Source organism: Loxodonta africana, chromosome 3, assembly GCF_030014295.1.
Source record: "Loxodonta africana isolate mLoxAfr1 chromosome 3, mLoxAfr1.hap2, whole genome shotgun sequence".
In the NCBI taxonomy this organism is placed as follows: domain Eukaryota; kingdom Metazoa; phylum Chordata; class Mammalia; order Proboscidea; family Elephantidae; genus Loxodonta; species Loxodonta africana.
Genome location: NC_087344.1, coordinates 167,642,630 through 167,711,827, shown reverse-complemented (window position 1 = coordinate 167,711,827; position 69,198 = coordinate 167,642,630). Strand labels below are relative to the sequence as shown.

Genomic DNA, 69,198 nt, shown 5'->3' with positions numbered 1-69,198 from the left:
CCACTCCACTAGAAGTAAATGAAACAGTTTGGTAAAGTTAATAGTACAATAAATATTGAAAACACTCAGATGTGTTAACAAATACATAGGATCACTTTATGTCAGACATTCCTGGGTAAATGGCAGAAAATACACTTTACGTGAAGAGTTTTCTAAGTGACTTGAAATCAATCTAGGTCCCTTTACTCTTTCTAAATGTTATATCCCCCACATCCATCTGTCCACATTTATCTCTTGTAGCTACAATTTGTTATTTACATAAAAAGATATTTTAGAGTTAGCTATTTCACCCCATGTGTAATTTTTTACCTCAGTCATTTTCTAAGATGTTTTAAAATAGCAAAGGTTTTTAGCTCAAGCATATTGGAAGGTTTAACTAGCTTTGATTCTTGCAAATCTCTCACGAAATAATAATTGAAGAAAGAAAGTAGAATAGAAATTGCCAGGGGTTGAGGGGAGGTAGTAATAGGGAGTTATTGTTTAATGGGTATAGAGTTTTTGTTTGGGATGATAAAAAAGATCTGGAAATAGGTAGTAGTTATGGTTACACAACATACTGAATGTACTTAAAACCACTGAATTATACACTCAAAGAATTGTTCAAATGGTAAATTTATGTAAATTTTATTACAATAAAAAATTTTTTGTAATAAAAACAAACAGCAATATGTTGTTATTGTTAGGTGCCATCGAGTTGGCTCTGACTCCTAGTGACCCTATGTACAGTAGAGTGAAACACTGCCCAGCTCTGCGCCATCCTCAAAATTACTATGCTTGGGCCCATTGTTGCAGCCATCCTGCCAATCCATCTTGTTGAAGGTCTTCCTCTTTTTCACTGACCCTCTACTTTACCAAGCATGATGTCCTCCTCCAGAGACTGATACCTCCTGATAACATGTCCAAAGTATGTGAGATGTAGCCTCGCCATCATTGCTTCTAAGGGGCATCCTGCTTGTACTTCTTCCAAGACAGATTTGTTCATTCTTTTGGCAGTCCATAAAATATTCAGTATTAAAGAATGTGTGTCAGAGTAGAACTGTGCTCCGTTGAGTTTTCAGTGACTGATTTTTCGGAAGTAAATCACTAGGCCATTCTTCTGAGGCACTTCTGGATCAACTCGAACCTCCAACCTTTGGGTTAGCAGCTAAGCACATTAACCATTACACTGCCCAGGGACTGCAGTAATTGACCAGCCCTCTTGATTTGCGTTGGACTATTAAACTAAAGGCAATTCAAACTCACCCAGCAGTGCCACAGAAGAGAGACCTGGTGGTCCGCTTTCATAAAGATTACAGCCAAGAAAACCCTATGCAGCAGTTTTATTCTGTAGCAAATAGCATTGCCATGAGTTAGAATCAACTCAAAGGCGATGGGTTTGGCTTTTTTTGTTGTTTTTAATCAGTGACCAAACACTGCAGGAGCACTAATGCAGGCCCATTCCTGCAAAATTTGGGGATCCTCTAGTGAGCAATTTTGGCTTGAAGACTACCCATCAGCCTGGCCAAAACTTTCTGTGAACTGTGCTGTCTGAGACTCTGCCTGCCCTATCCTCCTTTCTTTGCCTTCTTCGTAGATGTCAGACATCATCACGGTCTGAAAACTCTCCTACCTTCTCCTGCTTTCTCCCCATTCATCTTTCACAGATGTTTCCCCCAATAAATCTCCTGCACATCAAATCCTGTCAACTGCTTCTCAGAGGACCCAAAGTAACACAAGTGGTGCCAGGAGAGGCCCAAGAAAATGGATAAGATGGGGTTCCAGGATTTGGCTCACTCACTACCCAGTAGCCCAAGAGGATGCCATTTGAGTGGTATGAGGGCAGAGTAGTTCCTAGCACAGGGTGGGCAACCCAATTGTTAATGATTTCATCAGTAATGACCAGAGAAAACATCCCAGTAGAGGGGAAAGCCCTGGCAGGTACAATTTCAGGCAATACAAGGGGAGAACAATGGCTATAAGGTCAGTGGAGTTGGCTGGTTACTACTAAATTGTATTAACACTCTGAAGAGGGATAATGAGAAATCAAAGATCCCCCTCAGTTAATGGCCAAGTGTGAGAGACAGAGGGCTTCTTGAATAGCTTAGAAAAAGACTATTGTCCCCAGCAATGGAAGAGCTGACACCGTTCAGCTACAGACTCAGGACATGATAATTAGAGTCACAGAGCTCCAGAGACATTTAAATGTACAGCTGAAGCAGGTTAGGGCCCCGGTTGGGAAAACCTGAGATTCTGAAACAAAGGATGGCACATCTGGATGGACATCCTTGAGGATGTTAGCTCTGCAGGCCTTCGTGAAACTTTCAAAGCTTGAAGAGGTGGTCTAGTACTAGTAAGAGCTAGTACTTCCTTCCCCCCCCCCTTAGAGCCTCTCCCCCACGAGCTAACACAGGAGTTGCCCCTACCTCCTCTCCTGGCTGCCAGACGAATAATTAGAATAAATCCTAGCATAACTCAGCTGGGAACATGGTGGGCCTGATAAAGGAGGAAAGAGGTTATACAAAGGAGCTGTAAGAATTAGCTACCATATACACATAGAAGGCAGAGGAGGACTCCTGGGATTGGGTTTTGTGGTTGTTTGATTAAGGGGGCTGGAATGTAATAGATAAGCAAGAATTCATTGACGGGGCACTTTCTTTGTGACGCAGAATTTAACACTCTGGCAAAGACTCCAGGGAATGGAATAAACTCACTGCTGGGGGGCTCTTAGAGACCTGGAGAAAGTGACCGACAATGCTGAGCACAGTATAAATACCTGAATCACCCTGGTGTATGATAGAGGAATGAATAAAAAGAATGAGAGATGTGAGCATGTTGGAATGGACATTATATGAGGCCAAAAAACCCATCAGAGGATAATGTTCCACAGGAGGGCCCAGAAGACACGCCATTCACCAAGTTCAGACGAGAGGAAAGTTTTCTGCAGTCCTGGGTTGACAATAGGAGAGGCAGTCATAGAGCTGGGATCATTAATAACCATGGAAATACCGCCCCCCACACGAAGTAATAGAGGCCTGCTAGTGATTCTTAGCCACCAGAAGCCAGGAGGCCACAATTACCATAATAGCCAGCAAGATCTGGCGAGAGTGACAGCCAAGGGGGCTTGACCCACTTGCTGAGATGGTTACAGAGCATAGCATCTTTAGGTACAATGTAGGAAGGCAACAAGGGTACAAGACAAAGGTGGAAGAGCAGGAGACAGGATGGTCACCCCCTAAAAAAGTCATTATCTTTTGTTCAGTTTCCTGATCTGAGCTATTCTTCTGATCTTAAACCTGTTGATTTAAGAGATGGCAGAACCCTAGTGCCTTAGTTAATAGAAATAGCACAAGTAGATGGCTTTAACAAAGAGGAATTTACTCTCTCTGGGTCTAGGAGGCTAGAAGTCTGAATTCAAGGTGACAGCTCCAGGGAAAGGTTTTCTCTCTCTGTCAACTCTGGGGGAAGATCCTTGTCATCAATCTTCCCCTGGTCTAGGAGCTTCTTAGTACAGGGACCCCGGATTCAAAGGACACATGTGCTCCTGGCTCCTCTTGCTTGGTGGTAAGGAAGTCCCCCTCCTCTCTGCTCAATTCTCTCTTTTATATCTCAAAAGAGACTGACTCAACATACAACCTAATCCTATAGACTGAGCCCTGCCTCATTAACTAACTGCCTCTAATCCTGCCTCATTAATGTCACAGAGGTAGGATTTACAACACATAGGAAAATCACATCAGATGAGAAAATGTTGGACAGCCACGCAATACTGGGAATCATGGTCTAGCCAAGTTGACACACATTTTGGGGAAACACAATTCAATCCATAGCACCTCGAAAGAACCCCGCAGCACTGCAGCAAGTATACATGAAATGATTCCCCCAGTCCTTCTCCAAAGAGACCTATAGACATCTGCTTCAGTGACTGTACACACTGGGGAAAGGAAAATAACCAGATAAATTGAGGAATATTAGACTTAAGGTCTGAGTTGACATAGATATCCTGAGCCTCAAAGAGTCATCATGGCCCCTTGTTAGAGTACGGGATTATGGAGTCATGTAATCAGTGGAATCCTGGCTAAAGTCCAGTTTACAGTGGGCCCACCAAATCTGAGGTCCGACCCAGTGGTCATTTGCCCAGCTCCCAAGTGTGTAATTGGAATTGATAGACTCAGCAGTTGGAAAAACACATTAGATCCTTGGCCAGTGAGGTAAGAAAAAACCAAGTGGAAACACTTGAAAATGACCTCCCACCCCCAGTCAACATAGTAAATAAAAACATTGTCACACACCAGGGGGAATGGTGGAGATTAGTACCACCATTAAAAACATAAAGGATATGGGGGGAGGAGGGATGGTCTTTATCATACCTCTGTGTAATTAGCCATCCTGCCCTCTGAGACCACACAGATCCTGGAGAATGACCATAGACTACCACAGGCTCCGGCAAGTAATAGCCCCAATCACAGTTGCTGTGCTGGACAGGATATTATTGCTAGAGCAGATTAATAAATCATCGGGTTCATGGTATGTGGCCAGTGATTTGTAGGATGCATTATTTTCCATTCTGATTAGAAAAGAGCGTCAGAAACAGTTCATATTCATGTGAGGCAGATTAAAAAATACATACATATATATATAAAACCCCGGGCGGGGGGGGGAACAGTGCCGTCGAATCGATTCCGACTCATAGCGACCCTGTAGGACAGAGTAGAACTGCCCCACAGAGTTTCCAAGGAGTCCCTGGCAGATTCGAACTGCTGACCCTTTGGTTAGCAGCCATAGCACTTAACCACTATGCCACCGGGGTTTCCATATATATATATATATATATATATATATATAACTTATTATTATTATTTTTTTGCCTCAGGGTTATGTTAACTCTATGCCCTCTGTCATAATATAGTCCGAAGAGATCTAGACCTCCTGGACATGCCACAGAATATAATATTGATAATATTATGTTGGTTAGACAGGACAAGCAAGAGGTGGCTAATATGCTTGAGGCCTTGGTAAGACAGACACATGTGCTCCAGTGCAGGAGAAAAATGCTACAAAGATTCAAGGACCTGCCATTTCACCGAAGTTTTTAAGGGTCCAGTGGTCAGAGATATGACTATATCCTTTGAAAGTGAAAGAAAAATTGTTGTATCCTGCATCCCTCACCACAAAGAAGGAAGCACAGGGCCTGATATGTCTCTTTATGTTCTGGGGCAACACATTCCACACCCAGCAATACTGCTACAGCCCATATACCAGGTGACACGGAAGGTTTTCAGGTTTAGGGCCTAGACCAGGACAAGGGCTCATCCGAGGGCCCAGACTGCAGCAGCACAAGCGTCCCTGCCACTTGGGCCACATGTTCCAGTAAACTGTTAGTTTACAATTTGTTGATTGCAATTTGAAGCTTATGGCAGGCCCCAGTGGAAGAATCACAGGGATTCTGGAGTGAGGTTATGCCTCTCTGCAGCAAAGAATTATACACCTTTTGAGAAAGAGCTCCTAATGTGATGCTTGGCCTTGGTGAAGACAGAACATTAACCACAGGGCACCAAGTAATCATGTGTCCAGAACTGCTTATAATGAAATGGATTCTGTTGATTCCAACAAACCTAGCAGCATCTATTGTGAGACCGAAATGGTACAACTGGCAGTGAACCTAAGCAAGACCAGAGTGTACTTGCAAACTGCCTGACCACACAGCCCAGACCCCTATGTTACCCACCACAACTGCTCTAATACTCTTCCCCTAGCTTATACCTATTACCATATTTGGGGGGGAAGCATATGACCAACTTCAGGAGGAGGGGAAAAGCCTGAGTTTAGTTTATAGATAGGTCAGCTTAGTATGTGGGTACAAGCTAAAATTAGAGAGTGGCTGCATTATAACCATATTCTTGAGTGGCACTGAAAAACAGCATAGAGGGAAAATATTCCCAATGGGTTGAGCTGAAAGCATTGTCCCTGGTCATCTACTTTGTGTTTAAGGAGAAGTAGACCCAAGTGTGTCTATATACACATTCCTGGGCACTGGCCAATGGCCTGACTCTCTGGTAGGGGACCTGGAAAGAAGAGGACTGGAAGATCAAAGACAATAAGGTCTTAAGTATGAAATCTAAAACTATATAGCTCATGGAAGAAAAAACAGGGACAAAGCTAGGAACCATAATACATGGCATAAACAGTATATAAAACACTACTAACGATGTACAAATCCCAGAAGAGAAACTAGATAACTGGGAGCTTCTAAAAATCAGTCACCTATACTCATCCAAAGACTTCACCAAAAGAGTAAAAAGATTACCTACAGACTGGGAAAAAGTTTTTAACTATGACATTTCCAATCAGCATCTGATCTCTAAAATCCACATGATACTGCAAAAACTCAACAACAAAAAGACAGGTAACCCAATTAAAAAATGGGCAAAGGATATGAACAAACACTTCACCAAAAAAGATATTCAGGCAGCTAACAGACACATGAAGAAATGCTCACAATCATTAGCCGTTATGGAAATGCAAATCAAAACTACAACGAGATCCCATCTCACCCCAACAATGCTGGCATTTATCCAAAAAACACAAAATAATAAATGTTGGAGAGGTTGTAGAGAGACTGAAACACTTATACACTGCTGGTAGGAATGTAAAATGGTACAACCACTTTGGAAATCTATTTGGCACTTCCTTAAAAAGCTAGAAGTAGAACTATCATACCATCCAGCAATCCCATTCCTTGGAATATATCCTACAGAAATAAGAGCCTTCACACAAACAGATATATGCACACCCATGTTCATTGCAGCACTGTCTACAACAGCAAAAAGATGAAAGCAACCAAGGTACCCATCAACAGATGAATGGATAAATGAATTTTGGTATAGTCACATAATAGAATACTATGCAACAATTAGGAAGACCGATGAATCTGTGAAACATTCTCGTAACATGGAGGAATCTGGAAGGCATTATGCTGAGTGAAATTAGTTGCAAAAGGACAAATATTGTATGAGACCACTATTATAAGAACTTTAGAAAAAGTTTAAACATGGAAGAAAATATTCTTTGATGGTTCTGAAGGTGGAGAGGAAGGGAGAGGGGTATTCACTAGATAGTAGACAAGAATTATTTTAGGCGAAGGAAAGGACAGCACACAATACAGGAGAAGTCAGCACGACTGGACTAAACCAAAAGCAAAGAAGTTTCCTGAATACAATCAAATGCTCCGAAGGCCAGAGTATCAGGGATGGGGGTCTAGGGACCATGGTTTCAGGGGACATCTAGGTCAATTGGCATAACAAAATGTATTAAGATAACAGTCAGCATCCCACTTTGGTGAGAGGCGTCTGGGGTCTTAAACGCTAGCAAGCAGCCATCTAAGATGCATCAATTGGTCTTAACCCACTTGGAGCAAAGGAGAATGAAGAACACCGAAGACATATGGTAAAGATGAGCCCAAGACACAGAAAAGGCCACATAAACCAGAGACTCCATCAGCCTGAGACCAGAAGAACTAGATGGTGCCTGGCTACCACAGACCACTGCCCTGACAGGGAACACAACAGAGAATCCCTAATGCAGCAGGAAAACAGTGGGATGTAGATTTCAAATTCTTGTAAAAAGATCAGGCTTAATGGTCTGACTGAGACTAGAGAGACCCTGGAGGTCATGGTCCCTGGAGCCTTTGTTAGCCCAAGATTGGAAACATTCCCGAAGCCAACTCTCCAAACAGGGATTAGACAGGACTATATAAGAGAGATAATGCTACTGGTGAGGAGTGAGCTTCATGGCTCAAGTAAACACATGAGGCTATGTCTGGAGGTGAGATGAGAAGTAAGGGGGGACAGGAGCTGGTTGAATGGACACTGGGGAATACAGGGTGGAGAGGAGGAATGTGCTGTCTCATTAGGAGGAGTGCGGCTAGGAGTACATAGCAAGGTATGTGTAACTTTTTGTATGAGAGGCTGTCTTGATTTGTAAGCTTTCACTCAAAGCACAATAAATAAATAAATTAATTAAAAAAAAAGATAACGAGGTCTGGGGTATAGTCAAGTGGATGAATATACAAGCTGGGCATGAAGTGTGAAGATTTTTGTGTCATTTGTTATATCCACAAGGCAAGAGGCACCAAACAATGAAGTAGACAAAATGACTCAGCCAGTTGAAATTATCGGCCTTGGTTACTGGCCACCTCGGAACCAGTATGATGCGCACATAAATGAAGTGGCCACAGTGGCAGAGATGGAGGCTTTGTATGAGCCCAAAAAGTGTGAACTCTCTCTTTCCAAGGCTGATGTAGCTACTGTTGCCTCTAAATGTCCAATCTTTCAGTATCAAAGACCAAGGCTGAGCCCCCAGTATGGCGCTATTACTCAAGAAGACCAACTGGCCACTTGGTGAACACGTTGACTACGTTGAGCCCCTTCTATCCTAGAGGCGCCAGTCGTTCATTTTCACAAGGATAGATATCTGTAATGGCTAAGAGTTTGTCTTTCTTTCCCATAGATCCTCAGCCAGCACCATGGGAGCTTATGGGATGCCTGTTCAACAGGCATAGAATCCCACATAACACAGTGTCTGATCAAGAGCATAGTAAAAGAAGTATGGGAGTATGGGCGTGAGTGACCACGGGATCCACCGGTCATACTACACCTTCCATAAAAACTGGCCTCAGAAAGAGCTGGAATGACTTTCTAAAGCACAGGTAAAGTGCCTTTATAAAGCCACCACTCTGAAAAAATGGGGTGCTATGGTTCAGGATGGTATACATGTTAAATCAGAGTCCTCTGTGAACTCAATAAGAATATGTGGGTCCAGTAACCAAGGAGTTACCAAGAAGGTAAGTGGCCCCACTTACCTTCACTACCAATGACCCATTGGAGAATTTTGTGCTTCCCATACCCACAACTCTGGGATCTGTAGGGCTAGAGTTCTTGTCCCCAAAGAGTGTGCACTCCTGCTGGGGGACACAGCAAGGTTTCCATTGAACTGCAACCTTTGGTTGCTGCTGGGCACTTCAAGGCAGGAGTAAGTTGACCCTGATCAGTAGGAGGAAGGAATGTTGCTTTTTGCAAAACACATGTGATCCACTTGGGCATCTCCTGATACTACTCCCTTGCCCCATTGTAACTGTGAATGAACACATATAGCAGCCCTGGCCTGAGAAAGACATGGTTACCAGACGATCAGATCCTCAAGAATAAAGGAGCACACTTCACATAAGCCACCAAGGCCTGTTAAGGTGATAACTGAGGGTGAGGGGAATTTACAGTGGATAGTGGAGAAAGGAAGGAGCCCTAGTGGTGCAATGGTTAGCACTTGACTGCTAACCTAAAGGTCGGTGGTTAGAACCCATCCAGTAGCTCCATGGGAGAAAAGACCTGGCGATCTGCTCCTGTAAAGATTACAGACAAGAAAACCCTATGGGGCAGTTGTATTCTGTCACATGGGGTTGTGATGAGTCAGAGTCAACTCAAAACGGCACCCAACAACAACAGCAAATTGAAGGAAGGATAGAATGAGTATCAATTATGGCCTCCAGACCAATCGCTGTACTTGAATGGAGAGGAAAGCTATGAACCAAGTGCTTTCAGATCTTCGGGGAAAGAGGAAGAATGGCCAAGAGTTTGGGAGATAATTGCATTGGGAAAGTGGAAAAAATGAATGAATAGATGACATGAACCTCAAAAAGAGATTTTACAAAAGGGAGAAGGAGCAATGAAGAGGAACAACCTAAATTTTCTCTTCACTGTATTCTATGTTTCAGATAATGAGAATCTTCAAGAATGGCTTTGGGCTTTCCAGGTTAATAGGCTCATCGAAATTCCACCCCTGCTGTTCCAGACCAAGCCAGTCCCCTGGGGCTTAATCAAGGCAGGGCAGCTGGCAGAGTGAGGCAAAAGCAGCAGGAACCTCACATTGAATAAGAGTGGGAACTAAGAAGCTATCCTAAGAGTCCAAGTGAGAGGTGATGAGGGACTGAACTAATGCAGAGACAGAAGGGACCAAAAGTAGGGAGAGTTTGAAGAAACATTCCTAATATAGAATGGGCAGGCCTCGAGGACTTTGGGCACACAGGTGAAGGAAAGAAAATATCTCAAGTACTCCCTCTTAGAATACCTAAAGTTTCTAGCTACAGCATATGTAGAAAAAAAAGGTGATGCCATTAAAGCAGATGAGGAATAGAAGTCATTTAACAGTGGAAGAGGAAGGTCCCAAGTGGTCACAGGTAATCACTTGTGCATAATGAAGAACTGACTATGTTTGCTAAGGGGAATTCCCTTCTCTCCTACTTTTTCTGGTTGTGACTATGCTTTTCCTAGCCTCTTTGAAATAACTGTCTTTGCAGCTTTCCAGAGATGTGCTATTTTCGTTCACTTATTTCCTCTTCCTGGAATATATTTCCTTCATTCTTGATTCCTGCCCTACCTCACTCCATTCACCCTCCCAGCCCCCCACCACACCCCAATTATCTAGCTAATTCCTTAGCGTCTTTCAGGAGTCTATTGGAATTTTACTTCCTCTGATAAAGCTTTCCTAACCCTCTGGTCTGATTTGCATGCCCCTCCCCTATACAGAACCATACAGATAACTATACATGTGTGTATGTGTGATTTTCTTGTTGTTTCCCCCACAAAACTACAAATTCCTTGAGGGTAAGGACAGTATGTTATTTAACTTTTAACTCTCATACTTTGTATCATGCCTGAACAGTAGATGTTAAGTAAATGTTGAATAGATAAATGAATGTTCCCCTGCCTAAACAGGGTATTCTTTGGAACAAGGCTTCATATGTTACTCATCTTATCGCCTAAGGTATAATACGGTGCCTAGCAAGTAACAGGTGTGCATACCATTAAGACTTTCTGTATACAAATATCAGAGATCCCTACTCAAACTAACTAAAAAATGAAGAGAATTTATTGGTGCACTTTACTGAAAAGTCCAGAAGGAATGGCTTCAGGCATGGCTTGATCTAGCAACTCAAATGATGTGCCCAGGACTTGGTTTTTCTCTTTCCATTTTTCTGCTCCACTTCCTTGAGACTGGCTTCATTCTCAGCAAACTCTTCCTTCATGGTTGCAGAATAGTGGCCAATAGGTCTTGAGAGCATGTGCTTGTATATTCACATCCAGTTGGGAGAGAGAGACAGAGACTGACTTGGCTGGTGAAAAGGGGATGGGAGGGCTTGTGGTGAGGGTGTCATTGATGTGGAAGAGGTTTGAGCAAGAGAAGGGTGGAGGGTTTGAAGAGGGAGCCAAAAAGAATAAATACTGACCTATGTCTAATGTTATTAAACCAACAAAGATAGCTCAGTTTCAGTGCTTAAAAATAGCACAGTATACCGGAATCCTAGAATATAGAAAACAGTAGTGCAGTCATGACTCTTTCTTCCCTGACCCTCATTCAGTCAGAGCAGCTTCTAAATCTTGTTAATTCAATTTCAGAGACATCCCATCCCAGCTAGAGATTCTGCTTTCTGAAGTATTCTTGGCACAAACCTTGGAAGGCTCTGGATCTGTTTTAGGAATGAAAGCCGTTCGATTACGTCATCATACACACTGCTGCCAGGTTAATATTCCTGAAACACAGCTCAAATCAAACAGTCACTAATATTTATTGAGTATTTGCTATGTGCCAGGTGCTAGGCTCTATATTACATTATCTTATTTAACCTTCACAACAGCTCTTTGTAGTAGGTATTATCAATAATCTCATTCCATATATAAGAAAATAGAAGTTTACAGAAATTAAATCTCTTGAAAAGGAAAGAACAGCAACTAAGTGGCATAATCAGGTTTGGAAACTGGTATGTCTGACTCCAGACTTTGGGCCCTTAATTACTATTTTTATTACCTCTTTTGCACAAAATCTAAGAGTAAGTAGTCAGTAAAGTCAAAGGGCTTATCATTCAAAGCTCTTAGCCTCAATCTGCCCATTTTCTGCTACTCCCTTTCGTACATCCGATTCTCAGGGCAAACGAAGTATTTGTTGATCGCTAATATGCTGCAGCATTTCACATACCTTTGTGTGAGAATGCTTTCTCTGTGTCATCATTTCCAGAAAAAAAAATGAAACTCTTTAAACAATTATTTTACACAGTAATTGTCATGGATTTTATTTTTCATGATAATAAGACCCATTGTTTTTGCTCTTACATAGATATTTTAAAACTATTTTTTTCTGAAGCATGTATGAAGATTGGCCCTGGTGGCATAGTGGCTAACAGGCTTGGCTACTAACCAGAAGGCTGGCGGTTCGAACCCACCAACCACTCTGCAGGAGAAAGATGTGGCAGTTTGTTTCCATAAAGATTTACAGCCTTGGAAACCCTATGGGGGCAGTTCTGCTCTGTCCTGTAGGGTTGCTATGAGTCAGAATTGACTCAACAGCAGTGGGTTTGGTTTTGTATGAAGATTATGTTGTTTTTGAAACATATTAGGCCTTTAAAAACTATAAATCCAAATCTAACAGAATTAGGATTCCATATAATGGAAGTCATTTTACCAAAGGTCCAAGAAGTATTTAGTGTCTCCCAAGATTATTTAAATAAAAAAAACTATTAGGACAGAAATTTGGCAAGCAGTCAGTCTCCTTTTGTACGTAGCTGAAAGTGCCTCCACTCCTGACAGGCAGAGTCTTTTTGAAAATGAAACCTCTGCTATGGAATAATTTCATAGATTAAAAAAAGTACAGTTGTTATGCTTACAACATGACTTCAGCTTTTAAAAAAGCAGTAGCTCTCCAGAAAATGTAAGAGGAGGAATACTTTCCAATTCAATTTAGGAGGCTAGCATTACCCTGATATCAATACCAACACAGATAAACACAGATAATACACACACAAAAAAAAGGAACTGCAAACCAATAGCCTTCATGAATATAGATGCAAATATTCTCAATAAAATATTAGAAAATTGAGTTTGTCAATGTATAAAAAGAATAATACACCATGATCCAGGGAGTTTATCCCCAAGAGGCAAGGCTGGTTCAATATTCAAAAATTAATCAATGAAATCTACCATACTAATAATCCAAAGAGAAAAAAAAACACATGATCATTATCAATTGGTACAGAAGAAGCACTTGACAAAATTCAACATCATTCATGATAAAAACTGTCAACAAATTAAGATTAGAGAGGAACTGTGTCAACTTAATAAAAGACATCTACAGAAATCTAGAGCTAACATCATACTAAATGGTAAAAAAAAAAAAAAAATGCTTTCCCTCTAAGATCAGGAACAAAGCAAGGATGTCCACTCTCACCATTCCTATTCAGCATTGTGTTAGAAGTTATAGCCAGTGCAACAGGGCAAGAAAATTATATAAAAAGCATGCAGGTTGTAAAGGAAGAAATAAAACTGTCTATATTTGCAAATGACATGATTGTCTATATCAAAAATCTCATGGAATCTATTTAAAAAAACTTATAGAACTAAAAAGTAAGTTTAGCAAGGTCACAGAATACAAGATTGAGAGATAAAAATCAATCATATTTTTATGCACTTTGTCAATTTAAAAAATACCATTTTTAATGGCTCCCCCAAAATAAAATACATACTTATCAAAACATGTATGTGATCTATATGCTTAAAACTACAAAATACTGATGAAAGAAATCAAAGAAGACCTAAATAAATGGAGAAACACACCATTTTCATGAATTAGAAGACTCAACATAGTGATGATATCAATTCGTCTAAACTGATCTATAGATTTAGAGCAATTCCAATCAAAATTCCAGCACGATTTTTTTTCTTTGTAGATATAGACAAGCTGACTGTAAAATTTATTCGGAAAGGAAAAGGAACTAGAATAGCTAAATAAAATTTTGAAGAACAAAGTTGAAGGAATCATATTACCCGATTTTAGTATATGTGCTGCTAAAGTGAGCATATTACCCTATTTTAAGACCTACTTTAAAACTATGGAAGGAGCCCTGGTGGTGCAGTGGTCAAGCATTTACCTGCTAACTGAAAGGTTGGTGGTTCAAACCCACCAGCCGCTCCACGGGAGAAAGATGTAGCAGTCTGCTTTATAAAGATTACAACCTTGGGAGCCCTATGGGCAGTTCTACTCTGTCCTATAGGGTCACTATGAGTTGGAATCAACTTGATGGCAAAGGGTTACAAGTTGGAAAACTATGGTATCCAACACAATGTGGTATTGGCAGAGGGACATACACATAGATCAGTGGAGTAGAATAGAGATCCAGAAATAGACCTACAAATATGGTCAATTGATTTTTTACAAAATTGCAAAAGCAATTCAATGGAGAAAGTATAGTCCTTTCAAAATATGGCTGGAACAATTGGACTATCCATATGCAAAAATAATGAACCTTGACCTAAATTCACACCTTACACAAAAGATAACTCAAAGTATCTCAATGTGAGGCATAAAACATTTAGATGAAAACATGGGACAAAATCTTCATGATCTAGGGTAAGGCAAAGTTCTTAGACATGATGCCAAAAACGCGACCCATGAAGTTTTAAAAAAGATAGACTGCACCAAATTTAAAGCTTCTGCTCTAGCAAAAGACACCGTTCATGTTGAACTGGTGTATGTATTCCTATGTGTATTTTCACCACCTTAAAAAAAATAACAAAAAGACACTGCTCAGAGAATGAAAAGCATCTACAGACCGTGAGAAAATATTTGCAAATCATATGTGCAACAAAGGATGTACATCCAGAATATATATATAAAGAATTCTCAAAACTCAATAGTAAGAAACAACCCAGTTAAAAAATTGGCAAAGGACTTGAACAGACACTTCACCAAAGAAGATACAAAAATGGCAAAAAGCACACTAAAAGATGTTTAATATTGTTAGCCATTGGAGAAACGTAAATTAACACTACAATGAGATACTACTGCACATCTTTTATCGTGGCTCAGAAAAAAATACTAACAATACTAAGTGCTGACAAAGATGAAGGGCAACTGGAATACATTACTGGTAGGAGTGTAAAATGTTAGAGTCACTCTAGAAAACAGTTTGGTGGATTCTTATAAAGTTACGCATATATTTACTGTAAGACCTAGCAATATGAATTCTGGCCATTTACCCTAGAAATAAAGACTTAGGTTCAAAGAAACCTCTCCTAAAATGTTTATAGCAACTCTCCTCGTAATAGCTAAAAAATGAAAACAACCCTAATGTACTTCAACAAGTGAATGGATGAACAATATCCATTGAAATATGATGGATCGTATCTCATAGGGTGGAATATTGCTCAGCAATAAAAAGGGACAAACTACCAATGCATGCAACAATATGGATGAATCTCAAAAACATGAGTGAAAGAAGCTGGACATACAAGAGTACACACGGTATAATCCATTTATTTAAATCCTAGAAAAATGAATTCATAATGACAGCAAGCAGATCAGTGTTTGCCTGGTGATTGACTCCAAAAGGACAGGAGGGGGCTCTTTGGGGTGATGGAAATTTTCTGTATCTTGATTGTGGCGATGATTACATGTGTGTATACATATTTCAAAATTCAGAGTTGAAAATGTACACATCTTACAACACAGCCAGTCCACTTTTAGGTATAGAGCAATGTTTATCATACTGCTGGTAGGGACCCATTATTGGTGAATCATCAGATCAATTTAGTGTGTCTACCCAAACCAGTATCTACCCTGAAATTAATGAAGCTTAAACTTAAGGCCCCTCACTTGCAAAGCTTCTTACAAAGCCTGCTTCCTAATTTGGTATTCTTTTTCTAAAGGGGATCCCCAAATTGTATAAAATTTAGACCCAACAAAACCTGGATCTACATCTGGATGTCCAGAATTTTTTTTAAAAGTACTAAATGGAATAGAAAATATGAGAGTGTTTTGTGAAACTTTTGTTTCCATTTACATAATGGGTCACGATGTATTTCTTATCAGAATTTGTGGTTTAAAAAAAACATTCAAAATTCAGTCTAGTAAAAAAGCAAAAAGTTGTGTACACAGTCAATGCAGCCATGTTTGTAAGAGTGCACATTGAGAAACAATCTAAATGTCCATCAGTGTGAGAATAAGTAAATACATCATGGTATATACATGCAGTGAAATTCTATACAGCTAAAATAAATGAACCGAAGCTACATGAATCAAGCTAGATGACTCTCATAAACATAACACTAAGTGAAAAAACAGGTTGCTGAAGGTTACCTAAAGCAAGATATTATTTAGGTAAAGTTTAAAACTATTTAAAAAACAATACTATGTCTGGTGAGTTTCTATGTATTGTTTTAGATACATTCATGTTTAGGAAAAGTATGAAAACGTGTATGAAACTGATAAAGAAAATTTAGGACAAGACAGTGGTTACTTCTAGGGAGTAAGAGGGAGGGAGGGAATGCCAGGAGGTACACACAGGGCTTGATTTTATATGCAATTTTTCTTCTTTAAAGAATGAATTAGAGGCAAATAAAGAAAAGTGTTAAAGTTTGACAAGGCTGGTTGGTGGGTTACGGATTTCGCTGTGTTATTCTCTATTCTTTTCTGATCGTGCTGTATTCTGTATGCATACTGTTGGAAACATTGGTAGTAAGTATTATTTCGCATTCATGTAGTGTGGCATTTATACACATCACCCCACTTCATCCTCATGATGACCTTATGAAGTAAGCAGCACAGACATTATTATACCCTTTCCACAGTACAGGAACCTAAGACTGCAGAACAACGTATTAAGAGCTGAACTGGGAACTCAGCGGTTCCTTCATTAGCCTAAATCTGTACAGCAAGTCCTCTGGAGAAGTTTCCTTCAACAAGTCCAGGTGGCCTGATCCCAACCCAGGTCACTTGCCCCAGGAGAATCTTGGGAAGGCACTTTCTCAATGGGGGAATGAATTGTGTTAATAATAGCCAGAGTTTGTTCAAAAAGCAGTCATTCTGAAGTGTGTGTGTGCAGGGGGGCGATCTCCAAGAATGACTTTGTGATGAGATGGATATATATTTACAAGCCAATTCTTTGGAAGCACAGTCCCGTTCTCTCCTCCTGGCCCCTGCCCATTGTCTCACTCAATGTCCTTGGACAAATAACTTAACCTTTTACTACTTACATTTATACTCCCGTAAAGCACATGTGTGATTTTCACGACTACCCACTGGGGGTGGAGGGGTTCCTGCAAAATAAAAATACTTTTTGCAAATTAAGGACTGATTTAAGTTTAATCAAAAGGCAACAATGTCAATTTTTCAATACAAACTATGTTCTTTGCCTACCCCCTTCTCCTAAAGCTTTATTTTTTTTCCCACCCTCACTTTAGTGATGGTCATTCTAAAGGAAATTGAATTTATTATTTATTTATTTGTTAATGAATAGTAATGCTTAAATTACTAATATAACACGGGGGTGCTTTTTGTGGTCAAAAATTAAAACCCTACCTAAATTTATAGGATTAAAATTGAGCAATTTATATCCCATTGCCTTTTCGTCTGTACTGGCACGTGAAGATTTGTTAAGCGCAAGATTTAGAACCTCGATTTTGGGGGTAAGTACCTTCAACACTGATAATGCCTGAGGAAAACTCTTTTAAGGTGTAGATATGACGTCGCTATTAGTCGGAATCGACTCGACGGCGCCTAGCAATAACATTATGGTATGCAAGAGGAGAAAAACCAACGCAGGGCGGCTTCGAATCCCAGGAAATTGGGGAAAGATAAACTAGGAACTCGTGCGTCTGCGCGCTCCAGGCGAGGGTTCCCGATTTTGTCGGTGGGACTGGAGCGGCTGTCGTGCTTCGGAGGGGACAGACACTGCAGGCTTCTGGCCAAGAGCCTGAGGCCCCTCGCGGCCGAGCTGTCCGCGGAAGCCACAGGTCCCTTTAAGGCGCAGGTTTGGCCCAGGGGGAGCGCAGGGGGCGGGAGGAGGGTTAGCAAGCGCTCGCCACGTGACTCGGCTGCCAAGTTCGCTCCGGAGTTTGACAGAAGTTTGAATCCGACTCGGGGGCTTTCTGCAGCCGGCGGGGCAGAGCCGCGGCCGCGGCCTCTGCGAGCGCGAGCAGCAGCGCCCGGCGACCCACCCCGCCAGCCCGGAGTCCGGCCCGCAGACCGCCACTCGCGCTCCACCCCCGCTCGCTACCCTAGCCGCGGGCCTGCAGCCCCCAGCCCCACCGCGCTCCCTGCAGCCTCCCGGCGAGGAAGCCGAATCCCGGCGCTGCACCCCGGCCCAGCTGCTCCAGCATGTCATCTACGGAGAGCTCGGCCCGCACCGCGGACAAGTCGCCTCGCCAGCAGGTACGTCCCGCGCGCCCCTCCGCCTCCCGGGCCCTCTCACCGCCCCCTCTCCACCTGGGTCTCTGCTCCAGCCGTTGTCCCTCTCTCTTCCCCTGGTGGGACTGGTGGGGAGGGGTCCCAGCGCTTTCCCTGCGCCCCCTACTGCCCTGACCCCCGGTCCTGTCTCCGCAGGTGGACCGCCTGGTCGTGGGGCTGCGCTGGCAGCGGCTGGAGGAGCCACTGGGCTTCATCAAAGTTCTCCAGTGGGTGAGTGGCTGTCCCAGCCTTAGGCTATTTCGGGAGCTTGGGCTGTGACGCTGCCCCGGAGCAATGTGGCTCGGGTGGGGGGTGGGGGCGCTGTGGCCGGGCCACGGCAGAAGGGTGGGGGGCGGTGACAGGTGGGCGGGGGAGGGGCAGTCTGGGCTGCTTCTCCAGCACTTGGTGGCAGGAGCGTGAGGAGGCAGGCATGTGGAGTCCGGGATTCGGTCCTTCTATGTGCAAGGAGCCTTTGCCCAGGGCGCTCACATTTCACCCGGGCGAGAGGACCCTGGTGTAACCTTTCCAGAGCTCTGATCCTGCACATACCACTCCTCGGTGGCGGGAGGGGGAGGAGGGCGACCAGGGGGACCGAGGTCCACGCTTCGAAGTGAGGGACGCCTCAGGGGGCAAAAGAGGGAAGGAGGCAGGCGATGGAAGCCATCCTACCCCCAAACCCACCGGGACCTGGCTTATCCTGGGAGTGGACATAGAGGGCAGGATCCTGACGCTCCGTTGTTGCCCTGTTGAGGTTACCTGGGTAATCTCGGTTCCTATAATTGAGTGACGGAGTGGGTGAAGGAATGAATGAAGCTCATGACTCTAGGATTAAATAAAAGAAATTTTAAAAAATTTAAAAAATCACACTGTAGCTAGTATGTGGCTGGTAGAGTAAGATAGAACACTGAGCTGGGAATCTGGGGCCTTGGGTTTCCAGCTGTGTGACCTTGGGCAAGGCGCTTCTCTGGGCTTCAGTTTCCTCATTAGCCAAATGGAAGGATATCTGTAGAATCCTCTTATGCTCTAAATGAGTTAAATCAAAAACCAAACCCCTTGCTGTTGAGTTGATTCTGACTCATAGCTACCCTGTATGACAGAGTAGAACTGCCCCATAGGGTTTCCAAGGAGCAGCTGGTGACTTTAGATTAGCAGCTGAGCTCTTAACTACTGTGCCACCAGGGCTCCCTGAATGGGTTAGTATGCTACAAAATTGCCCTACTTTAAGACTTCCCTGTGACCTTGAAGAAGGTACTACATCCAGGGCCTCAGTTTCCCCTATACTCTCTAGGAGAAGTAGCATCTCCTTGCCTCACTAGTACTTTGAGACATTGGTATGCTCCCTGTCCTTCCCAGAGCCCAAGGCTTCCTGGGTGTAAATTAGGAATGTGGACAGATACAGTCACTCTTTCAAATCATAAAGATTTGTGAGCATTTAGTGCACTATGGCAGAAGAGATTTGAGCTAGACCATCTACCCACAAATGGTGTGCGAATAACTTCAGGTGTCCTCAGTACAGAATTCAGCTTGGGAATAAGTTACCATTAATGCTGAGGAGAACTGCGTTCTAAAGGGCTTTGAACTCACTGGAGACAGGAGTTAGCACCGTGTCACCAATTCCTAAATTGTGATTTGAACGAGAATCATCAGATCTGGCATTCAGGGGCAATAGAGCATTCAGGGGCAATAGAGCATTCAGGGTTATCTCTGGGTATCTGAGGCCCTGATTGGGGCTACAGGCCAGCCTGAGAGTGCCCAAATGGGAACTCTGGGACCTGGCAGGGACTTTGCACTCTCCCTACTGCCTCAAGAGCAGTTGGACTGACTGCTAACTGAGCTCCTTCATGGCCCCCCACTACCTGTTCTGACCCACCACTTGAGTGAGAGAGGGGGCCGTATAAGAATGATATTAAGACACCAAGTGACTGGCACCCAGAACTAGCTGAACCACTATGAGTGATCTAGAGGAACAGAACCTGAAATATAATAGTATAATTTTATCATTAAACTAGACAAATGGATCTAAGAGAAATTTGAAAAAGATTGTTAAAGGTTGAGGGAAAGAATGAGTTTATTAGACCATGGAGTCATCTTCCCTGGAGAGATTTTGAAAAGCTTCCTTTTTCAATCCTTCCATCTTTTTCTCCCCTCCCCCACACCCTCCTCCTTATCAATAGATCCAATATTTCTATAAAGGCTGCACAAAGCAATGTGCAGGGAAATAATCCAGTCTTGTCCCAGGGTCAGCACTGATGCCCTAAGAGCTAAGACCTCTTTGACTTTTCTGATGCTTGACTTCTTAGAGAAGGGTTATGTAAAACAAAAGCCCCTTTCTCTCGCTAATGCTAAGTCCTGGGGCCTGGACCAGACTCTGAACTCAGTCTTCATTCACAGGGTAGCATCATAAGGCAACATGGTTTGTTCTTACTGTCATCCTCACAGCCTGGGTTCAGGGGACATGAGTTTCACTTGTCCTGAATCTCTGCAGATAAAAAAAAAAGCTAACATTAAAGTACATGAGGACCAGCACCAGAAATAACAGTGGAAATGTCATTTAGGTTTTTAATTCATTTCCTGCTTGTAGGGATCAAGTGCTCCTGACTGGAGAAGGAAAAAAACAAACACACACAAATCTTGTAGTGATTGTAATGGTAATCAGAAAATTTTGTTGCTATTATTATCAAAAAGCAAAGGTTTTACTGGAATCCTTGCAAGAAGGAGGTAATGTTACTATTTTACTAGTCAGGTGCTTAGAGGTTTTTTTCTTAATTCAGAAATTCACTAATCTCACCCTCAATTCCAATTTTAGAGACTTGCTAAGTCTGCACTAAGCTAAAGAAGTAAGATGGGTATAGCTCAATTATTGGAGAATGAGTTTTTTTTTTAAAAAAAGAAAAAGGCTGCCTCTGAGGTCAGATGAACCTTGGTTTGAATGCAGCCACCTCTGCTTTCTAGCCATGGAACCCTGGGTAAGTGATGAAGCCTTTATGGACCTCAGTTTCCTTACCTGTAAAGGGGGTTGAGACCTATCTCACAGGCTCACTGGGAGGATTACAGGAAGAACTATCTGTAAAGCATCTGCCCTAGGGAACATTCAGGAGGATCACAGGAAGCCTGGCACTCCAGAAGGTATTCAGTAAGCATTGGGTCCCTTCCCTCCTATTCCTGAACCTCTCCTTCCCCTTGATCCTTAGTAACACTTCCCCCCGCCCCCATGCAGGCTGTCCAGCTAAACTTAACTGTTCAGTGAGATTATTCAAATGTCACTGCCAAATTCTTGCTTTAATGATAAAGTACAAAAGAATCTTCTGGGTTACTTTGTTCTTGTTCCCATTTGCTTATAAGTAAGTCATATTGTCTTTAACTGGGTGTGCCCCTGATCAACAATTCACCTTTGGGGCACCAACATTACATGTTTGCTTCTGGGGTCTCTGTGATGAAAATGAGCTATTTAAATCAGCATGGGGAAGGTAAAAGAACACCATCAGAATCCATAAAACCTAGAGGATGATTGTGGGAAAAGAATTTCCCTGTACCCTGCACTAACTGGTGGTATTAGAGTTCTCAAGACTGACTAGTCAGCATCAAAGTGGAGCCTCATCCTTAAACCGGGAAGGTTATTCTGACACCTTTCCCAAAGAGATGCAGAGGCAGGAGGGGGAGGAGCTGAGGTGGCCATGCCTGAACCACCCCCCACACCCAGTCCCTAGCAATGCAGGTCCAAGAAGGGGAAGGCTGATGGGCACCAGAACTCCAGAGATTCTCCTTGTCCCGGGCCCCCATCTTCTCCTTGGCTCCTGTTCATTATGACCAGTTTGCTTGTCTCAGAGTCTTGTGGTTAGTGACAACGGTAGTTTCAGTTCTTTCCCTCTCTTCCCTGTGGCTCAGACACCTAGCACAGTTAGGGAAGAAACCAAATCTGATGCCGAAAGGTGGAGGGTAGAAATCGTGGAGGGGGTTCAGCAAGGGTATCCTTCTCTGCCCCTGTGTCCCAGGCACAGAGCTACTTTCTCCATCCTTGCCGTGCATGGTAGAGTTCTCTATTTTAACCTCAATAATTGTGATGCAGGCTTTTGTTTTTGTTTGCTTGTTTTAACATGACACTGTCCTTTCTGGATGTGAACTCTTGAGAGCAGGAGCTGGGTCTGATTCATTTCTGTGTCTTCAGCACCAGTATTTGAATATTTGTTGAATTAATGAATGATGTGGAAAGAGCAGCGGACAGGGAGTCAGCAGATGTGAATCCTAAGACTGGCTCTCACATTAGCCAAATGTGACCTTGGGAAAGTCACTTAGTCTTTTGGGGCTTCGGTTTACATCTCTGTGAAATGAGACTGTTGGACTTGGTAATTTCTGAGATCCTTTTTCCTCTGCTGTTGTCTGAACCTGTGAAATTCTCCTCAGATTTTTCCCTTCTTCCCCTGGTATAGCAAACTGTCTGTTATTTGGCACCATCTGATTAAGTGATGTTCAGATTTAATAATATATGCTGGATAATAAAGAGTTATCCAAGATTCCTGACATTCAAAGAATCAGAATATAAGAGAATACACATAATACTAAAGTCCTTATGGGTATATCTGCCATCTGAGGAATCGGAAAGCAGGGCTCAGGACTTTTAGAACTTCAAGGTCATCATCTAGACACAGTAGAATTTTCTGAGACGATGGAAAAGTTCTATCATCTGTGCTGTCCAGTTTGGTACTTGCTAGTCACGTGTGACTGTTGGATGCTTGAAATGAGGAACTCGGTTTTTCATTTTATTTAATTAAAATAATCGCAGGTGGCTGGAGGCTATTATATTGGACAGTGCACCTCTAGAATATGAGCTCCCTGAGGACAGGGACTTTTTTTTCTTGTTTGTTCACTGTTAGAACAATGCCTGGTACATAGTAGATGCTCAGTAAATATTCTTTCTGTAGATGCTCAGGAGTGCCTGTCAAAAGAGTGTTAACGAAGAGAAGACTCCGTAGCTGACTGTTCACTTCTCCAAATTAGAAATACCTACTTTCTTAGGGAACGTTTATGGAGCCATTCACTGACTCATTGCCAACATGTAAAAATATATCCAGCCGTGCTGCCTTTCCTAGAATGTGACACCCTAATTGTGTTCAGTTCTGGGCACCAGAAGCTAAGAAGGATAAAGGAACTTCCAAGAGGAATCAGAGAGGCACAGAGCTGAGAGAGAAGGAGAGAATTCCTATAAGGAAAAGCTTAACAGCATAACAGCATGAGAGCATAACAATGATTGTGAGCGTGGCGCAGGACCGGGCAGTGTTTCATTCTGTGGTACATAGGGTCGCTGTGAGTCGAAACTGACTTGATGGCACCTAACAACAACATAAGGAAGAGCTAGAGAATTTCCATTATTATGCCACAAGTATGTAAAGGGTAACTGAGCAAACGGTTTGAGTGACTTCTAACTGTTAAAAAGATGAGCAAACAGGGTTCTACCGCAGCCTCGAGATTTAAGTTCATTGAGGCTATTATTCAGGCACTGGAGAGAGGTTTCCTGGATGGCTTTAAAAATGGGGAGAATCCTCAATGGTATGGAATGAATCTCCTAGGAACAGAGAGGTACCAATTGTGACCTTTAGAGAGGGGTCAGTGGCTCCAGCATGGAGAAGACCTGCCAGACCAGGCGATGCAAGGCAGACACCACCCAGGGACAGAGCACAGCTGTTGGCAGGCCCAGCCAAGAGCACATTACCCTCAAAGAATGGAAGACTTCCAGAGCTGGAAAAGGGCTCTAGATTATCTACTCCCAACCCCTCATTTTACAGGTGAGAAAAGACTCAGAGAAGGGACTGATATCAGAGGCCACCCAACTAATTAGTGACAGGGCCAGGACTAGAACCCAGATTTCCTGACTCCTGATCCAGGTCTCTTTCTACTCCATAATACTAACAAGCATTAGCAAAATAATATGTGCACAACTCTATTCTCTTCACTGGATACAGGACTGGGATGTAGATTAACTGTCTTCTAGATGCTTAATGTCCAAGATGCTGAGTCACAGAGAAACATATAGAAAGTGAATGATACAGAATAAGCTCACTGCTAAGTAAGAGTGATTACATTGCATACAGGCCAATGGTAAGCTCACAGGAAACCGGGCCGGGGTTGACAATGTGAGAGGATAAATGGATTCCAATTTGTCATCTCCTTTCCTAACCAAAGAAATTTGAAAGCCATCGAGTGAGAAAATTTCATTTCACTGAAGGCGGGAGGTTTAGTGAAATGTGTTGAAAGGTGGAGAGGAAAACAAGTCAAGTGCTCTGAAATGCCTGTGGTTCTTAACATCGAGAAATGGCACCATCAACAGATTACTGAGGGAAACACCAGTAAGGAAATAGTAGAAAACTGATAAGGCAAGTGGAGGGCACTTTTCTCTGGGCTGGAGCCAGGACTGTCAGCTTTGGCCCAGCTGGTCAGCACTGCCACCAGAATGAAACGTGCCTTTGGGGTGGAAGAGGACTTAGGCTGGCAGTACCGTGGGGCAGCAATGTGGCCTCTGCCAGTTGGTCCCTCTAAAAGCTTGGCAGAAGTTGTCCCCTCCAGCTACACTCTCAGTACTGAAGCAGGAAGCCACAAGGTAATGACAAGACTCGATGGCTGGTTCGAAGGCTAAATGGAAATTGTTCCAGTTATGCCTGATCTACGCCGGTGCAGAGGATGCTATTTCTGGGGGCGCTTCTCCCTTGGGGAGGAAATCCAAGTCTAGTTTTAAGCTAGAAGTTTCCAAAAGCTCGACTTGGCAGAGGTTTTGTGTTAGTCATCATCTTAAGGGCATCTGGTTCTCAATATCATGGTCAATGGAAAGACCTGGAAACTGTCCATTTTCTCTCACTTCATCTCCTTCCCGGGCACTACTTATTGCTAACCTTATTCATTTGGCCATTTGGCCCAGCAACCTGTGCAGTGAACACAGCAGCCTGAGGCTGGGAGACCAGTGGAGGCCATGGGTTCCTGCCCAGGAGGAGCTTGATTAAAGAGAATCCTTCTCCCCCCATATCTGTACCCTGCTGAGAGTCAGGGGTGGTACCGAGGGAATTTATCTTGGCCCGCTGAGGACTTCTGACTCTTAAAGGGACTTTACTCTCCCCCAGCTCTTTGCTATTTTCGCCTTTGGGTCCTGCGGCTCTTACAGCGGGGAGACAGGAGCAACGGTTCGCTGCAACAACGAAGCCAAGGACGTGAGCTCCATCCTTGTTGCATTCGGCTATCCCTTCAGGTGAGCAGGAATTTGTTCTGACCCAGCACAGCCTCTCTCACTGGATTGGCAGGTCCTGCTTGGTTCTCCACCTCTGGAAGTCTAAAGACTATTTGTTGTGTGCTACTCCCTATTCAAAGAGAATTATAAGACTTAGGTCCTTCCTTCACTTTAGGAATTCCAGACACACTGACCAAGGAAAAACATAAGGGAAACATGGATAGATCATTGTTACAATAATGTTCCAGTCCATAGACAACCAACAGCAGGGATCGTAAGCCTCTGCTTTCCCAGGGGACAGAACAAAGCCCATCTGCATAGTGGTTTGACTTCCAGAAATAGACTATATTATGGTTGTGACCTGAAGGGCCCTGGAAATACTTGGGCAGGATAGATAAGTGTCGGGTGGCAGCTGAGGAGGATGTAGGGTTTGACTGGAATCCCCAGAGAGTTTGTGAGGATCCTGTCTTGACTGAAAGGGCCCATCAAGAAACATTACTCCCTAAGTACTCCTGCCCCTTGGCTCTGAAAGAGTCTCAGGGTCAGAACTAGTACAGGACTACTCCACGGGCCCCCTGCCTCCACAGGAAGCGGCCTTTCCTGAGCTCAGCATGGCCTCGCCTTCTGCCTGCAGGTTGAACCGGGTCCAATATGAGATGCCCCTCTGTGATGATGAATCCACCTCCAAGACCCTGCACCTCATGGGGGACTTCTCTGCCCCCGCTGAGTTCTTTGTGACCCTGGGCATCTTTTCCTTCTTCTACACTATGGCCGCTCTTATCCTCTACCTGCGCTTCAACAAGCTGTACACGGAGAACAAGCGCTTCCCGCTAGTGGTGAGTGGGCAGGTCAGAGAAACTGGGAGGATGTTCCTTCTGGAACTGAAGGCAGAGCTGGGAAGGCAGGAGTGCAGGTTAGGGAGGACAAATATGGCAGCCTTCCTGGGCTCTGACATTCGTATTTGGAACCTCCTAAATCTCCCTGCCAGCTCTTTGCTGTTGGTCCCTTCAGGAGCTGTGGCTCCCACAGTTCCCCATGCCAGTGAAAGTCCCAACTCTCAGGACTCTGCCCCTACCAACCTCCCATTTCTCCTCCTGCTCTCCAACCTCCTCCTGCTCTCAGGAGGCACAATAGCAGTATTGAGAAACAGGCTCTCGAGTCAGGCTGTGTGGCTTTGAATCGCAACCTGTCCCTTGCTAGCTATGTGATCTTGCACATATTACTTATCTTCTCAAAGCTTCAGTTTCCTCAACTCTAAAATGGGAATAAAAATAGTACCTTCCTCATAGTGGTTTGGGGGTATAAAATGAGATAACACATGTAAAGTATCTAGTACATAAAAAAAAAAAAGTACATAGGCAGCCTTAATAAGTGTTAGCTGGTAATAATATTCCCCTTTACTCTCTTCCTATCCCAGGCATGCAAGGGGTGCCTCAGAGGACCCCACTTGTCCACTGAAGTCTGCCCTCACTCTGTCACCAGTTACAGCTCAGCCATGGTGATCAAAGGAAAGGCTGGAAGGGGAGAGTTGGAAGTTTAGGCTACTTGGGTTTTGAAGTGAAGCTGACCAGCAGATGTCCTTGTACATTTTTGCCTAACCGTAGTTTGCAGGGCTGAGAGTCAGGATTCCTTTGGTGGCAGTAAACACTCAGGTCGATCTGGGCTCCTGAGGCTCTAGGTCTTGGGCAGGCTGGGAAGAGGCAGCTGTCCTGGGACCCCAGGATCCTAGTGCATTATGGCAGTTCCAAAGGAAGTAGGAGCTTGTGGGGCCCTTTCTGAGTGCATTTCCTGTCCCTCTGCTCCTACTAGGACTTCTGCGTGACTGTCTCCTTCACCTTCTTCTGGCTGGTAGCTGCAGCTGCCTGGGGCAAGGGCCTGACCGACATCAAGGGGGCTACCCGGCCATCCAGCCTGACTGCAGCTATGTCTGTGTGCCACGGAGAAGAAGCTGTGTGCAGTGCGGGGGCCACGCCTTCCATGGGCCTGGCCAACATCTCCGTGGTGAGACCTCTGGCTCTGCAGGGGCCTGGGGGAGGCAGTGCTATCCCAGCTGCCCAGGCCCATTCCAGCTAGTAGGTTCTGAGAGGGGCAGAGAGGATGTCCCCAGAGCTGATGTTCCCTGCACCTGATGCTGGCTGCTGGCCCCTGGCAGACCCTGATCAGACATTATGTGATGGGGGGAACTTGAGAGCCACTTGGCCTCCTGTTCTTTCCTCCTTCTGCACTCTGGCTTCCCATTTCCCTTGTCTTTTCCTTTCCTCCAGGCATGCTCGTGCTCCTCCTGCCTGCTTTACAGTGTGCATTTGTGTGTGTGTGTGTACATGTGAGCATGTGAAGGAGGAGCACTGTCAGGAGCTCAAAGCTGGGAGCAGGCCCAGAGTAAGTGAGAAGGGGCTCATTATTGCTCAGTCCTCCAGGCTGGAAAGGGCCTTCCTGGTAGTGGTGGGTCCAGCTGGCATGCACATGTTTGGCTATACCAGTTATTAAAATCTTCAAGTATTTCCATATCAGTTTGTAAATAGCTGAGGCCTTGAGCTTCTTAAATGCCCCCAATGATCCCAGCCACCTCAGCCCAGCACTGGTGAGCCTGAACCTCACCATAGCCCAGCAGCTGAAGGGTTTAATGGCTACACACTAAACAGTCTTCTGGACCTTGCTGGAGCCCAGCATTTTATTGTGAAAAATTTCACACATAGAGCAAAGTTGAAAGAATTTGACAGTGAACACCCACGTACTCACCACCTAGACTATACCATTAACATTTTACCAGACTTGCTTTATCACACACCTACCTGCCTCTTCCCATCCATCAATCCATCTTATTTTTAATGCATTTCAAAGTTAATTGCAGACATTAGTACACTTCCTCTTAAGCAACTCCTGCTGATAGGTTTTTAAATGTTTTGAATAAATATTTGAATATAGCCCTGGCTGGGTCCCTGGCCCTTCAGAAGGAGCACCTTGGACAGTTCCAGCCACACCCACCCTGCAGAAGGTGCCTCAAACAGGGCCCCACGTGGCTGTGGGATGCATCACCAGGGTCTTGGCTCTTGGCTCCTTGCTATGCTTTGCAAAATGCAGGAACAGAGTTAGACGCTTTAACCCGAGATTCCTTTAGTGGATGATGGCCTGGAACCCTGTCTCTATCCAGTTCTCTTTCTTTTAGTCTTTCTTGAAAGTCCTCTGTGTCTCTTCCTGCCACACCCATGAGTGCATGTGCGCGCGTGCACACACACACACAGGAGCTCCCCCCTTCTTGTTCTCACAGAGTCCCCCTTAGTATTCTCACAAACTCCCCCTGATGTCTTTGCAGCTCTTTGGCTTTATCAACTTCTTCCTGTGGGCCGGGAACTGTTGGTTTGTGTTCAAGGAGACTCCGTGGCATGGGCAGAGCCAGGAGCAGAGCCAGGGCCCCAGCCAGGAGAGCATAGCTGAGCAAGGAGCCGTGGAAAAGCAGTAAGCAACCCTCACCTGATTACTCCCGAACTGGACAGCACCTCTTCCACCATCTCTGGCTTCCAGGACCTTCTTCTTCCTCCTCCTTCAACTACCCTCCCCAATCATTCTGGGTTTTGAGCTTTGAGAAGATGGATGAGCAGGCATCAGCTGTCTGAAACCTGGGCAGCCCTTTCAGTGGCTTTCTGTCCCTCGTTTTGCTGGAACCCCAGATGTCAGGAGCTAAGTGCTTCTTGTCTACTGCCTGGACCCAGGGATCTTACTTGAGGTCTTACTGATACCCTCACAGCCTCTAAGAACCAGCCTCTGCTGCAGGTGAGGGTTGAGGGCAGGAGACCAGAGCCCTGAGACTGGTTCCTGGCAGCCTCCTTTATCTCAACCTGTCCAGCTTCAATAAAAGGGAGGAGGGGAAATTGGCTGGCAGCCTTCTCCTTGGTCCCTGGTGTGGAAGGCCCAGCAGTGGTTTGGTGACCCCTCCTCAATGGTTGTCATCCGGTTCTGTGTCTGCAGTGATCTCCGGTCAGCCCAGAGCTCGGTGTGCTTCCCACTCTCCTCTCTGGCCTCTGCTTGCCCACAGAATCCACCATATATGAACCAGGGAGGCTGACAGGCCTAGAAAACAGCTCTTTAGAGGGTCCTAATGAGGCCTGGAATCAGTGGGGAGTAGATAAATTGCAACCAAGTTGCAATTTCAGTTATCCCCATAAGAAACTACAGCCAGAAAGCTTGCTGACAGAAATGAGTTTCTTCTGTTCCCTCTGTCTCCCCACCACCCAGGCAAGGGCACTTTCCACCAACATTTAAACTCATTAAAAAACAAAACAAAACAAAACCCTTTGCCGTTGAGTCAGAGTAGAACTGCCCTATAGGGTTTCTGAGGAGTGGCTGGTGGATTCAAAATGCAGACCTTTTGGTTAATGGCTGAGTTCTTAACCACTGCACTACCAGGGCTCCCTAAACTTATACTTACCCTAAAAACTCCTGACCTTCCTCCCTCGTGGGCTTGGTCTTACACTTGGGATACAAGAAGAGAGGTCTAGGAGTCTCTCCATTTCAACTACCCCCCACCCAACTCCAACCTCTCTGTCTATCTCTTTATCCAGCCTCTTGAGTAAGAGGCACTTGAGATCCTTTTTGAAGACTGTCCAGGCCTTCCTTTCATTCCTGTGGGGCCAGTTGGGGCTTTGGAAGCGCCCAAAGAATCATCATGAGGCCAAGTTGCCCCAGAACCCCAGGACATGGATGGATGGGCCCATTTCTTCCTCACTCTCTGCTCATTTTCTGTTTCTGCTCCTACTCTGGTTGCTCTTTCATACTTCTCCTCACTTTTACAAAAGGATATGCTCCTCCCTTTGCTCTCCCATTCCTCCCCTGCTTCATTTTTCCAGACCCTATCCCCTCCTCAGCCCAGGGCAGGCCAATGCTATTGGTGCTTCTTCACTTCGGGACCCAGTTCCATATTTGTCTTTGGTGTGTCTTCTCTTCCTGACACCTCCTTCAGTTCTTCTCTGGACCCCAAGGCCTGAGAGTCCATGCTAACTGCATAAGGACCCCCACATCTCCTACCCAGCTCAAAACACCTCAGTCTGCCCTGGCCACAGGGCTGCTACGAAAGAATGAAGAGGGAAGAATCCAACCATTTTCCAATCCAGTGCCAAGTGGCCCACTTAGCATCCCAAAGGTGAAAGTGCCCTGTGCCAATCTTTCCTCAGGACTGAGTCAGCACTCTACAACCACCTTACCTCCCTAAATGCCATCCATACTAATGTGTACATTTCTGGGGTACCTGGGAGGGAGGACCTTTGACTTTGGGCCAGTCATTTCCTTTTTGGGCCAGAGTTTCCCCACTTGACAGGCTGAGTGTGAGATGAGAGATATAGATCCCCAAACGCTCCAGAATCCTTCAGCAAAAGAATTAGATTTTTTTTTTTTTTTAGATTTTGGGCAAGTGATTTCAGGAGGGAAGAAGATGGGGGTGACAGTGTTTCTAAGACTGAACCTCTCTCTCCGTCCTAAGCTGTCCCTATGGTTTCTCAAGGACAAAAGGGGACAATTTTGCCTACAGCTCCAGAAACATAGAAAACAAAGGGTGACCTTTATTTTTCTTCAAGCTGGCCCCTGTGGGGGTCTGTGAGCAGCTTCCACTGGAACTTTGTTTGGATTCTGTGTACGTATTTATAATTTATTTGAAATGTGATGGATAAAGTGTTCTCATTTGGGGGCTGAAGTTAGCAATGAGCCTTTCAACTAGGGAAAGGGGGTGTTCACTCCTGTCAAGGATGCCTTGCCCAGATCTCTCCCTAGAGCAGAGAAGGCTCTTCCTCCTTCTCCTCAAGAGGATGACATGTTCTCAGCCAGCAGAGCCTTGATTTAGGCTATGGCCTCTCTCCCCATGGCCACCCTAAAAGGAAAAGCCACTTCACCTCATTATCTCCAAAGGGCTGGGCTGGGCCAATTGCCGAGAGCTGTCCTCACAGGACTCATGTCTCCTCCAACCAGGGCTGGCATCACCATTTTGCCTAGTGAGGCCTGAAGTAGGAGAAGGTGTCTGGTTTCTCAGCTGCTGCAGGAGGCTGACAGACAGGGGATTTGCCCTTTGCCTTAGTGAACTCTGACCCTGCCAGGGTACCCACCTACGACATTTCCTGGACATGAGTTCCCTTTGCCATCATAGTCACAGGTCTCCTACTTCCAGGATTGCAGAAGGCGGGGCAGGGGGGGAATGTTGCATGTTGTTTTCTGGTGCCTGTTACTACACATTTGAATAAACAGTGCTGTGAGCATTTGCCATGAAGGAGCTGAGACTGGAGCCCTTCTGGGGATTTTTTTCCCCCTCTTTTTACCCCTTGCTTTAAGTTCTTGGACCAATATCAACATTTCCACCAAGACATCATTCCACTTCTCTCCACCTTGCATCCCAAGTAATAGGGTCTGCTGGCTAAGCAGTTGTTCCTGGCAAGCTCCAGTCTGGTGACATCTCCTCTTTTGGTGGCACCCAATTAGTCCAAAGTAACTGGGACTCATTAGCAAATTCGGGACAAACTCAAAAGGCGAGGAATAGCGGTTTCCACAGTGCTGTTTCCATTTGCTCTCCTACCATCTGTGACCCAGACAAGCCTCCTGTCAGTAGTTGCCGGCCATATGCTTTACCCTCTTAACTACAAAGTTCTTGCTGAACAAACTTGCACATCTATCCCCCTGCTGACAGACAGTCACATGTTACACTTACATCCCCTAGAAAAATGCACTTGGACATAATTTTACATTGAATTTCATTAGAATCCTGGACCCCTTAAAGATCATCTATGGATTTCAGGTTAAGAATCCTTGCTCTCAGGCAGTATCCTTGAAGTACTTAAACCGTCCCTGGATAAAAAGGGGAGGAAAGTCTGAGGTCTCGGAGTCACAGACTTTGACTTATTTGCTCCCAAATTTGGTTTTCCCTTAGCTGAAGGGATGAGTATGGGGTGAGGTATGAGAGACTGAGAAGGGAAGAGAGGACTAGTATCTTTTCAGATGTGATAGTGGTAGCGGAGGGGAGCAGGCTTTTGTCTCTTGCTTGTGTGAGGGTGGGAAGAAATGTTATCAGCTGAGAAGAAAAAAAAAGAGGTGGATGATTAAGGTACTTTACAGGCCCTAGCAAGGAAAATGACAGATCTGATGAGAAATCTCCCTATGCTGAGGCTCTGGTAGCAGCCCTTCCAGCAGAGAAAATATTCGTTAGAAAAAGAAGCCAAAGTGATGGATGGAGTCAGGGTCCAGCCAGGGTTTGGGAAGAGGCGGTACAGGGTATTGATCGCAGTTCTCAGGAAGAGAGAGACGGATCAGCAGACGGATGCTGCAAACACCAGCAGCCTCGGGGCCACCCCAGTTCCGGGGCTGGCTCGGGCTCGGAGGTAGCCTTCTGTCATCCTGACAGGTGATCTTAAAGAGGTCAGCTCAGCCCGTTCCTCCCAATCCCAGACAACGCCACTCCAGCCCTCTGTTCTGCATCAGAGCGGCGTGGGCTTCCCACAGAGGAGGCACAATATGCGAGCCGAGGACCCTCCCCCACGCCAACCTCTATGTCCTTCAGCACATTCTACAGACTCCCTTCCCTTGCCCTTCTGATTCACAGCGCCCACCTCCCTGCACCTACCCTATTCGATCTACAGGGGAGCAGAGTCGCTTAGTGGCCGCCAGCCCGGGAAGGGGCGCGCGGACGCACAGCGTAGAGGGGCGTCTCGGGTAGAGGGAGGTTTGGGGCTGGGGTGTGTGCGCAGTGAGTTCGGAAGAGTGGGCTGATAGCACGAAAAATGTGTGCTTAAGGGTTAGGAGAGGCGGTCCTCGGGTTTAGGTTTTCACTTTTCCTCCCCAAATGGACATTTCAGAGAGGTTTTAGCAGTAAGATCGGTAGGCAACAGCACGCCCTCTAAGACTACATTTCCCAGAAGGCTACGCGGGCGGGAGGGGAAGGGGCAGGCGACTTGTGTTGCGCTTGCGCAGAAAGTGCGCTGGGAGGGTAGGGGGGAAGGGAGGCGTGCCCGCGGTGGGGTGGGAGGGAGGGTGCCGCGCGGCGGCGGCGCCGGGGCGGGCGCGCGTCCGCGGCGGTGATGGCGGTGCGTGAACGCGCGGCGGCAGCAATGGCCGCTCTAGAGCGGCGGGTGCCGAGTCTCGATGACTTCGCGGGACAGAGCTGGAGCTCGTGGGTGGAACGGGCCGACTTGCCTGCGGTCGACGGTGAGTGAAGCCCCCCTAGAGTCTGGGGACCCCATCACTGCCTCCCCTCCCCCCTCCGGGCCCCCGCCAGCTGAGGGGAGCCGCCGACAGGAGCCGCCGTCCAGCTCCCCGGCCCCCCAAACAAAGGACCCGCCGGGTCCTAGTGCCCGCCTGCTCCGTATCTTCGCGCCTCCGGGTCCTAGCGCCTGCTCACCGCACGGAGCCCACCCTGCCTACCTCTGCTTTTGCCGGTGCCCAGTACCTGCCCCCACATCTGGCTGTCTTTATCTTTCTCCTTGCCTCCTGGCCTCCAGCTTCCGCCCCTTCTGCACCTGCCTCCGGCTTTTCCCATCTGCAACAGTCTTCTCCACGTGTTTCCCACGCACCCCACTTCTGTGTCCTCCTCTCACCCCCCCTTGTTCCTTTGGCTTCTGCCCCACACCTCCCGATTTATTTCGGTGTTTGCCTGTCGGTTGCAGTGCTCTTGGACCTCCGCCCCCTCCGCACTAGTTTGTCCGTCCATCCATCTATCTGTCCTCCCTCAGTGTCTCCCTCCCTCCTTCTGTTCATCCATCCATCCCTCTAACCCTCCGTCCTTTCCCGGGCCTCTTGCCCTGCCTCTTGGCTCTCTCCCCTGACTCCCACCTTCTGTATGTCTCTGAGTGCCTTTAGTGAACGGGCCAACAGCCCCTTCTCCTGATCTTTGTCTCCTGGGCCCCAGGGGGTACCTGGCCTCGTGGCCTTTGGGGGTGACAGCAGGCATCATACCCCTGAAGAAGTTTGCAAGTGAGAGTAGGTGGAGGAGGAGACCGCATGGAGCGGTCTCTGATGACACTTGTTTTCCTTCCAGACTCCCAGCTCGGTTCCGTCTATCATTCCCCACATTTGCATTTAACTGACTTAAGAGTGGGAGCTGCCCCTTGTCTCTTGCATGCCTAACCCACCACCCCTCATATCTGGAGATAATATACGACTGTCAACAATCTTCTCATCCTATAAAGGGGCAAATCTGCTACTGGACATCAGAGAGCAGACCTAAGTGGGAGTCCAGGCCACTCCGGGACTGCCCTGCGCTGGGTGGGCAAGGATGGGGCCATTGTCAGGGTCTGGGTGCATTGAGAACCGGAAATGGAATCAGATGGGTTTGGTGACTCAGAATTGATTTTTTTTCCAAGGGACAGGGAGGGGGCGTACGGGGGGGGGGAGGAGTAAGGTAGGGGGATGGGGGAAAGAGCTGCTTTGCACGGCTAAGGTGTTTTTGCCATCAACCCAGAAACTGAGGAACAAGGGCAACGCTCTTCCAAAGCCTCCCTAAAGGGGCAAGGGTCTTGCATAGCTGACCAAGGGGACTTTGAAGATGCCGAAGGGCCCCAAGTTTCTCTGCTCTGTGCCCATGCTATCAATGCAGGACCTGAGAAGCTGGGTGTAACTTTGACAAAGCTTTGTAACCCAAGGGAGCAAAATTGAGTTCATGGAGCTGGGGGCCTGAGAGACTATCCATTTGGGATGCCACAGAGTAGCTGAAAGGACCCATCTGAAAAATCTCAGGAAGGGACTCAAGGATCTATAGTAGAATTTGTCAAGGTCCGTTTTTGCCTTTAATATGGGAAGCAAGACCAAAAATAGATGATATTTACCTACACTCACCCAACTAGTGACCAGTGGAACTCTGAACTGCACTTTGGAGTGAAGGGTCTGTAAGAAGGGCGGCTGGATCCCTCTTAATGGGGCCAGCACACTCCTGAGGTGGCAGATGATGGAAGCCAGGCACTTGAAAGTGACCCACTGATTCTCCAAGGGTCCTGTGCAACAGGAGCTTGTCAGGGAGTGTGGGCTTCATACCACCCACCTTCAGGCCCTGGTCAGGTAGGAGATGGGGCATCTGGGAATGGGGTGGTCATTCTGAACTATGTTTTCCATCCAGGGGCTGAGCTGGAGGACAGCAGTAAAAACATGAAGAAGTTGGATGCCATGACCCTCATTAAAGAAGGTGGGAGTCAACACACATTGGAGCTGGGGTCCAGGGCACACAGATCATCATTGCTGCCCGCCTCCCCCCCCCCCCCCCCGCCCCGACAACCACACCAAAGAATGAGTTGGCTTCTTAAAGCAGCAGGTCTGGGGATCTTCATTTTGGTGTGTCTGGGTCAGCTCATTCCTTTGGCTCCCGTGGCTTGTTGGAAATCCTAATCACAGGTGGTTGGTGCCCACTCACCTGAAAGCCCCCACTCTTAGGGACTGGGGAGATTGAACTCTGGAAGCTGGGCCTCCAGCATAAAGCTTGTCATGTCAGCTGGGAGGCGAAGTGCCTTCTGAGTGGTGGGGGTAGGAGTGCTCTCTGATCTTACGGGGAAACCCTGGGACCCCCAGCCCCAGTGATGAGGGCTTCTGTCATTGCAGACATGTCCATCTTCGGGCACTGCCCTGCCCATGACGACTTCTATTTGGTTGTGTGTAACCACTGCAGCCAAGTGGTGAAGCCTCAAGCTTTCCAGAAGCACTGCGGTGAGGGGAGCCCTAGAGAGGAGATAGAGGGGACAGGGAAAGATGGGACATGGAACTCTGAGGACAGGGTCAGTTGGGAGGTTGTATGGGGTAATGGAGGGAGGTGTTGGGGATTGAAAGGTCCTGGGGCAGCTTCAGAGGATTGTGGGTGGGTCGGGGTTATTGTCTGAGCAAATTAATTTTTTTAGTGGACTTAAGGGAAGAGCTAAGTGGTTTAGGAAGCTGGGGCCTAGAATTTTGAGTCTTTAAGGCCCAAACTCAAATGTGAAGAAGGCAGATCTTAAAGCTAAGCAATGGAAACTCCAGATTCTCTAACCGGACTGTGTGGGCAGGTCTAGGAGGTTGGGGAAGGAGGCAGTTGATACCACTCACCTGGATTACTCTCTCCACCTCCTGGTGACAGAAAGAAGACATGGGCCCCTCAGCAAGCTTTACGCCCGGGCCCCACCCCCACCTCCAGCCCCTGCCAGCTCCCAGAAATGCCATGTAGTGAATGGGCAGGGCCCAGCTTGTAGGGCCCCAGGTTCCACCAAAACCTCCTCCAGGGAGAAGGGCCAGGGGTCCCGGAGCCGTGGCCACCAGCCTCCGGAGAAGACCCAGAAGGACAACCTCTGGTAAGGAGAGGCTGGAGACTCCCTGAGGTCAGCCCTGACCCTAGTCCAGGGAGGGGTTGACATGAACAGAGGCAGCCCTGGGCTGATGGGTCACTGCTCACAGTCAGTAGGAGGCAGCCAGCCTTATCTGCAGACCTCTTCCATGTTCTCCAGGGAATATGGGGTCCCCTTTTCTCATGTTCTGCACCCCTTCTAGAGTGCACCCAAGTTCCAGGGCCGGGAAAGAGATGGCTCTGGGCCCAAGTCCAGGCCCCAGGCTCAGCTGCACCATCCCCACAGCCCATACCCTCTTTCCCTGTGTAGCCTTTTCGTGCCTGTGGTGAATCTGGAGAAGATGTCCAGTCTCCCGAAGCCCGATGGACATGGAATCAGGGTGGCCCCGCCCTCTGCTTTCCTCAGCCAGCCAGTTGTCCCTACCAAGGACTCCCCTGGAAAAGCACCCATTGCACCCCCTCCTAAAGAACCTCCTGGCAGGGAGAGCATCGAGGCAGCCTCCAACGAGGGCCCTAGTCACCGGGGTGAAAGCACTCCCCCTGAGAAGGAGCCTGGTGGGGCCAGACTGCCCCCCAAAACCCACCGGAAGATGGCTCGTGAGTAGTCATGGTCTTGGGGTTCAGGAAGATAGAGTGGGGACCCCTGGGCTGCTTTGTCCTTGGGTCAGATGGGGAGGAGGTCAGGAAGCCTCTGAAGATTTAGGCAGGCCCCTGTCACTCCTCGGCACACACTTGAGCTGCTTACTCTCTGGGAAGCTTCTCTCCAGCTCAGGTCTACTGGTCAAGGATAAGGGATTATGCCCAACAGGTCAATTGACTCTTCCTCACCTTGGGCTGTTGACCTTCATCTCTTTTCTCATCTGGATCCACAGCACCAGACCCCTCTCACAGCTGGTTTCCCTGGCATCCCAGATGCCTGCAGCTGCTTTTGTTTCTCGATATGTATTGCAGTACTTTGGGCTTGGAGTCCCTAAAAGGAGTGCCACGTACAGGAATGGTTCTCTGGCCCACCAGAGAGATGCTGATGCCCAGAAGGGTTTCTCTGGAAGGCTACATGCCCAGGGCTTGAGGGCCAAAGGCCCTTTTGCCTTAGTCCCAGTTTTTCCCAGGCCTTTGACAAGAAGAGGCCCGATCCTCCTGTTAACCTCCTGGAAATGGCCTCAGAGTTCATGGGAACTGCTTTCCCCACAGGGAAGGAGTGCGACCTCAACAGGCAGTGTGGTGTAATAAATCCAGAGACCAAAAAGATCTGTACACGCCTGCTCACCTGCAAGGTAACGCCCACCCCTGGGCAAGGAGAAGAATTTAGATGTTAGTGAAGATCCAGCTCAAGAAACAGGGGTTAAGCTCAGACCAGGGAAGGAGAGGAGGCTTTCCCCAGTGGGGACAAGGTGGGGGCAGCAGGCAGGGGTGGCTTTTATATCCCTTCGCTGCAAGGAGGGTTCTGGCCCCATGGGAGAGTGAAAGACACACAAACATACCCACAGATGCACTCACACCCCCTCTTTCCACTTGGCCAGGCCAGAGCACACCGCTGTCCCTCACCCCTGCTCAGCTCACACCCGCAACCCCTCCACCTTGCTGTATTCTAGATCCACTCGGTGCACCAGCGCCGGGAGGTCCAGGGTCGGGCCAAAGACTTTGATGTGCTGGTGGCAGAGCTGAAGGCCAACTCCCGCAAAGGGGAGTCTCCCAAGGAGAAGAGCCCAGGGCGCAAGGAACCAACTCTGGAGCGCCCCTCCCAGGACCCCCTTTCCTCAGCCCATGTTGTGGCAGCAGCAGCTACTCCCAGCAGCACCTTCTCTGCTCGTACCAAGCAGAACTACCCATACTGTGCACTGCCCAGGTACGTCCGGGATCCAGCCCTCAGCTCAGCTGGGGACACTTGGCCCCTAAGCCGGCAGTGACCCTTGAAGACAGGCCCAGGGGGTGTCCTGGAAGATGCTGCTCACTTGGTCCTCAGTGTGGGGGGATACCCGGGGTCTTTGGTAGTGGTATGGGAGCAGGTGATTCCCCTGTTCTTAACCAAGCAAACCATAGTTCCCCAGCCTCTCCGAAGTGTGCCCGGTCCAACACCTGGGATACCAACATTTTCTCAGCTGCATTCAACAGGCCAAAGGCTTGTAATTGGGTAGCCGAAAGGATCAGGGCCCTGGGTGAGGCAGTCCTGCTGTGTATTCACTCACTGGCCCTTCATGTGCAGAGGCTGCGCTGGACCCCGGGGGAGAGCCTGCCCTGCTGAAGGAGACAAACACGCATCTCTGCCTGTAACACCAGGGGCAGACCCGAAACACAGGCTCAGCTCACAGACAGGCTCCCAGGAATATGTGATGCAAGAAGGGGGGTTGAGAAAGTGACTGGGCTGACCACAGCTGGGTGCAGAAGATTTTCTGGAGGAGGCGAATCTGGAGCAGATTTCCTCCTGAAGAGGCAGGGCCTGGGAAATGAAGGGGGTTGGGGAGAGAGTCCCTTGGGAGCTATGGCCCCTGATCTTTCTCTTACTTTGAGCTCTGTTCCCCGTCTTCCTTTCCTCCTCCTCCTTCCTCTGATTGCCCAGCAGGGCACCTGCCCTGGGTTTTTGAACTCTCTGGGTTCAGGGGCACCCTCACTGTGACCCCGCTCCAGTCACATCACCCTTACATCCCCTTTGGCCCTTTCAGGTCCCAGGCCTCCTCTGAGAGTGAGTTGGATGATGAAGGCCCTTATGGTGGTGATGGGGACCCAGGCCTGTTCCCCTTCCCCCTGCCCCGGGGTGGGGCCCAGGCCTCCAGTGAGGAGAGTGAGGAGGAGGGGACATCTGACGACCTCCATCTCCCCCCTGACTGCCATTATGCAAGCCGGCCCCCTCGGCCACAGGCGGTAAGGACCTGGGGCAGGGCCTGGGGTGGGGGGTGACCCAGCCCTCCTGGCCCACAACATGGGGGGACGTCAGATTCTGTGTGCAGGTGCCTTCCCCGTGTGTCAGGCCTGCTAACCACATGCCTGCCTTCTCCTTCAGTTCTGCACCTTCGGGAGCCGGCTGGTGAGCCCAGGATGCTACGTGTTTAGCCGCCGGCTGGACCGGTTCTGCTCGGCACTTAGCTCCATGCTGGAACGGCACCTCAGCTCACACATGTGGAAGTGAGTCTCTTGGGCCCAGAACTTCCCTTCCCAGGCCCCAGACAGACAGGGCCTTCAGAAACCCTGATCCTGCAGCATGCCCATATGTGCCTTGGCTTTTGCCAGGAAGATACCAGAGGGAGAGTGGGATGGAGAGGAGAAAGAGAGACTTTGCACCCTGGGCTTAGGCTAGGATAGGGCCAAAGTGATCTGGAGGTGAATCTAGACTGTCAATCCCTTACAGTATCTGTTGGGTAACAAGAGATAGAGCATGTCTAAATAGATTTAAAATAAGGTTCTTAATGGATCTGTAGACTATTCATATACCATATACTAGTTCAGTCTTAAGGAGTCCTGGTGGCACAGTGGTTAAAGTGTTCGGCTGCTAACTAGGTCAGCAGTTCAAACCCACACCAGTTGCTCCATGGCAGAAAGATGTGGCAGTCTGCTTCTGTAAAGATTACAGCCTAGTAAACCCTATGGATAGTCCTTCTCTGTTCTATAGGGTCGCTATAGTTGGAATCGACTTGATGACTGTGGGTTTGGGGTTTGGGTTTAGTTCATTCTTGTCCCCATGTCTTCCTCCTGATCCTCAGTTCCATCATATCCCAGCAGATGGCAGCAACACTGGGGCTCTGCAGACCATTTCTAGGTGGGGCAGAGGGGCTGGTGTATGTTTGCGGGGAGGACCTCTTCCTTGCTGGGTAGTCACAGTGGGGCTCTCTTTTTGCTGCAGGAAGATCCCACCAGCGGCTGAGCCTCCATCCCACCTTGTCAGCTCCCCTCTGTCTGCCCCCCTGAGCCCATCCTCCATGGGCAGCTGCCCCCGCCTTTCAGGCCCACTCCCCAGACCTGCCTGCCCATCCTCCACACCCCCCACCAAGGACAGCCTTGTCCCCAGCTACCCTGCAGGCTCCCCCAGTGTGGCAGCCGCCTGCAGTCAGGCGGAGTGCACGGGTGGAAGCCAGGCCATCACCTCACCACTGCCTGCCAACACGCCATCCCCGTCCTTCAGCAAACTCCCGCCTTCCAAGGCCAGCAAGTCATCCAAAGGCAAGGATGGGGTCGACGTGGAGGCCCCTTCTCGAAAGCGGAAGTTATCCCCTGGCCCCACCACTTTCAAACGGACCTGCATCCTGGAGCCCACTGGAAAAGGCAAACCCTCTGGCTGCCGGGGCCTCTCTTCCAAGACTAAAACAGCCCTGGGCATGGGGCTCAACGGGACAGTGGGGCCACGGATGAAGCGGGCAGGGCCCCTGGACTGTCAGGGTTCCCCTCACCAGCCTCCCACACCGGTCAAGGCTTCTCAGCTAGAGAACCGGGGAGCAGCTGGACACCCAGCAAAAGCCCTGCCAACCAACTGCCTCTCTGAGGAGGAGGTAGCCAAGAAACGGAAAAACCTGGCTACTTACTGCCGGCCGGTGAAGACCAAGCACTGTCAGGCTGGCGCCCCTGCCAATGCGGCCTGCTCTGTGCGCCGTAAGAAGCCAGGCCCACCCCTGGCCTTTGAGGAGAAGTGCTCCACACTGAAGGTACCAGCCCAGCTCCCTGAAGAGCATGGGCAAGGAAGGGTCAGAATGAGTCAGGCTGGGGTAACCATGGGTAACTGACACAGAGAAAGTGCTAAGTACACAGTTGTGCAGGGAAGGGAAGAAAGGGGAAGTTCCTGGGCCATCTTCTTTAGGGAGAGCTGGGCCAGCTCTTAGCAAAGTAACCCCACTTTTGCCTGATGGGCTTCCTCCTATCCCCAGCCCTCTCTCTTGAGCTGAGGAAAATGCTGCCTTTTTCTACTCTCGGTTTAACCAAAGGGCCAGTTCTTCCTGACGTGGCTGTGGTCCTCACTCTAGGAACTGGAGCTACCTCTGTTCTCTGAAGGAAAGGCAGTTGAGCTCCGTGACCTCTGACAGAAAGGGTTGGGGCAGTGGGGTTGAACTTGGGACCCTGAGCTGTGGCCTAATCTGCTGAGCAGCAGGGTGGGTGGACCAGTTTCGTTCACTGGTTCTACCTCTGGCCATCAGGGTAAGGAAAGGTAGAGACACAATTTAAGGACCCATGTATACATGTGTGTGTGACTTACACATATGCCTACTTCTAGGTTTTCAAGTGCCAGGCAAGTTCTCCAGGGCTTTTGGTAAAGCCTGTAGCCAGGTTTATTTGTCCCTGACGGGGGCCCTGGAGTAGCATGCTATGGGCTATCCATATGATCTCAGCCGGGAGGGACTTACCGGGAGTGGGAAGAGAAGATGCTCTCCTGGTTGAGTCATGGGGCAGATGCATACCAACTACCCTGGCACCCATATGAGAGTAGTGAATTTGACAGTAGCCCAGAGCTTAAGTGTGTGTGCGTACGCGCGCGTGTGCGTGCGCGCCCACGTGCAGGTGACCACAGATATGTTTTCCAGCTTTCCTATCCAGGCTGCTCCTGCGCTTGCCCAGCCTTACACACCAGGCCAGCAGGAAGAAATCAAAACCTTAGCCCTGATGGTCCATACAGTTCACTGTGCAGGAGAACTGGTCGGCCCCAGGTGACCCTTTCTCTTGCCTCTTGTCTTCCTGCAGTCGAAAGCCCATTAATGAGAAAGTGCCTGTCCACTGCGATGGAGCTGCCAGCACCTCCTCCCCTCCAGATCCGGGCCCCAGGCTGCTGCCGCTTTTTATAACTTTATATTATTTTTTTTAAGAAAAAAAAAAAAAAACTCTTTAAAATACCTCAAGACTGTCTCCCTGTTCTGTTGCTGCTAAGAAAATATAAAAGAATCATAGAAAAGGAAGAAAAAAATGTAACAAAATGAGTGTCCTTACTGTCCCCCCAACCCTACCCTGGGAAGCTGAGATGACAGGCTGCCAGACTCCAGTGCCCATCGCCTGCCTGAAAATGTCTCTTGGGCTCTTTTTTTTCCCCCCTTTTGTCCTTTGAAACAATGTGGAAATGGCTGGGATTTTTATCGTGGTGGGGGAAGGAGTGGATTCTCTCTCCAGACAGGATGATGAGTGTGGCTGTAGGGAGCAAGGCTCCCCAGAATCTTGATGCCACTCTATAGCCCTCTGTCCCATTCATTCAGGGGTAGAAGCTGACCATTCTGACTCCAGAGACTACTCTGGTCCCACTGGGAAGGGGAGCTTGACAGGGTAAAGGAGCCACACCCCTGGCTCTTAGTTTTTGCTCTGGGAGTCTGTAGGAGTCGGCTTCTTCTGGCCCCTTTCTCGTCTTCCAGCAACACTGGCCTCCATCCTGTCTCTGATTTATTGCCTCAGGTTTTTCAGTCTGTCCTTTCTGCTTCCTACCACCAGCCTCATTTTCTCAACCACTTAGGGAGCTTGAGCAAGTCGGTAAATGCGCTCAGGATGACCCTGATTTCTGGGGGACAACATGTTTTGGTCTTTGTCCCTGGCCCATGGATTTGCCCTTGAGGATGGGGTAAAGCCTCTCCCAGCTAAGCCTCCTTGGTCTGAACCACACCTTTTTTGGAGGCAGGGAGGGAAAAGGTATAACTTACAGAACTCCCCTTGGTGTGGGAGGCAGCAGGAGTGTAGAGGCCCTAGGTTCATCAGGATCACCTGGCTCCCCCAGGCTGAGCAGCTGGTGTGGAGGTGGCAAAGGGCCGAGAGTACCCTAGTTCTTCGATTTGCCCTAACTGGAGCCAACAACTACCGTGAAGATAGGGAATGAGACTCTTGCTCCTCCCTCGCCAGGTCCTCAAACCCCAGTTCACTAGGTACAGGGCGCTATCTTCTGGCCTTGTACTTGCCTTTCATCTTCCTTGCTTTTAGGCAGGGAGGATCTTGTCCCCTTAACCAGACAGGAGAGGGGCTGGCAGGAGAGAGATGGCAGCCAGAGAAACCCAACATTCTTGGAAAACTGCTCAAAACACGGTTGGTTTCCCACTCTTGATTCAGCGTACCAAGGTCATGATTTGGGGTTTCACTGAAATCAATTGCCATAAATGTAATTTCCACAGGCCTGCTTGAGACACAGGCCCTTGTAGGCATAAAAATACAAAGGAGGTTGGCTGAAGAAACAAGGTGGGCCTAGAGCTGTCCGGTCCCCTTGTGCCCTCGGGTCGGACATATTTTCTAGGCCGACGCGCTTCTCCCCCAGCCCCCAGGGGGCGCTGTGGGCGAAGTCGCCGCACTGCCCGCGGCATCCCCGGGGAGGAGCCTCTCTGCAGCAGCGGCCGCCTCCGCAATCGCAAACCCGGAAGACGCGCTCTGGCAGCTGGGAGTGTGGGGCCGGCCCGATACGGCCATGCAGCCCCTGGAGGTAGGTCTGGTTCCCACTCCAACGAGGGAGCCGAGACTGACCCGCTGGCTGCGGAGAGGCAGTGGGATCTTGGCACACCTGGTGGCCTTGGGCTTCACCGTCTTTCTGTCTATGCTGTCCCGGCCAGGAACCAGTGAGTGTGCGAGGCGGGGCCAAGGAAGGGGGCGGAGCCGAATACGGAGGGACAGCGTTCGAGAACTCTGGGAGACAAGGAGAGGGTACCCCAGCGCTGGAGGGGCGGAGTGTGGAGGGCTTGTAAGGGCGGGGTGGGGCGAGAGCGGGGGAGGGGGCCGTGGAAGGGTGGGGCCTGGGGTGGTGGAGTGGAAGGGATAGACAATTAAATAAAATTGAAATGACCAGTTCACCATAAGCGGGGCCCCTGATGGAGAATACAAGTAGAGGAGCGAGACCGAGGCCCTTTCTAGGCTGGGACTGGGCTAACAGCTGAGAGCTGCCATATGCGGAGCCCAGGCCAGACTGGTGTATGTTTGCGGGGAGTCTCTTTTGTTTGTTCACACTAAGGCCCTTGGCAGCTCCACTTTGCCCTGAGTTCCTGGTTAGGGTTGGGGATGGTACACTCACCTTTCCCCTATAGCCAGATTCTTTCCTAGCCATCAGCCTGTTCTCTTTGATTCTCAGGTCTATTTTCCTGGCACCCTGTATTCATGGCCTTGGCGGTGAGTTTGGGCTTCTTTCCGCCACTGGTTGGTTTGGATATGCCTAGCTTCATCTCTAGGGAAGCATCCAGCCCTTAGAAGACTCAGCCTTTCTAAGACTCAGAGAGTTGGGGAAAACATCTAGGGTCCCCTCTTTCCCTGTAATCTGTGGGATTGGGAAATACGGAGGACTGGACCATTGGTAAAGTGTCAGGTGATGAAGGGAGGGGGACTGGCATGTTATTTCTTTCTCTACTGGGGCCTGAAAGGAGAAAGGGGAAGGGGTGTTATCCAGCCCCACCCTGCCCCAAAGTTGAGGAGGAAGTTGAACATTTACTGTTTTTTCAAGAAATGGGAGTCATTGCTTACGGAGGTTGAGGGTGGTGGTGTCAGCCTGGATGATGAGACCTCTACTCAAGGGTGGATTCCCAGTTGCTAGAAATGCTGGCCTGTGAGACAGCAGGTCCTGGTGGATGCTCTTTAGCCCCACCCCTTATCCTCCTTGTTTGGATGTGTGAGAGCACTTTTTCTCAGGCCTCCAAGCTGGCCCTAAGGCTCACTGGCCCTCTCTTATGTTCACAGTTCTGCCTCTGTATGGCTGAGGCCATCCTACTCTTCTCGCCTGAGCACTCCCCATTCTTCTTCTGCTCCCGCAAGGGTCGAATCCGGCTCCACTGGGCGGGTCAAACCCTGGCCATCCTTTGTGCAGCCCTGGGCTTGGGCTTCATCATCTCCAGTAGGACCCGCAGTGAGCTGCCTCACCTGGTGTCCTGGCACAGCTGGATAGGAACTCTGACATTGCTGGCCACTGGTGGCCAGGCGCTATGTGGGCTTTGCCTCCTCTGTCCTCGGGCAGCCAGGGTCTCGAGAGTGGCTCGCCTCAAGCTCTACCATCTGACCTGTGGATTGGTGGTCTACCTGATGGCTACAGTAACAGTGCTCCTGGGCATGTATTCAGTGTGGTTCCAGGCCCAGATCAAAGGTGCAGCCTGGTACCTGTGCCTGGCACTGCCTCTCTACCCAGCCCTGGTGATCATGCATCAGATCTCCAGCTCCTACTTGCCAAGGAAGAAACTGGAAATGTGAGTTCCACTCAACTCTGAATCCAAGTGAGACGCTTGCCTTGGACTTCCATGGTTCCTCTGATGACCTTCAAGGGACCCATTTCAGAAGTGGTAGGGTTTTTGCCTTTCTTGGCTGGGCCAGGTGCTGCAAAAACCCAAGCTACTATTGCAGAGGTGAAGACACAGTGGGCTGAAGTGCAGAATGTATGGAGTTCGAGTGGAAAGTAATGGGGTACTTGAGCCTACAGCCTCCACTTGAGCCTGAAGCCTCCTCTGGACAGAAGTTTGGGGAGGGGGTGATGGTGGTGGAGGTTATTTCTTTCTTGCACGCCTGATGAAGACTTGGGCTCCTGTGAGTTACAAATGGCAGCTATGGATATTTGGGTCACTTTTGAGAAAGCAGTGTGGTGTAGTAGAGAAAGCCCATGGATCTTGTTATAGGTTATGTTCTGCTTAGCCTCTGTTGTGTGACCTTAGGCAAGTCACATGCCGTAGGGTCTCAGGTTCCTTATCTGTGAAATGAATGTTTCTAAACAATGTATAAGCCCCTTCTATCTCTAACATTCAGTGTCTATCAAGTTGATGTCACAGAGCACCCTCCCAGCTCTGGACCACGGGCTGGACCACTTGGCCAACTCAGGATGTAGTTTTTGCATTCATTCTCCCTTTACCCCCCTGGAAGGACAGTTTTGCCCTCGTGGACTTTCAGGAATCTATTGATTTGGTCCTGGAACAAGGCACAAGGGGTCAGGCATTATGAAGAGAAGGGGCCCAGGTGAGAGTCTCCTGGACTGCAAGACAGTAAAGGCACTAATGTCACTTTAAAGCTTTTGGAGGAGCAGAAGGGCATTGGCTTAATCAAGCTTCCAGCTCCTAGCTGCACTTATGGGGAAGATGAGCCCAGCTAAGAACTTCCTTCAGCCCACCTCACAGAGGCTGCATCCAGATCTGGGCTTGAGAGCTGCAGGACCTGGGTGTGCTCCTTCCCCTGACATCCATTCCCAGGGGCAAACAGTCCGGGGCATCTCATGCCTTGTCCTGTCTTAGGGCTCAGGTTCTTGCCTTAGCACACAGCTTCATGAAGCGATTCTGAAGTTTTTAGAACAAAACAAGGGCCAAGGAAGTAGGACTGGGCTCTTCTGATCCAGGGAGAACAAGGTACTCCTGGTTCTGTTTCTCCCCTTGTCATTTAAGCTTTCCTCAGTTGTGACTCTAGCCAGCATTTTGGCCCAGGAGGAGGCTGAGTTTGGTGCCAGCTGGCAGATGAGGGCTGGGCCCTCTTCCCTGCAGAGACCCTTCCTCATTCCAGACGGAAAGTAGTTCCCTAGACTGCCCTGGGCGGTGAGGGCCGGATGCCAGACTGGTTAACTGTGGTCTGGCTCAGTCAGGAAGATGGAGCCTCCATAGATCCTGGCAAACTGAAAACAGCTGAGCCAGGAAGGCTGCTGTTGAGGCAGGTAGAGATAGCTCGGTGGAAACAGCTCAGTGGAAGCTCTAGGAGGCCTGGAGTGTAGGTGCTGGAGCTCCGGTTCCCAGGAGCAGCGGGAGGTGTTCCTAGATGTCAGTAATTTGGATGTATTAGGATTTTGGAAGATTCAGGATCCCCTCTCTGGGTGGCTCAGAAGGAGGTTAGTATGATCCAACAGTAGAGGAACGGGGACTGCATGGGCAGAAGTATTCTAAGTGGACCTCACTGGGCCCCTCCTGGGTCAGATAGCATCTCCCAGGAGCTCTCCAGACCCTGAGCATCTAAACAGAGGTCCCTCCTGTGCAGAGGGTGATTGTTCCTGTCCCCTTCATTGCCTTCTCTCTCCTCTCCAACTGTCCAGTGTGGTCTGAACTTGAAAGAAATGGTTATTGGGGCTGCATGGAGGAGAGTCTCACCTAGGGTCACTATGATCCAGGGATTCCATCTCCTCTCCATCACATCTTCATTCTTCCCAGTGCAGGGGGTCTCATCCTGTCTACGGCAGGGTGAAAAGGCCGGTTAAGGTTCACCAGCCAGCTCTGTGAACCAAGCAGGCAGCGCCATAGAGCCTGAGCTTGCCTGAGGTGTTGCCTCCTCCCAGGTGGTGCGGGGGGCTGGTGGGCGGGCAGCCGGGCGGGCAGGCAGGCGTGCTGACAGCCGGCAGTTTGCGTGGGCTGTGCCAGCTGATGTCTATTCCCAGCCCTGGGAGGAAGGGGGAAGTCATTTATATTCTGCAGGAGGAAAGGGCCCCTACTATCACCTCTCTGACCAGCAGCCTTGGAGGGCAGGATTACAGGGCAGAGAGGAAGGCACAGATCTCCTGCTTAGCCGAGTCTGACTGCTCAACAGGGAGTAGGTCACCAGGGGGAGCCCTTCTTTCTGGCAGGCCAGACTGTAAGGACTTCCCTTCCCTCCCCTCTTTCCATCTCTCCCTCCATCGCCACCTGCCCTCACATCCTGGGGCAGCAGCTGGACAACCGTTAGACTTCAGTGCCAGGGCACTCGTCTCCAGCTGAGATCGCAGTGGTGCCGGCCGCAGATGCCTCCTGCTTGTGTGTTTCCTCCTTCTCACGTGCCCCCTCCATCCCTCCACCTCCCTCTGTCTCCCCATCTGGGATATTAGCTGGGCTCCTCAGCACCGAGGCAGAGGCCTTGGGGAAGAAGCAAATGGCTGCCCTTTTTGCCCTTGTCCCCGTGGCTAGGGAAAGCTGCTAGTAGTTAGCCTGTTTTGCCTTTAAAAAAAAAAAAAAGCCAGGGTGCTTAGATATTTTGATTTGTATATCATTTGCACGCATTTGCATACCAGGTTCAAGTCCTGATTCCAAGTATAATATTCAAACTCAACTTTGAGAATATTGTAAATATAGGTGGGGTGAACATTCTAGGTCCAGATGTCCCAACCAAACCCCCATCTTTCAGGTGACCACCCCTTCCCTTGAGCCCCACCATGGCCTGGGGTGGTGTCGAATGGCAGGAGCTCTATGCCTGGGGAAGTGTCCCAGCCTCACTTTGGCTCTTCAGTTGCGTGGAAGGTAGGCTGCTGTCTCTTGCCAGCCTGTGCTTCCTCTTTCCCCACCCTCTCACCGGGCAGGCCACCCCTCCTCACTCCCTGACACCAGCCTCTCATTGTCCCCACCTTTCCACCCCCATGCATGGCTGCTGTGGGTCTTGTTTTTGAAACCTGACTAGGAGAGCCAGGCATCCTCCCTGAGCCAGCTGGCTGCTGTGCCAAGGCCTGTTTGGAGTTAATAATAATCATTAGCTGAATGGTGCTGGGGCCTTTCAGCTCCAGATCTCTAAGCACTTGCAGGCTGAGTCAGCCAGGCCTCACTCCTCCCCCCTTTCTTCCTGGGCTGCAGAGTGTAACCCAATGGGAGGCACCGTGGGAGGGGAGAGAGTCAGGAGTCTTGCCTGCAGCCATGCCTTGAGGCTTCTCTCAGGCAGTGGGTACTGAGAGCCCTGTGAGTGAATTAATAAGGCCTTTGCACCTGGCAAAGGTCAAGATTTAGGGAGCACAGTGAATGCTGGACTCAGAACTGTGCTCAGACTGGCAAAGGTGGCACTGACCCTGGACCTCTAGCTCTCCTGCCCTGTTTACCTGCTTGGCTTCCAGAGGACACCCCTGGTTCCAACGCCCTAACCTCAGCATTTCTGGTGCCCTCTGCAAGCTTAGGGAACAGGAACACTTTTGCTTTAGTGGCCCTGATGGCCCTGTGTCTAGCTGGCATAAATAGCCTGTGCCTCATGAATTGAAAAGTGCATTGGCCTGGGAGGTAGGAGACCTGTGGTCTGGGTTACTCAGTTCCTAACACGGGTGTGGCCATGGGTAGATCACTTACTGCTAGACCTACCTCACAGGGATGTTGTGAGGGTTAGACATTGGAAAATACAAAGCATTAAACGAATGTGAACAGGTGATCTTATTGTTTTTGTCCTTATCTCTCCTTCACTGAGCCTGGCTCTGGGCTTTATGATTCTTAGGGAGGCAATAAACAGTTAAGGATAACGATGCTTAGGGGACCTGAGCCTCTAGTTGTGTTGCTGGCCATTGTAAGAGTGCAGACACATTTCTTCCTTCTAGAGGCAAGGTCTGCCAGCGTCCCCCTGCCTGAAAGCAGCCAAGACCATGTCTAATGAAGCTACCTGCTTACCTGGTGTTTTCCGGTTAGGGCGCTGATTGCAAATCTGGGAGTCAGTGCACTTGCCTCCTAGGTCCAGCCTGCCTGAGGTACCTGCAGCTGCTAGTCACAAGTCTATCCAAATCTCTTTCCTAATTCGGCCCTTCTGAGGGAAGAGTGGGGCAGACGAACCAGGAAAGGAGGGGCAACAGTAATGGACACAGCCCTGCCACCCTGATCCCCTGCAGCCACACTGAGCTCTGTCCATCTCAGGCCCTCATGCCAGGTACTGGAGTTGCAGAGCTATGAGAGACATGGGCTCTGGTTTCCAAGGCTTCACAGGTTTGCTTCCCCTCCCCCGTTCCAGACTCTTAAGGATCATCAGTCCCCTCCTCCTCAAAGCACTTTATTGGAATTAAAACACACACACCATGAAAACGGTTAAATGTTTAAATTAGGGGAAGGGTACTTTGCATTCTATTTGTCTGAGACTAGCCAACAGCCCTCCTGAATGGACAGTGAGGCAGGACGACAGCAGTGTGGTGGCTTTTTTTTTGTTTTTTTCTGCCCTGGGATCCAGGAATGAGACACTACTTGGGCACAGCTGGGCATAGCTTCCAGCATTTCTCACCAGTACAGGCAAAGAGAAGACATAAACTGGAAGTACCCCAGAACTGCCCTGAAGGGTGGTTTGAAGAAGATAGTCTCCAGTACTGGGCTGGGCTTAAAGCAGACACAAATAACCTTCAGTAAAACGACCCCAGCCCCTTGCCCAGAAGGCTTAGCTAGTCACAGTGCAGCCAGGGAGTAAGAGTCCCAGTTTGAAATCTACCTGCTATTGTCAGAATTTACCAGATTATTTTTTTTAACCTCTCTTGGCTCCTCTGTGGTACCACAGGATCCAACTCTGAGTGTCTGTGAGTGGTCCCCTGCACTCTTATCTTTAAAGCCGATTCCCAGGCACCTCACAGTGCTTTCTAAGGATGCCCAGGAGTGGGCTAGGCCTCTCTGTTTAGGCTCCAGAACCTACTGACTGCTGAGTGAGGGAGCAGTGGGAGGTGAGGGAAAAGCAGCACAAAGTACCGTCCTGTTACGGTGCTAACCTGTGTGTGCTTTCACACACATGTGCATGTGAGCACACAGAACACACACTCTTAGCTTTGGGGGCAATGACTGCCTTACGTATGCCAGTGCCGGAGGGTACTCCGAAGTCCCTCTGCAGGGCTCCGTGTCCTGGCTAACACTGAACGATAGCTCTCTCAGGCCCTGGTTTCACACCCTCTGTGATCCGGGGGCAGTAGCCAGGCTGAGGTGGACTGGAAGGCCTCAGGCAGGCCTAAGTATCTTTACCACTTGACATTTTCCAGGTGACAGTACAAAGCCTGATGAAGGGGCCTGACTTGGCAGCTGCTTTAACCTTCCTTTCTCAAGCCTCAGGAGAGGAGACATCTAGCACAGGCACATTGTAATCAGGCCAGAAAAGCCATGCATCCTACTGCAGAGGCCTGGACCTTTTCTGCAGTGTGGGTGGGGAGACATAAAGCTTCACTGGTTTCCTGGGAAACAAGTGGCACAACAACTGCAATTGCGGAAAGGGAAGGAGTTGAGAGAGCTGATGGGAGACTAGGCTAGCTGACCCACTGAACTCTCGTTTTCCCCTGTTCTAAAAGGCAACTGCCATATTATCCCCTCCACCCTGCCCAGCAGAGAAGCACTAAGAGGAGGAGCTAGGGGAAGCGCTGCAAGACCTGGCAGATAAAATTGCACATCTTGGCCAGAATCTAGGGAACTCCTTGTGGTCTGTGTGGGGGGTTGAAGATGTGCAGCCACTGACTTCCCTGGCATGATGGAGAGGAGCAGCAAAGCTTCTCAGGTGCACGTGCGTGCATAAAAGCACACACAGGTTAGCACTGTAGCAGGATGGGACGTTCTGCTGCTTTTCCCTCACATCCCACTGCTCCCTCACTCAGCAGTAGGTTGGTTCTGGAGCCTAAACAGAGAGGGATAGCCCAATCCTAGACAGTCTTAAAAAGCACTGTGAGGTACCTGGGAAATCAGGCTTGGCACAGACTAAAACTGAAGGGAGAACTCCAGGTAGTCTTCCCCAGACCTGTTCTCTTTACCAGCTTCATTCCCTCAGTCAAACTGGCAGCCATAGGAAACACTGCTCTGAAAGATGAAAAAATGCTATGTAAATGTAGACTGTAAGGGTGCTCTGGCATCAACATCTGTCATTTCTTTGACTGCAAAGGTGGATCTGTCTAATGTGGCTGGTTATGAGGTGTCTCCATCCCTCACCACTCCGGTTGTTCCTCCTGAAGAGAAAAAGACAACTCTCCAAACAGAGGAGGGCTGCCCTTTGGTCAAGATTTTATAGATGTAAGAAATGAGGTAATCAAATTGATTCAATTTTTTATCCTCATACCATTTCCTCTCTCTGTTGGACTCTACCATGACAATTCCCTTCCAAAAAGTACTACGAGAGTAGCCAAAGATTTGCATGTTCAGAGTTTGGTAGAATCTAGGCCAATTTCTGGTAGGCTGTATCTATACCAAGAAAGTGGGGACTGCCATACCTACAACACACTAAATGGTCAATGAATATTATTAATCTGTCCATTAGATGAGTCTACTTTCAGCCTAAGTACAATGGAGCCCATTTATAACATGAAAATATACTGGTAATACTAAAATATTGTAGAAGTGAGCTGCTCCCCACCAATTTTTTTTAATTCAGTCTAAGCATTTTTCCATAGTACAGTTAGTAGGCTTGAACCAGACTTTTTTTCTTCTAAATTTTATTTATTTTGTTGTTGTTGAGAATATACACAGCAAAACATACACGAATTCAACAATTTCTACATAAACAATTTAGGGACATTGATTACATTCGAGTTGCGCCAACCATTCTAACACTTTCTTTTCTGAGTTGTTCCTCTCCATTAACATAAAGTCACTGCCGCCTAAGGCTCCTATCTACACTTTGGAGTTGCTCTTGTCGATTTGATGCCATATAGTTCTTAAAAGAGCATAATGCTCAAGGCAGACCGTTTTTACTAGTTAAGCTAAGCTGTTGTTCGTTGAACCAGACTCTAAAGGGATTCTGCAGGCAGGCAACTTTCCAGGGATCCAGAAAACCTTCATTATCTACACACTTTGGTCCTGGATCATGGAATTTCTAAACTCTTTACTGTCAAAGCCTCAGTGACATTTTTTTGAGAATCTGTCTTAGGGATCAGCAAACTATGGCCCATGGGCCAACCATTCCACTGCCTGTATCTGGATGGTCTGTGAGCTAAGAATAGTTTTTACATTTTTTTAAACGGTAGAAAAAAAAAAAAAAAACGAGTTAAAATTATATGAAATTCAAATTTAAACGTCCATAAAGTTTTATTGGGACACAGCCACATCATTTGGTATTATGTTGTCTACAGTTGCTTTCCTGCTTGTTGTGAGATGACATCTAGTCAATTCCAACTCACAGTGACCCCATGTGACAGAGTAGAACTGTCCCACAGGGTTTCCTAGGCTGTAATATTTATGAGAGCAGATCACCAGGTCTTTTCCCCCCACAGAGCCCCTGGGTTGGTTCAAACTGCCAACCTTTTGGTTAGCAGCTGAGTGCTTAACTGCTGCATCACCAGGGCTCCTTGTTTTCCTGTTACAACAGCACAATTGAGTAGTTTAACAGAGCCCATATGGCCTACAAAGCCTAAAATATTTACTATCTGGCTTGTTACAGGAAAGTGTGCCAACCCCTGGTCTATCTTAATACCTACATGGGAATTCTAATCAGGCCCTTACAACATTTAAATATTCTCTCCCTAGACAGGCCATGGAAACCCTGTTGGGGTAGTGGTTAAGAGTTTGGCTGCTAACTAAAAGGTGGGCAGTTCGAATCTACTAGGCGCTCCTTGGAAACCCTTTGGGGTAGTTCTACTCTTCCATTAGGATTGCTATGAGTCGGAATCAACTCAAGGGCAACTGGTGGCCAGACAGGCCACACCCTTCTGAGGTACAGTTAGCCCCACCCACAGGCTGAAAAGATAAATAAACCAGTCACAGACTATGCCAGAACAGAGACTCAAGCCAGGTTTAATGATCACTGTCTAGTTTTCAGAGCCCAGAGGCTCCGAAATTTGCCTGGGTGTACACAAGTCGGGCCAACAGGGTCCTGGACATAGGGAGGCCTACTTACTTTGCCAGCAGGGCCACAAGGAAGTACAAAGGCAAGAACATACAGTAAACTGAAATCAGCCTGCTTTGCTCACCCTAGCTGGGGTGTGCTCTCTTCTGGCCCCTTTCTAGGAACGCCAAAAACACAGGACCACAAAAAAAAAAAAAAAAAAAAAAACTCACAAATAATCACATAGACAGATCGTAGAGCCCTGTCATACTCTGTCTCCAAGGACACCTACTTCCTGGGAGACATGTCTGGTTTATGGGCATGGGGCAGGGTGAGGGGAGGGAATGATCTCTCAGCCTTTTCTTATAGCCAGACCTGGCTGCTTTCTATTCAGGGTTATACTGAGCTTACATAAAGCCAAACACTTAACCCCCAGGTAGACAGCTACCTTTGGGTTCCATCAACCGAAACCATGGAAGAAGCTGCTCATCAGTTAAATCTCTTGGTGGGGCAGCCGGGCACGTCCACCAGACCAGATCTCTCAAATTAGGGGCCAAACTAGTGGATACAGTAGGGAGACTTAGAGCCACAGGGCCTTTTCTTATTCCCTAAACTGGGTAGGACATCTGAAGAACATGATCCTCCTAGTCCTCAGGAGATCAGCTAGAATGCTCCAGAAGGCCTGGTTTATTTGACATTCACGTTAAAGATTTTCAGAGCCTTAACTTCAATGGTGCCTACAGGGGAGACTGTAGCATGAAAATGAGATTTTCCCAGGTTCCCTGATAAGTCCGAGGAGTGAGTCCTGGTTCCTGTACCTCTAGTACCAAAATCCTCAAAAGTCTGTGGAATAGAACCAGGTAACTTTTCCCTCCTGTCCCTATCTTACCAGGGCAGTTAACACAGGAAAAGCAACTCACAGCTGCTTGGCCCTCTGCCAGCCTGCTTCTGGGTCCTTCATTGACCTAGCTCTTAGTTTCTCATATTGTCTTTAGTCGGGGGGGGGGGGAGCGCGGGTGGTTTCTGAGGAGTTTGAAGAACTCACCAGCTCCTCACCACCCCTTCTCCCAGGGTCTTCAGCCTGAGGTTTTCCTAACTCCAGCCTTTACAGACAAGTGATTCAGTGCAATGGAAACACAGGTGAGGCTTTGGAGAGTTCAGAAATTAAAGTACAAAGGATTGTGTATCTGGGGACCCTAGCATGGTCACTGTCTTTCCTATAGGGCAAGAAAATTGTGTGCATGAAGTACACATAGGTGGAGACCATTCTGAGAGTAGACTTTAGTGGGGACTAAAGAATCACTGTCCTGATGGAAGTCAAGGTGCTGTGTGCATGCATACCTATAAACATGCATACCTATGAGCATGCAAGTACTTGAGGGAAATGCTGCACCTCTCTCTCTCAACAAACTAGGTCACTAACAAAGGATAGACAGCAGTCTTCATATTCTAGGAACAGACAAGGGGAAGATATTGAGTTCTAATACCCTTCCCCAGTCTTAATAGGCAGCTGGAGTCAGGCCCTCCTGGCAAACCACCTCACCCTCAGTGAATAACCTCTTGGAAACTAAAGAGCAGGTCAGATACCTAGAGGCTCTAGAGAACTTCCAATGGATAGAAAAGCTGGCGGGAGAGAGGACAGACTGAAAAAGACCAGTGTCAAAGAATACTTTCATTTATGCCCAGCTCGTCCCCCTGCCAAATCTCAGAGCAACCACCTCCCAGGGCCTGAAGTATGGTTAAAGGGAGCTGTCATTTCCATATCCAAATATTCTGCAGCCTTGGATGGGATGTTGGGCTCATTCAGTGAAGCTCCTCTGGCCTAACCACCACAACTGCACAGACCTCTGGCTGAGAGGAATGGGGGCAGCTGACTCTCCTTTCTGAAAGTTTAGTGCCACTGACTATCTCTAGCACAGATGGCCTGCAACCCTGTAGAGAGGACAGAACTCTAAGCTACACTTCAAGTTGCCATTCTGGGGCAGAGACTACCCAATTTCAACTCCTCAGATGAGGAAATCCCATGCTTTGGCTTTGCAGTTGGGGAGAGATCTCAGAGAGAAGTGAGGCAGCCTTGTCAACATAGAGGAGATATACACCTGGTCCCCTTTATCCCCAAGCCCAATCTAACCCAGTGGGGCCCAACTTTCCTGAGCTCTTTCTCTCATTGCACAGCAGCATATTAGGGAAAACTCAGAATCCCACCTAAGCTTGAAAGGAGACTGAATGAAGAGATGGCATACACAGAAAATCAGGTAGGTCCAGCTGGACACTATGTAACAGAGGCTGGTTTATCCTCATCCTTCTAGGTTGAAGCGATGAAGTGACCCTACATCCCATGTTCCTGGCAAACATCCATAAAAGCCCTGCCTTCAGCAGCTCCCACCCTGGTCTGCCATGCAGGTGCTAGGAATCAAATGCTAATCAAGGGTTTCACAAACCAGGAAGCTAGCTTACCTGGAGTTCATACCCCACCTAAAAGTTTTGTGCTGGTACCTATGCTATGACACAGACCCCTCAGTTCATGCTGTGCCCCTCTGTGCCATTAGTCAGAGAACAAGGCACAAATGCCACATCTCACTTGGCTGCCATATCTGATGGGCAACAGGCCAGGGCTCCTGCAAAGATCCATGCACCCGAGGCCAACTGGGAAAGAGGAAGGCATTAGTGGGAAGTTTCACAACAGCTTTGGGAAGTGTAAGTGATTGAGCTCTTAACCTTTCCTGACTCATTTTCCTAAGGTTTTCAATTTCCCCAGCTGTGAAGTGTGACTTCCTGGCCAAAAAAGATACTACAGCTTTTCCCCAATGTGGCTCCTGTGGATGGCCACCCCCACCCTCCACAACATCACAGGTGCGGGTGGGCTGAGATAGAAAAAAATATGATTTTCTTTTCCAAATGATTTTCTTTTAAGGAGCTAGGGATGTTCTTGAAAAAGTTCAGGGAATCTGCTTTTCCCTCACCCCATCCTCATTCCCACCCAACTCAGACACACTCCTCCTCCTCCTCCTCCAGCACATTCAGAATTGCCAGGGCTTTGGGTAGGGTGTAGCCTTTGCCTGAGGATTAATATATCCACATTTGAAAATCATGGCAGTCACACCCTGGTTGGGGTCTTGCTTGCTGTTGTACCTGTGACCAATTCCCTTGAGGTCGGGGGGAACCCACTCCCTTGGGCAGCCAGCCCTCTCTTCCATCCCCTCATATCCTTCAGGGGTGCATTACCTCTCCTGGGGCAGAATCTCCCCACCAACCCATTCTGATCACACCACAATGGGCGTATCAGAGAAGACCGAGCTGACGGATTCTGGATCTGACATCCTCCGCTGGCCCTTGCCTGTTGCCTCAGGCACCGGCAGGGTGTTGCCTGGCTTGAGCTTGCCATTTTGACCCTGCCCGGGTCCAGTAGGTTCCAGAAAGGCCACCCGCCGGTCAAAACCATCATCCTTATCCCCACCAGCCATAGGATCATGGTTGGGTGTGGTGCTAAGCATGGAAGAGCTGAGACTGTCTCCCGGATGGCTGGAAGGCTTCTCTACACCCCGGCACCAGCAGCGGCAAGGGGTGAGGTACAGATATATGAGAACCAGGACCACACTGAGGATACAGCCCACCAGGGTGGTATAGGCTGTGTTGAGGGTGTCATGGTGTCCATGCAAGGTGAAATTATACACTTTCAACTCCACAGACAGTGTCTCATTGAAAGCCTCCCCTGTGGCATAGCAGGTATACACACCCCCATCCTCAACCTGCACCTTTTGGAAAACAAGGCTGCCATCCTTGGACACTCTCACTGTTCCATTGGCCACCTCCTCTAGCACCCGTTCATTGCTTGGTGTCACCCACACCTTGGTCATCCCTTGGTGCTTCGTGTCACACTTGATGGTCAAGGTTTCGCCCAGGTGGGCCTCCCAGGCACGCTCCTTGTACTCGCTGCAGTTGAGGAAACTCAGGTTGAAGACATTGTGCAGCTTCTTGGAGCTCATGCAGTACAGATCCTCCTGAAAGTCCATCACGGAGCTCAGCTGCCGGTACTGCCAGTGTGAAAAGAGCTGGTATAGCTCACAGTCACATTGAAGGGGGTTGTTATGCAGGTAGAGCCCATTCTTGATCCATGCGGGCAGCTTCTGCAGGTCGGGCAAGGGTAAACTCTTCAGCTTGTTGGAGGAGAGATCCAGGAGCATGAGTCTGGGCAGCTTGGCTCCTTCCTTGACCAGTTCCAGAGGGAAACGGGAGATCTGGTTCTGGCTCAAGTACAGTTTCTGCAGCTGGGCCATGTCATCAAAGGCAGAGCGGTCCACCTCCACAATGTGGTTGTTGTAGAGCAGCAGCACCTCCAGTGCTTGCAGTTCACTGAACAGGAACTCGTCCAGTGTGTGCAGCTGGTTGGAGGAGAGGTCCAAGTAGCGCAGGTTGGGTACCGGGGAAAAGGCCTCGGAGGAGATGAAGTTCAGGTGGTTGTGGCTCAGCAGCAGGGAGTGCAGGTGAGTCAGGCGGGTGGGGGTCCACTCAGCCCGCAGGCGGCTCAGGTTGTTGTGGCTGAGGTCCAGCAGTGCAGTGTAGCTGGGCAGGGAGTGGGGCACGTTGGGAAGTTGCTGCTTGGAGCAGCTGAGGATGTTGCTGGCACACAGACAGGCAGCAGGACAGCTAACCACAGGACGGCCAGCTCTGGACATCTCAAAGAGGAGTAGGAACAAAGACAGCAGCAGGAGCCAGAGGCCTTGCAGGTCACGCTGGGGTTGCATAGTGTCAACGGAGAGGGTGAGGAAGGCCACAAGGAAGATCTGGGAGGGCGTCACCCAGGCATTTTCTGGTGGGGTAAGGAAGGGTCACTTTGACTACAGACTTCAGGGAGAGAAGAAGGGTCTGTAGCCAGTCAGCAGGGAAGGTCCAACCCTCCCTCCCGTCCTCCACTCTCCCCCCTCCCCCCCTCCCCCCCACGTTGTATGAGAACAGAACAGAAGAGATTCTAGGTAGTTCCCAGGGACTGTGCAGGCTGTGGACTCAAAACACTGAGGCAGAGGAAGTGGTGGGCACAAGGGCCTACTGGGTTGGGGTCACAGAATGTAGGATGGGTGTATGTGCGGGGTGTCAGAGACGGTTGGGGGTTACAGGGATTGCTTGGGCTGGGTTTGGAGTCAGGGTCAGCAGGGCCTATGGGAGAGCTAAGGGAAGGCCAACAGGGCACTGGGCCGGGTAGGGAGCGTCCTGACGGGGTTGAGGGTCCCCGGGGGCTGTCGGGGAGGGCTCCCCCCGGGACCTCTGGGCACTGCACCTGCTCGGAGACGACGTTTCTCAGCCCATGGCCGGTCCGGGAGCTCCGTCGCGGCCTCCCAGGGCGGCGCAGCACCAGCCGGCCTGTCACGACACCCGCCTTGCGCAGGGGCCCGCGCCCGGCGGCATCGCCTCCCGCGGACTCGTCCGGCTGCGCTCTGCTCTCTCACGCCGCCGCCTCGACCGCTGAGCCCGCCGCAGCCCACCGACCACGACCGTCGCCTCCGGGTCCGCGGGCCTGGCGTGGAGCGGTGCGTGGAGCGGGAGGCGCCGCGATCTGAGGGGAGGGAGCAGCGTGGGGGCAGCGAGCACCGCGCGCGCGCCCGCCGCCGCCGGAGCCCCGGGGCGCGTGCGCGCGGCGGGGGCGGGGCGCACGTGCGTGTGTTTGTGTCGGAGCCGGGCGGCCGGACGCGCGCGGGGTCGGGGCTGCGGAGCCCGTCTGGTCGCTGGCGCGAGTCCCAGCTCCGGGTCGTTTCTGTGAACGCGCCTGGGGCGCCGAGCTGGTGATGAAAACTGTTGGGAAGGGAGACCCTGGCCCCTTAGCCCCTGTATTAATTCCTCCACCTGCCCCCATCTCCTCATACCCCCTCATACTATCCTCCCACCGAAACCCGCTCTCAGGAAAATTATTTCCAACTGAAGTGAATTGACTGCACCCGACTCCGGGCAGGAAGCGTCACATGTCTTTTAATTTTCTAAATTAAAGAAATCTGGCTCAGCTCCCGCCTGTCAGTGTTGGCGGGAAATCCGTTCGTCAAGTTTTGAGATTTCCCCTCCCCTCTCTGGTGCTGTGAAGTCCGGAAAATTTAGGGAAAGACCGTTTACTGCAGTCACGATGCTGCTACTTCAGGGCCCTTGGAGAACAGCTCCACAGCCTGCAAGCCAGCTGGGCAGGAGGGGAGTTAGGGGAGAAGCTTTGGTGGTCTCCAGGCCCAGGCTCCAGGATCTCACTTTCCCGGACACACCAGGTAGCTCTCTCCCACCCCTCACATGCACACCCAGGGACAGGTTTCCACTCCTGGAAACTCCAAAATTCTTCTCAGCGTGGGAGCCACCATTCATCCCTTAGTCCTGGCCACTTGCCTCTTCCTGACCTAGTACCTGCTCCCCGCCAACCCCCATAGGGCAATTCCAGCACAGTGTCTCAATTACCTAATCCTCAAGATGAAGGCCTGGGGCTGTTAACCAGAGTGTGTTGTTGGGGGCTGGGAGTACTGAGAGAAGGCTGTAGGAAGGGCCTAGACCTTATAATTCAAATTTTTAGCTACTCTTAGGACGGTGGGCGCTGAAGGAGAAATTACCTTTTTATTCTTTCTAGTTTTTTTTACAACAGGAGCACAACTGAAATTACTGTCTTAATAGATGAGCCTGCTAAGAGTTTTAAGAAGAAAAAAATTTATATCTGTCACGTATCTTTGACCAAGAATTTAAGTGAATGTATTATCTCTTCATGGGATATTAGCATGTTAACCTTATGCCTAGTGCGAAAAGGGCTTTTCCTGTCGATGTCAGGCATCAGTTAAAAAATGGAGGGTATCTTTTTGGAGGGCACAGAATGGGAAATCCTGAAACCATGTTGCGTCAGTTATCTACTGTTGCATAACAAATTACCCCCAAAACTAGTGGCTTAAAACAGCAGCTTGGTGGGCAGTTTTGGCTTCTGGTCTCTCATGCAGTTGCAGGCATATGTCAGTTGGGGCTACAGTCATTGGAAGGCATGACTGGGGCCGGAAGTTCACCTTCCAAAAGGCTCACTTACATGACTCATTCACGTGGCTGCTGTTGGTGAGAGACCTCACTCAGTAAGGGCCATAAGGGCCCTTCTCCAGGACTGTTTGAGTGTCCTGATAGCATGGTAGCTGACTTCCCTCAAGCAAGAGATCCTAGAGAGAGCAAGACAGAAGCCACAATGACCTAGCTCTCAAAAGAAGTGCCTGTTACTTCCACTGTACTCTATTGGTCACATAGACCAGCCCTGACTCAATATGGAAGGAGGTTACACAAGAGCATGAATACCAGAAGGGCAGGATCATTGAGGGCCATCTTGGAGGCTGTCTGAAATCATATCTATTTTTTTTTATTTTGAAAAATTTCAAACACATACAAAAGTAGGAAAAGTAGAACAATGAACGCCCATACACCCATCATCCATATTCAGTAATTATCAAGGAAATGCTATTATTTTATATTGTATAACTCTTCCTGAGAAACACATGATCCTGTCACCCCATTCTCCATCCCACATCCTATACTCCCTATCCCCCCCCCAATCTAACTTTCCTTCCACCCCGGTGTTCCAAGCTCTCTCCTCTCCCTTTCTCCTTTCTGCAACGTTTTAAGGGGTAGGGATGAGACAGATAACTAAGAAAAAAGAAGGCTCCTTATGCTGTATGTTAGTTTCAAGTGTGGGTGCCTGCAGTTTGGTGGGGTCAACGTAGATACAGTCCACAGTAAATCTTTCTCTTTAGCTCACTTTGAAGAAACCATACCCTTTTTAAAACTTTAATGTGCATATAAATTTCCTGGAGATCTTGTTAACATGCAGATTCTGATCCAGTAGGTCTGGGGTGGGACCTGAGAGTCTATAGTCTAACAAGCTTCCAGGTGATGCCAATGTTGGTGAGTTGCAAGGATCTAGTGCATGCTGTCCAAAGCAGTAGCCACCACCCATATGTGACTATTTAAATTAATTACAATTAAATAACATTATAAATCAGTTCCTCAGTTTCATTAGCCATGTTGCAAACGCTCAATGGCAACACATGGCTAGCTGCCCTATTGGGCAGTAGAAACCAAAAACAACCAAACCCATTGCCTTTGAGGCAATTCTGACTCGTAGTGACCCTACAGGACAGAGTAGAACTGCCCCATAGGTTTTTCAAGGAACAGCTGGTAAATTCGAACTGGTGACCTTTCAATTAGCAGCCTGAGCTCTTAACCACTGCGCCATCAGGGATAGTACCTATAGCTAAAGAACATTTCCATCACCACAGAAAGTTCTGTTGGGTAGTACTGGTCTAGAGATTGACTCATAATAACTCTGCTTTCTAGACCAGAACAACTATTTATTCACAACAGAAGAGGACTTGAGCAGGAATGGATCAACCCATTGTTCTTAAATACAGTTTGGCAATTGGTCCCATCCCACTTGGAGCAAAGGATAATGAAGAAAACCAAAGACGCAAGGAAAATATTAGCCCAAGGGACTAAAGGATCACATGAACCACAGACTCCACCAGCTTGAGATCAGAAGAGCTAGATGGTGCCTGGCTACCACCAATGACCGCTCTAACAGGGAACACAACAGAGAGTCCCAGACAGAGCAGGAGAAAAGTGTGGAGCAGAACTCAAATTCATGTAAAAAGACCAAACTTAATGGTCTGACAGAGACTGGAGGAACCCCTGAAACTATGGCCCCCAGAGGCATTGTTAACCCAGAGCTGAAACCATTCCCAAAGCCCACTCTTCAAAAATCAGAAGGACTATAAAACAAACAAACAAAAAATACACACGAAGAGGGCACTTCTTAGTTCAGTCAGATGCATGAGACCAAATGGGTGGCTGCTGTCTAGAGGCAGGATAAAAAGGCAGGAAGGAACAGGAACTGATCGAATGAACACAGAGACCTGGGGTGGAAAGGGAGAGCATGCTGTCACATTGTGGGGATTGCAACTAATGTCACAAAACAACATGTGTGTAAATTTTTGTATCAGAAATTAATTTGAGATGTAAACTCTCACCTAATGCACAATTTTAAAAAAAGGAGAAATACGTTTTGGAAGGTTGTTTGGTCAGTTCAGCTTTTGAGCAAAAGAGGTTGGCTGTTCTAAGATATATGTCTACCAGATTATGAGACTGGGTGAAATACTTTCCTCAGCACTTTTTTTTTTTTCTGTCTCAATAACTGGTGCTAGAGAATGCTGGGGCAAGACACCTTATTGAGAAGCTTTTTTTTTTAATTTTTATTGTACTTTAAGTGAAAGTTTACAAATCAAGTCAGTCTCTCACACAAAAACTTATATACACCTTTCTAGATACTCGTAATTGCTCTCCCCCTAATGAGACAACCCGTTCCCTCCCTCCACTCTCTCTTTTCCTGTCCACTTCACCAGCTTCTAACCCCTTCTACCCTCTCATCTCCCCTCCAGGGAGGAGATGCCAACATAGTCTCAAGTGTCCACCTGATCCAAGAAGCTCACTCTTCACCAGCATCCCTCTCCAACCCATTGTCCTGTCCAATCCCTGTCTGAAGAGTTGGCTTTGGGAATGATTCCTGTCCTGAGCCAACAGAAGGTCTGGGGGCCATGACAACCGGGGTCCTTCTAGTCTTAGTCAGACCATTAAGTCTGGTCTTTTTACAGGAGTTTGGGGTCTGCATCCCACTGCTCTCCTGCTCCCTCAGGGGTTCTCTGTTGTGTTCCCTGTCAGGGCAGTCATCGGTTGTAGCCGGGCACCATCTAGCTCTTCTGGTCTCAGGCTGATGTAGTCTCTGGTTTATGTGGCCCTTTCTGTCTCTTGGGCTCATAATTACCTTGTGTCCTTGGTGTTCTTCATTCTCCTTTGATCCAGGTGGATTGAGACCAATTGATGCATCTTTGATGGCCGCTTGCTAGCATTTAAGATCCCAGATGCCTCTCTCCAAGGTGGGATGCAGGATGTTTTCTTAATAGATTTTATTATGCCAATTGACTTAGATGTCCCCTGAAACCATGGTCCCCAAACCCCTGCCCCTGCTATGCTGGCCTTCAAAGCATTCAGTTTATTCCGGAAACTTCTTTGCTTTTGGTTGAGTCTGGTTGTGGTGACCTCGCCTGTATTGTGTGTTGTCTTTCCTGTCACCTAAAGTAGTTTTTATTTACTATCTAATTAGTGAGTACCCCCTCCCACCCTCCCTCCCTCCCCCTCTCCCTCCCTCTCCCCCCTTGTAACCATCAAAGAATACTTTCTTCTCTGTTTAAACTATTTCTTGAGTTCTTATAACAGTGCTCTTATGCAATATTTGTCCTTTTGCAACTAATTTCACTCAGCATACTGCCTTCCAGATTCCTCCATGTTATGAAATGTTTCACAGATTCATCACTGTTCTTTATCAATGCGTAGTATTCCATTGTGTGAATATACCATAATTTATTTATCCATTCATCTGTTGATGGGCACCTTGGTTGCTTCCATCTTTTTGCTATTATAAGCAGTGCTGCAATGAACATGGGTGTGCATATATCTGTTCATGTAAAGGCTCTTATTTCTCCAGGATATATTCCAAGGAGTGGGATTGCTGGATCGTATGGTAGTTCTATTTCTAGCTTTTAAAGGAAGCCCAAATCGATTTCCAAAGTGGTTGTACCATTTTACATTCCCACCAGCAGTATATAAGTGTTCCAATCTCTCCACAGCCTCTCCAACATTTATTATTTTGTGTTTTTTGGATTAATGCCAGCCTTGTTGGATTGAGATGGAATCTCACTGTAGTTTTGACTTGCATTTCTCTAATGGCTAATGATCGTGAGCATTTCCCATGTATCTGTTGGCTACCTGATTGTCTTCTTTAGTGAAGTGTCTGCTCATATCTTTTGCCCATTTTTTAATTGGTTTATTTGTCTTTTTGCAGTTGAGTGTTTGCAGTGTCACGTAGATTTTAGAGATCGGGTGCAGATCGGAAATGCCATAGCTAAAAACTTTCCCAGTCTGTAGGTAATCTTTTTACTCTTTTGGTGAAGTCTTTGGATGAGCATACCAAACCCAAAACCAAACAGAGTGCCATAGAGTCGATTCCAACTCATAGCGACCCCACAGGACAGAGTAGAGCTGCCCCATAGGGTTTCCAAGGCGCACCTGGCGGATTCAAACTGCTAACCCTTTGGTTAGCAGCTGTGGCACTTAACCAGTACACCACCAAGGTTTCCTGGATGAGCATAGGTGTTTGATTTTTAGGAGCTCCCAGTTATCTAGTTTTTCTTCTGCATTGTTAGTAATGTTTTGTATACTGTTTATGCCATGTGTTAGGGCTCCTAGCGTTGTCCCTATTTTTTCTTCCATGGTCTTTATTGTTTTAGATTTTATATTTAGGTCTTTGATCCATTTTGAGCTTGTTTTTGTGCATGGAGTGAGGTATGGGTCTTGTTTCATTTTTTGCAGATGGATATCCACTTATGCCAGCACCATTTGTTAAGAAGACTGTCTTTTCCCCATTTAACTGTTTTGGGCCTTTGTCAAATATCAGCTGCTCATATGTGGATGGATCTATGTCTGGATTCTCAATTCTGTTCCATTGGTCTATGTATCTGTTGTTGTACCAGTACCAGACTGTTTTGACTACTGTGGTGGTATAATAGGCTCTAAAATCAGGTAGAGTAAGGCCTCCCACTTTGTTCTCTTTTTTCAGTAATGTTTTACTTATCTGGGGCCTCTTTCCCTTCCATATGAAGTTTGTGATTTGTTTCCCTATCTCATTAAAGAATGTTGTTGGAATTTGGATCGGAATTGTACTAAATGTATAGATAGCTTTTGGTAGAATAGACATTTTTATAATGTTAACTCTTCCTATCCATGAGCAAGGTATGTTTTTCCACTTACATAGGTCTCTTTTGGTTTCTCGCGGAAGTGTTTTGTAGTTTTCTTTGTATAAGTCTTTTACATCTCTGGTAAGATTTATTCCTAAGTATTTTATCTTCTTGGGGGCTACTGTAAATGGTATTGATTTGGTGATTTCCCCTTCGATGTTCTTTTTGTTAGTGTAGAGGAATCCAAGTGATTTTTGTATGTTTACCTTGTATCCTGATACTCTGCTGAACTCTTCTATTAGTTTCAGTAGTTTTCTTGAGGATTCTTTAGGGTTTTCTGTGAATAAGATCATGTCATCTGCAAATAGAGATACTTTACTTCTTCCTTGCCAATCAGGATGCCCTTTATTTCTTTGTCTAGCCTAACTGCTCTGGCTAGGACCTCCAGCACAATGTTGAATAAGAGCGGTGATAAAGGGTATCCTTGTCTGGTTCCCCGTTCTCAAGCGGAATAAGAAGCTATCTTTTTTCAAAAAATAACTAAAAAAATTTTTGGAGACATTGAGGCTGGATGAACCCCCGAAACTATTGCCCTGATATAATTTTTAAACCTTAAATTAAAAATATCCCTTGAAGCCTTCTTTAAACTAAACAATACCCCCCAAAAACCAAACCTGCTGCCGTCAAGTCCATTCCAACTCAGAGGGACTCTATAGGACAGAATAGAACTGCTCCATAGGGTTTCAGAGGAGCAGCTGGTGGATTAGAGCTGCCAACTTTTGGTTAGCAGCTAAGCTCTTAACCACTGTGCCACCAGGGCTCCAAACTAAACAATAGGTAGCTAAGTTAATAAAGAATGTTTGCCTTGAGCACTGCGTTCTTTTAAAGAATGATTTATATGGGATCAAAATGACACCACCAACTAGAAAGATCAGATAGTAAGCTTAGGGTGCAGTGAGCTTACGTTAATGGGGGAGGAACAATATGGAAAAGGAGAGAAAATGGTTGCACAACTTAAAGAATGTAGTTAATGTCACTGAATTGTGCATGTAGAAATTGTTGAATTGGTATATGTTTTGCTGCATATATTTTCAAAAACAAAAAAGTGAAAAAATAAGATGTTTTGTGCTAGAGAATGCGCAAACTTTTATAATGTGATATGAATCTAAATTTGGTTGGATTAGAGGTGCTGCAGTGTAATGAATTACTTAATATGGAATAGTCTATGACTCACACACAATGACTGGGTGGGACTATGCAAATAAGGTATAGGCAATCCTAATGAAGTGATTCATCAGTTTTGCCACCCCACTAGGCTTAAAATGAGCCATCCCAGAGGTGGGAGGAGAGTATCCCACCACCACCAAAAAAAAAAAGAACCAGGAGCAGAGCATACCCTTTGGACCAGGGATCCCTGCACTGAGAAGCTCCTAAAACCAGGAGACCAAGAGAGCAAGCTGAAACACTAAAGATAGCAGAAGCAGTGGCAGAGAAACCGCATCAGCGAATGAAGAAAGCTGAGCACCTTTGGGAAGGCAGCTTGCTAGCAGAGTAGGGTGTCTCTGGGCACTTGGTGGAGCTAGGTTTGCCAGCCCACAGAGCTAGAGCTGAGCACCTTCACATAAGGCTTAGTAGGGGAGAGGGGTGCCTTGGCACACTTATTGGCAGAACTAAAAGAGTTTTGTAATACTTGCTTGAGCAGGGTAGAGGCCAAGGGCCAGAGAGAGGCATGCCTGCGGGCACGGCTAAAAAGAGGCTGGGCTGATCAAAAAGTGTATCCTGAGCATTCCTGAACCTGAATTGTAACCTGTTATTATTTCCCTAATAAACCCTGTAATTGTGAGTATTGTCTGTGAGTTCAGTGTGGCCATTGCAATGAATTATTGAACTCAGCAGAGAAGTAGAGAGTGCCATGGGAGGGATGGTTGGTGTCAGAGCTGGTAAAGATGGCGGAGAGAGGAGGTATGTCTGACCTCTGCCTCAAAGGAGTCAGCTTTGGCCTGTTGGTCCTGATTCTCCTTTCCACTTTTGAAGTTAGAGGAGGTCAGATGCCTTTGCTATGCCATTTTTACATATACATTTCTTAAGATAATTTTTTTTTATTGTGGTAAAATATATAACAAAAATTTTGCCATCTTTAAGTGTTCAATGCAGTGACATTAATTATACTTGCAATGTTGTGCAGCCATCACCACTATCCATTTCCAAAAGTTTTACCTCATACCAAACAGAAACTCAGTACCCCTTCTGCTGAAACTCTCTTCACTCCCTCTCCTCAGTCCCTGGTAACCACTAATAAACTTTGGTCCCTATACATTTGTCTATTCTAGATATATAAGTGGGATCATACAGTATCTGTCCTTTTGGGTCTGACTTATTGCTCTCAGCACAACGTTTTCAAGGTTGGTTCATTGTAGCGTATATCAGAACTTCATTACTCTTTATGGCTGGATAATAAATAAATAATAAACACTTTATTTATCCAACCCTCTGTTGATGAACACTTGGATTGTTTCCGCATTTTGGCTGTTTGTAAATAGTGCTGCAGTGAACATTGGTGTATAAGTAGCTGAGTCCCTGCTTTCAAGTCTTTTGAGTATATACCTAGGAGTGCAATTGCTGGGTTATAGGCTGGTGGCACAGTGGTCAAAGAGCTTTGGCTGCTGACCAAAAGTTGGAAGTTCAAATCCACCAGCTGTTCCTTGGAAACTCTATGGAGCAATTCTACTCTGTCCTATTGGTTTGCTATGAGTCAGAATGACCCAATGGCAACCGGTTTGGTTTTTTTTTTTTCTTTTTTTTATGGTTAACTGTGGAGTCCCTGGGTGGTATAAACAGTTGACATACTTGGCTGCTAACTGAAAGTTTGGAGGTTTGAGTCCATCCAGAGGTGCCTCAGAAGAAAAGTCTGGTGATCTATTTCAAAAAAATCAGCCACTGAAAACACTATGGAGCACCGCTCTACTCTGACACACATGGCGTTGCTGTAAGTCGGAATCAACTCAATGGCAACGGGTTTAAAAAAAAAATTTTTTTTTCTTTAGTACTTTAGATGAAGGTTAACAGAGCAAATTAGTTTCTTATTAAACAATTAATACACATATTGTTTTGTGACGTTGGTTGCGAACCCCATATCATGTCAACATTCTCCCCTTCTTGACCTTGGAAAAAAAAAATTTTTGATGGTAATTGTATGTTTGAAGAAACACTAAACTGTTTTCCACAGTGACTGTACCATTTTGTATTCCCACCAGCAATGGATGAGGGTTCCAATTTCTCCACAACCTCAACACTTGTTATTCTGCATTTTTTCTAATAATAGCCATCCTGGGGCAGGGGTGAAGTGGTACCTGGTACCTCATAGTGGTTTTTATTTGCATTTCCTCAGGGACTAATGATGGTGAGCATCTTTT

At 47.9% G+C, this 69,198-nt stretch overlaps 4 protein-coding genes across 8 annotated transcripts; 3 read left to right on the top strand and 1 right to left on the bottom strand.

Annotated features, from left to right (window-relative positions):
* Positions 1–26,087: 26,087 nt before the first annotated feature.
* On the top strand, positions 26,088–29,526 carry SYPL2 (synaptophysin like 2). Its single transcript, XM_003409545.4, has 3 exons — positions 26,088–26,289; positions 27,263–27,454; positions 28,767–29,526. The coding sequence occupies exons 1-3, from the start codon at positions 26,110–26,112 to the stop codon at positions 28,911–28,913; spliced, it is 519 nt and encodes a 172-aa protein (XP_003409593.2). The 5' UTR covers positions 26,088–26,109; the 3' UTR covers positions 28,914–29,526.
* A 3,963-nt stretch (positions 29,527–33,489) lies between these two features.
* On the top strand, positions 33,490–42,524 carry ATXN7L2 (ataxin 7 like 2). Of its 3 annotated transcripts, XM_064282447.1 has the most exons (11): positions 33,490–33,628; positions 35,532–35,597; positions 35,978–36,112; positions 36,516–36,726; positions 37,030–37,316; positions 37,911–37,993; positions 38,312–38,565; positions 39,380–39,578; positions 39,718–39,839; positions 40,555–41,350; positions 42,378–42,524. In XM_064282447.1, the coding sequence occupies exons 1-11, from the start codon at positions 33,502–33,504 to the stop codon at positions 42,390–42,392; spliced, it is 2,295 nt and encodes a 764-aa protein (XP_064138517.1). In that variant the 5' UTR covers positions 33,490–33,501; the 3' UTR covers positions 42,393–42,524. The 3 variants fall into 3 exon arrangements, with proteins under 3 accessions (XP_064138517.1, XP_010587840.1, XP_064138516.1); XM_010589538.3 differs by having other exon boundaries at positions 36,008–36,112; positions 40,555–42,524; XM_064282446.1 differs by having other exon boundaries at positions 40,555–42,524.
* Positions 42,525–42,649: 125 nt separating this feature from the next.
* Positions 42,650–49,683, top strand: LOC100665504 (probable transmembrane reductase CYB561D1). 3 transcript variants are annotated; one of them, XM_064282450.1, is made up of 4 exons: positions 42,650–44,212; positions 44,451–44,493; positions 44,679–44,756; positions 45,318–45,629. In XM_064282450.1, the coding sequence occupies exons 1-4, from the start codon at positions 44,065–44,067 to the stop codon at positions 45,520–45,522; spliced, it is 474 nt and encodes a 157-aa protein (XP_064138520.1). In that variant the 5' UTR covers positions 42,650–44,064; the 3' UTR covers positions 45,523–45,629. The 3 variants fall into 3 exon arrangements, with proteins under 3 accessions (XP_064138520.1, XP_003409438.3, XP_064138519.1); XM_003409390.4 differs by lacking the exon at positions 44,451–44,493 and having other exon boundaries at positions 44,719–44,756; positions 45,318–49,683; XM_064282449.1 differs by lacking the exons at positions 44,451–44,493; positions 44,679–44,756 and having other exon boundaries at positions 42,650–44,079; positions 45,318–49,683.
* A 5,313-nt stretch (positions 49,684–54,996) lies between these two features.
* On the bottom strand, positions 54,997–59,409 carry AMIGO1 (adhesion molecule with Ig like domain 1). The gene is made up of 2 exons (XM_064282448.1): positions 59,287–59,409; positions 54,997–58,821 (listed from the first exon to the last, which is right to left on the bottom strand). The coding sequence occupies exon 2, from the start codon at positions 58,754–58,756 to the stop codon at positions 57,275–57,277; it is 1,482 nt and encodes a 493-aa protein (XP_064138518.1). The 5' UTR covers positions 58,757–58,821; positions 59,287–59,409; the 3' UTR covers positions 54,997–57,274.
* Positions 59,410–69,198: the final 9,789 nt, after the last annotated feature.

What these genes read in the sequence shown, in the direction of transcription:
- LOC100665504 (XM_003409390.4), top strand. Translation starts at nt 44,065, where the DNA reads ATGCAGCCCCTGGAGGTAGGTCTGGTTCCCACTCCAACGAGGGAGCCG. An exon ending in GCTGTCCCGGCCAGGAACCA is followed by an intron (nt 44,213 to 44,718) that starts GTGAGTGTGCGA and finishes TTTGATTCTCAG; the next exon opens with GTCTATTTTCCTGGCACCCT. An exon ending in CTGTATTCATGGCCTTGGCG is followed by an intron (nt 44,757 to 45,317) that starts GTGAGTTTGGGC and finishes TTATGTTCACAG; the next exon opens with TTCTGCCTCTGTATGGCTGA.
- AMIGO1 (XM_064282448.1), bottom strand. Translation starts at nt 58,756, where the DNA reads ATGCAACCCCAGCGTGACCTGCAAGGCCTCTGGCTCCTGCTGCTGTCT.
- SYPL2 (XM_003409545.4), top strand. Translation starts at nt 26,110, where the DNA reads ATGCCCCTCTGTGATGATGAATCCACCTCCAAGACCCTGCACCTCATG. An exon ending in ACAAGCGCTTCCCGCTAGTG is followed by an intron (nt 26,290 to 27,262) that starts GTGAGTGGGCAG and finishes TGCTCCTACTAG; the next exon opens with GACTTCTGCGTGACTGTCTC. An exon ending in GCCTGGCCAACATCTCCGTG is followed by an intron (nt 27,455 to 28,766) that starts GTGAGACCTCTG and finishes ATGTCTTTGCAG; the next exon opens with CTCTTTGGCTTTATCAACTT.
- ATXN7L2 (XM_064282446.1), top strand. Translation starts at nt 33,502, where the DNA reads ATGGCGGTGCGTGAACGCGCGGCGGCAGCAATGGCCGCTCTAGAGCGG. An exon ending in AGCTTTCCAGAAGCACTGCG is followed by an intron (nt 36,113 to 36,515) that starts GTGAGGGGAGCC and finishes TCCTGGTGACAG; the next exon opens with AAAGAAGACATGGGCCCCTC. An exon ending in AACCCACCGGAAGATGGCTC is followed by an intron (nt 37,317 to 37,910) that starts GTGAGTAGTCAT and finishes CTTTCCCCACAG; the next exon opens with GGAAGGAGTGCGACCTCAAC.